A 72,089-nucleotide genomic window follows, 5' to 3' on the forward strand; every position below is an offset into this window, starting at 1 on the left:
TATGTAGTAAAAACCTGAGAAATCCGTCAGTTTTCGTCATTTGTTATCGAATCTACTTAAAACCACATCGTCACATAGGCCGCTCTTCTCTCTGAAACGGTTACATTTATCGTCTGCAAAGCTATGTCGCGTGCTGCGGTATAAAGGAGACACTAAAAGCACCATAGTAGAACAGAGAAGAAGTTTCTAAGTTGATGTAATAGCCAGTAAGAAGCAGTACAATTCAAGTTTTAGTAATCGATTATTGACTTTTTACCCTTCTTTGGTGCCTTGGACATGAGCTAGAACCATACGATTTTGCATGAAAGAAGAACTAGCAGCCGCGTTGCACGGGAGAATGTGAAAAGTGTTCATATGTAGTAAAAACCTGAGAAATGCGTCCGTTTTCGTCATTTGTTATCGAATGGACTTACAGCCAGATCGTCACATTGCCCGCCCTTCTCTCTGAAACGGTTAAATTTGTCGTCTGCGAAGCTATGCTGCGTGCTGCGGTATCCGGTGACACTAAAAGCACCATATTAGCACACAGAAGAAACTTCTAAGTTGATGTATTAGCCAGTCAGAAGCAGTACAATTCAAGTTTTAGTTACCGATTATGACTTTTTACCCTTCTTTGGTGCCTTGGACATGAGCTAGAAACATACGATTTTGCATGAAAGAAGGACTAGCAGCCGCGTTGCACGGGAGAATGTGAAAAGTGTTCATATGTAGTAAAAACCTGAGAAATACGTCCGTTTTCGTCATTTGTTATCGAATCTACTTAAAGCCGTATTGTCACATTGGCCGCTCTTCTCTCTGAAACGGTTACATTTATCGTCTGCAAAGCTATGTCGCGTGCTGCGGTATGCGGAGACACTAAAAGCACCATAGTAGAACACAGAAGAAGCTTCTAAGTTGACGTAATAGCCAGTAAGATGCAGTACAATTCAAGTTTTAGGTTTAAATTATTGACTTTTTACCCTTTATTGGTGCCTTGGACTTGAGCTGGGACCTTAAGATTTTGCATGAAAGGAGGACTAGCAGCCGCGTTGCACGGGAGAATGTGCAAAGTGTTCATATGTAGTAAAAACCTCTGAAATCCTTCCGTTTTCGTCATTTGTTATCGAATCGACTTAAAGCCAGATCGTCACATAGGCCGCTCTTCTCTCTGAAATGGTTATATTTATCGTCTGCAAAACTATGTCGCGTGCTGCGGTGCGAAGAGACACTAAAAGCACAATAGTAAAACACAGAAGAAGTTTCTAAGTTGATGTAATAGCCTGTAAGAAGCAGTACAATTCAAGTTTTAGTTATCGATTATTGACTTCTTACCCTTCTTTGATGCCTTGGACATGAGCTAGGACCTTAAGATTTTGCGTGAAAGGAGGACTAGCAGCCGCATTGCACGGAAAAATGTGAAAAGTGTTCATTTGTAGTAAAAATCTGAGAAATCCGTCCGTTTTCGTCTTTTGTTATAGAATCGACTTAAAGCCAGATCGTCCCATTGGCTCCTGTTCTCTCTGAAACGGTTACATTTATCGTCTGCAAAGGTAAGTCGCGTGCTGCGGTATTCGGAGACACTAAAAGCACCGTAGTAGAACACAGAAGAAGCTTCTAATTTGATGTAATAACAAGTAAGAAGCAGTACAATTCAAGTTTTAGTTATCGATTATTGACATTTTACCCTTCTTCTGTGACTTTGACATGAGCTAGGACCTTAAGAATTTGCATGAAAGGAGGAATAGCAGCCGCGTTGCACGGGGGAGTGTGAAAAGTGTTCGTATATAGTAAAAACCTGAGAAATCCGTCCGTTTTGGTCATTTGTTATCGAGTCGACTATTTGCCAGATCGTCACATTGGCCGCTCTTCTCTCTGAAACGGTTACATTTATCGTCTGCAAAGCTATGTCGCGTGCTGCGGTATAAAGGAGACACTAAAAGCACCATAGTAGAGGAGAGAAGTAGTTTCTAAGCTGATGTAATAGCCAGTAAGAAGCAGTACAATTCAAGTTTTAGTTATCGATTATTGTGTTTTTACCCTTCTTTAGTACCTTGGACATGAGCTAACACCTTAAGATTTCGCATGCGTTGAACGGGAGAATGTGAAAAGCGCTTATATGTAGTAAAAACCGGAGAAATCCGTCTGTTTTCGTCATTTTTTATCGAATCGACTTAAAGCCAGATCGTCACATTGGCCGCTCATCTCTCTGATACGGTTATATTTATCGTCTGCAAATCTATGTCGCGTGCTGCGGTATGCGCAGACAATAAAAGAACCATAGTAGAATACAGAGAAGCTTCTAAGTTGATGTAATAGCCAGTAAGAAGCAGTAAAATTCAAGTTTTAGTTATCGATTATTGATTTTTTACCCTTCTGTGGTGCCGTGGACATGAGCTAGTATCTTAAGATTTTGCATGAAAGGAGGACTAGCAGGCGCATTGCACGGAAAAATGTGAAAAGTGTTCATTTGTAGTAGAAACCTGAGAAATCCGTCTGTTTTCGTCATTTGTTATAGAATCGAATTAAAGCCAGATCGTCACATTGGCCGCTGTTCCCTCTTAAACGGTTACATTTATCGTCTTTAAAGCTATGGCGCGTGCTGCGGTATGCGGAGACACTAAAAGCAGCATAATAGAACCCAGAAGAAGCTTTTAGTTTGATGTAATAACCAGTAAGAAGCAGTTCAATTCAAGATTTAGCTATCGAGTATTGACATTTTACCCTTTCTTGGTGCCTTGGACATGAGCTAGAATCATACGATTTTGCATGAAAGAAGGACTAGCTGCCGCGTTGCACGGGAGAATGTGAAAAGTGTTCGTATATAGTAAAAACTTGAGAAATCCGTCCGTTTTCCTCATTTGTTATCGAATCGACTTAAAGCCAGATCGTCATATTGGCCGCTCTTCTCTCTGAAACTATTACATTCATTGTCAGCAAAGGTTTTTCGCATGCTGCGGTATAAAGGAGACTTTAAACGCCCCATAGTAGAACACATACAAAACTTCTAATTTGGTGTAATCGCAAGTAAGAAGCAGTACAATTCAAGTTTTAGTTATCAATTATATTACTTTTTACCCTTCTTTGGTGCCTTGGACATGAGCTAGCACCTTAAGATTTTGCATGAAAGAAGGACTAGCAGCCGCGTTGCACGGGAGAACGTGAAAAGTATTCATATGTAGTAAAAACTTGAGAAATCCGTCCGTTTTCGTCATTTGGTATCGAATCGACTTAAAGCCAGATCGTCATGTTGGCCGGTCTTCTCTCTGAAACGGTTACACTATCGTCTGCAAAGCTATGTCGCGTTCTGCGGTGTGCGGAGACACTAAAAGGACCATAGTAGAACATAGAAGAAGCTTCTAAGTTGATGTAATAGCCAGTAAGAAGCAGTACAATTCAAGTTTTAGTTATCGATTATTGACTTTTTACACTTCTTTGGTGCCTTGGACATGAGCTAGGACCTTAAGATTTAGCATGAAAGGAGGACTAGCAGCCGCATTGCACGTGAAAATGTGAAAAGTGTTCATATGTAGTAAAAACATGGGAAATCCGTCAGTTTTCGTCATTTGTTATCGAATCGACTTAAAGCCAGATCGTCACAATGGCCGCCCTTCTCTCTGAAACGGTTACATTTGTCGTGTGCAAAGCTATGTCGTGTGCTGCGGTACGCGGAGACATTAAAAGCACCATAGGAGAACACAGAAGAAGCTTCTAAGTTGATGTAATAGCCAGTATGAAGCAGTACAATTCAAGTTTTAGTTATCGATTATTGACTTTTTACCTTTTATTGGTGCCTTGGACTTGAGCTGGGACCTTAAAATTTTGCATGAAAGGAGGACTAGCAACCACGTTTCACGGGAGAATGTGAAAAGTGTTCATATGTAGTAATAACCTGAGAAATCCGTCCGTTTTCGTCATTTGTTATCGAATCGACTTAAAGGCAGATCGTCATGTTGGCCGGTCTTCTCTCTGAAACGGTTACACTATCGTCTGCAAAGCTATGTCGCGTTCTGCGGTATGCGGAGACGCTAAAAGCACCATAGTAGAACACAGAAGAAGCTTCTAAGTTGATGTAATAACCAGTAAGAAGCAGTACAATTCAAGTTTAATAATCGATTATTGACTTTTTACCCTTCTTTGGTGCCTTGGACATGAGCTACAACCTTCAGATTTTGCATGAAAGAAGGAGTAGCAGCCACGTTGCAAGGGAGAATGTGAAAAGTGTTCATATGTGGTAAAAACCTGAGAAATCTGTCCGTTTTCGTCATTTGTTATCGAATCGACTTAAAGCCAGATCGTCACATTGGCCGCTCTTCTCTCTGAAACGGTTACATTTATCGTCCGCAAACCTTTGTCGCGTGCTGCGGTATGCGGAGACACTAAAAGCACCATTCTAGAACACAGAAGAAGCTTCTAAGTTGATGTAATAGCAAGTATGAAGCAGTACAATTCAAGTTTTAGTTATCGATTATTGACTTTTTACCCTTCTTTGGTGCCTTGGACATGGTCTAGGACCTTAAGATTTTGCATGAAAGGAGGAGTAGCTGCCGCGTTGCACGGGGGAATGTGCAAAGTGTTCGTATGTAGTAATAACCTGAGAAATCCGTCCGTTTTCGTCATTTTTTATCGAATCGACTTAAAGCCAGATCGTCAACTTGGCCGCTCTTCTCTCTGAAACGGTTACATTTACAGCCTGCAAAGCTATGTGGCGTGCTGCGACATAAACTAGACACTAAAAGCACCATGGTAGAACACAGAAGAAGCTTCTAAGTTGATGTAATATCCAGTAAGAGGCGGTACAATTAAAGTTTTATTTATCTATTATTGACTCTTTACCCTTCTTTGGTGCCTTGGACATGAGCTAGAAACATACGATTTTGCAGGAAAGAAGGACTAGCAGCCGCGTTGCACGGGAGAATGTGAAAAGTGTTCTTATGTAGTAAAAACCTGAGAAATCCGTCCGTTTACGTCATTTGTTATCGAATCGACGTTATCCAGATCGTCACATTGGCCGCTCTTCTCTCTGAAACGGTTACACTTATCGTCTGCAAAGCTATGTCGCCTGCTGCGGTATGCGGTGACACAATAAGCACCATAGTAGAACACAGAAGAATCTTCTAATTTTATGTAATAACCAGTAAGAAGCAGTAGAATTCAAGTTTTAGTTATCGATCATTGACTTCTTACCCTTCTTTGGTGCCTTGGATATGAGCTAGGACCTTAAGATTTTACAGGAAAGGAGTACTGGCAGCAGCGTTGGACGAGTTAATGTGAAAAGTATTCGTATATAGTAAAAACCTGAGAAATCCGTCCGTTTTCGTCATTTGTTATCGAATCGACTTAAAGCTAGATAGTCACATTGGCCGTTCTTCTCTCTGAAACGGTTACATTTATCGCCCGCAAAGCTTTGTCGCGTGCTGCGGTATGCGGAGACACTAAAAGCACCATAGTAGAACACAGAAGAAGTTTCTAATTGATGTAATAGCCAGTAAGAAGCAGTACAATTCAAGTTTTAGTTATAGATTATTGACTTTTTACACTTCTTTGGTGCCTTGGACATGAGCTAGGACCTAAAGATTTAGCATGAAAGGAGGACTAGCAGCCGCATTGCACGTGAAAATGTGAAAAGTGTTCATATGTGGTAATAACATGAGAAATCCGTCCGTTTTCGTCATTTGTTATCGAATTGGCTTAAAGCCAGATCGTCATGTTGGCCGGTCTTCTTTCTGAAACGGTTACACTATCGTCTGCAAAGCTATGTCGCGTTCTGCGGCATGCGGAGACACTAAAAGCACCACAGTAGAACACAGATGAAGCTTCTAAGTTCATGTAATAGCCAGTAAGAAGAAGTGCAATTTAAGTTTTAGTTATCGATTGTTGACTTTTTACCGTTCTTTGGTGCCTTGGACAAGAGCTAGGCACTTAAGATTTTGCATGAAAGGAGGATTAGCACCCGCGTTGTACGGGATAATGTGCAAAGTGTTCATATGTAGTAAAAACCAGAGAAATACGTCCGTTTTCGTCATTTGTTATCGAATTGACTTAAAGCCATATCGTCACATTGGCCGCACTTCTCTCTGAAACGGTTACATTTATCGTCTGAAAAGCTATGTCGCGTGCTGCGGTACGCGGAGACACTAAAAGCACCATAGTAGAACAGAGAAGAAGCTTCTAATTTGATGTAATAGCCAGTTAGAAGCAGTGCAATTCAAGTTTTGGTTATCGATTGTTGAATTGTACGATTCGTTGGTTCCTTGGACAAAAGCTAGGTACTTAAGATTTTGCATGAGAGGAGGACTGGCAGCCACGTTTCACTGGAGAACGGGAAAATTATTCATATATTTAAAAAAGCTGAGAAATCCGTCCGTTTTCGTCATTTGATATCATATCGACTTAAAGCCACATCGTCACATTGGCCATCTTCTGTCTATAACGTTGACATTTATCGTCTGCAAAGCTATGTCGCGTGCTGCGGTACGCGGAGACACTAAAAGCACCATAGCAGAACCCAGAAGAAGCTTTTAATTTGATGTATTAACCAGTAAGAAGCAGTACAATTCAAGTTTTAGTTATCGATTATTGACTATTTACCCTTCTTTGGTGCCTTGGACATGAGCTAGAACCATACGATTTTGCATGAAAGTAGGACTAGCAGCCGCGTTGCAGGGGAGAATGTGAAAAGTGTTTATATGTAGTAAAAACCTGAGTAATCCGTCTGTTTTCGTCATTTGTTATCGAATCGACTTACAGCCAGATCGTCACATTGGGCGCAATTTCTCTGAAACGGTTACATTTATCGTCTGCAAAGCTATGTCGCGTGCTGCGGTGTAAAGGAGACACTAGAAGCACCATAGCAGAACCCAGAAGAAGCTTTTAATTTGATGTAATAACCAGTAAGAAGCAGTACAATTCAAGTTTTAGTTATCGATGATTGACTTTTTGCCCTTCTTTGGTGCCTTGGACATGAGATAGATCCTTAAGATTTTGCATGAAAGGAGGTCTAGAAGCCTCGTTGCACGGGAGGATGTGAAAAGTGTTCATATGTAGTAAAACTTGAATTATTCGACCGTTTTCGTCGTTTGTTTTCTAATCGACTTCAAGCCAGATCGTCACATTGGCCGCTCTTCTCTCTGAAACCGTTACATTTATCGTCTGCAAAGCTATGTCGCGTGCTGCGGTATGTGGAGACAATGAAGGCACCATAGTAGCACACAGAAGAAGCTTCTACGTTGATGTAAGAGCCAGTCAGAAGCAGTACAATTCAAGTTTTAGTTACGATTATTGCCTTTTTACCCGTCTTTGGTACCTTGGACATGAGCTAGGACATAGGGATTTTGCATGAATAGAGGACTAGCAGCAGCGTTGCACGGAGGAATGTGAAAAGTATTCGTATGTAGTAAAAAAATGAGAAATCCGTCCGTTTTCGTCATTAGTTATCGAATCGACTTAAAGCCAGATCGTCACATTGGCCGATATTCTCTCTGAAACGGTTACATTTACCGCCTGCAAAGTTATGTCGCGTGCTGCGACATAAAGGAGACACTAAAAGCGCAGTAGTAGAACACAGAAGAAGCTTCGAAGTTTATGAAATAGCCAGTAAGAGGCGGTACAATGAAAGTTTTATTTATCTATTATTGACTTTTTACCCTTCTTTGGTACCTTGGACATGAGCTGGGACCTTACGATTTTGCATGAAAGGTGGACTAGCAGCCGCATTGCACGGAAAAATGTGAAAAGTGTTTAGTTGTAGTAGAAACCTGAGAAATCCGTCCGTTTTCGTCATTTGTAATAGAATCGAATTAAAGCCAGATCGTCACATTGGCCGCTGTTCTCTCTGAAACGGTTACATTTATCGTCAGCAAAGGTATGTCGCGTGCTGCGGTATGCGGAGATACTAAACGCACCGTAGTAGAACACAGAAGAAGCTTCGAATATGATGTAATAACAAGTAAGAAGCAGTACAATTCAAGTTTTAGTTATCGATTATTGAATTTTTACCATTCTTTGGTGCCTTGGACATGAGCTAGGAACTTACGATTTTGCATGAAAGAAGGACTAGCAGCCGCGTTGCACGGGAGAATGTGAAAAGTGTTCATATGTAGTAAAAACTTGAGAAAACCGTACGTTTTCGTCATTTGTTATCGAATCGAATTAAAGCCAGGTCGTAAAATTGGCCGCCCTTCTTTCTGAAACGGTTACATTTGTCGTCTGCAAAGTTGTGTTGCGTGCTGCGGTATGCGGAGACACTAAAAGCACCATAGTAGGACACAGAAGAAGCTTCTAAGTTGATGTAATAGCCAGAATGAAGCAATACAATTCAAGTTTTAGTTATCGGTTATTGACTTTTTACCCATCTTTGGTGCCTATACATGAGCTAGAAACATACGATTTTCCATGTAAGAAGGACTAGCAGCCGCGTTGCACGGGAGAATGTGAAAAGTGTTCATATGTAGTAGAAAATTGAGAAATCCGTCCGTTTTTTTCATTTGTTATCGAATCGACTTACAGCCAGATCGTCATATTGGCCGCTCTTCTCTCTGAAACGGTTACATTTATCGTCTGCAAAACTATGTCGCGTGCTGCGGTATAAAGGAGACACTAAAAGCACCATAGTAGAACACAGGAGAAGCTTCTAAGTTGACGTAATAGCCAGTGAGATGCAGTATAATTCAAGTTTTAGTTATCAATTATTGACTATTTACCCTTCTTTGGTACCTTGGACATGAGCTAGGACCTTACGATTCAGCATGAAAGGAGGACTAGCAGCCGCGTTGTACGGGAGAATGTGAAAAGGTTTCATATGTAGTAAAAACCTGAGAAATACGTCCGTTTTCGTCATTTGTTATCGAATCGACTTAAAGCCAGTTCGTCACATTTTCTTGTCTTCTCTCTGAAACGGTTACATTTATCGACTGCAAAGCTATGTCGCGTGCTTCGGTATGCGGAGACCTTAAAAGCACCATACCAGCACACAGAAGAAGCTTCTAAGTTGATGTAATAGCCAGTAAGATGCAGTACAATTCAAGTTTTAGTTATGGATTATTGACTTTTTAGCCTTCTTTGGTACCTTGGACATGAGCTTGGACCTTACGATTTTGCATGAAATGAGGACTAGCAGCCGCGTTGCACGGGAGAATGGGAAAAGTGTTCATACGTAGTAAAAACCTGAGAAATTCGTTCGTTTTCGTCATTTGTTATCGAATCGACTTCAAGCCAGATCGTCACATTGGCCGCTCTTCTCACTGAAACGGTTACATTTATCGTCTGCAAAGCTACGTCGCGTGCTGCGGTACGCGGAGACACTAAAAGCACCGTAGTAGATCACAGAAGAAGTTTCTAAGTTGATGTCATAGCCTGTAAGAAGCAGTGCAATTCAAGTTTTAGCTATCGATTGTTGACTTTTTACCCTTCTTTGGTGCCTTTGACATGAGCTGGGACCTTAAGATTTTGCATGAAAGTAGGACTAGCAGCCGCGTTGCACGGAAGAATGTGAAAAGTGTTCTTATGTAGTAAAAACGTGAGAAATCCGTCCGTTTTCGTCATTTGTTATCGAATCGACTAAAAGCCAGATCATCACATTGGCCACTCTTCTCTCTGAAACATTTACTTTTATCGTCTGCAAAGCTATGTCGCGTGCAGCGGTATGCGGAGACACTAAAAGCACCATAGTAGAACACAGAAGAAGTTTCTAAGTTGATGTAATAGCCAATAAGATGCAGTACAATCCAAGTTTTAGTTATCTATTATTGCCTTTTTACACTTCTTTGGTGCCTTGGACATGAGGTAGGACCTTAAGATTTTGCATGAAAGGAGGACTAGCAGCCGGGTTGCACGGGAGAATGTGAAAAGTGTTCATACGTAGTAAAAACCTGAGAAATTCGACCGTATTCGTCATTTGTTATCGAATCGACTTAAAGCCAGATTGTGACATTGGCCGCTGTTCTCTCTGAAACGGTTACATTTATCGTCTGCAAATCTATGGCGCGTGCTGCGGTATGCGGAGACACTAAACGCACCATAGTAGGACACAGAAGAAGCTTCTAAGTTGATGTAATAGCCAGTAAGAAGCAGAACAATTCAAGTTTTAGTTATCGATTATCGACTTTTTGCCCTTCTTTGGTGCCTTGGACTTGAGCTGGGACCTTAAACTTTTGCATGAAAGGAGGACTATCAGCCGCTTTGCACGGGAGAATGTGAAAAGTGTTCATATGTAGTTAAAACCTGTGAAATCCGTCCGTTTTCGTCATTTGATATCGAATCGACTTAAAGCCAGATCGTCACATTGTCTTCTCCTCTCTCTGAAACGGTTACATTTATCGTCTGCATAGCTATGTCGCATTCTGCGGTATGCGGAGACACTAAAAGCACTATAGTACAACACAGTTGAAGCTTATACGTTGATGTAATAGCCAGTAAGAAGCAGTACGATTCAAGTTTTAGCTATCGATTATTGACTTTTTACCCTTCTTTGGTGCCTTGGACATGAGCTAGGCCCTTAAGATTTTGCATTAAAAGAGGACTAGCAGCCGCGTTGCATGGGAAAATGTGACAAGTGTTCATATGTAGTAAAAACCTGAGAAATCCGTCCATCTTCGTCATTTGTTATCGAATCGACTTAAAGCCAGTTCGTCACATTGGCTTCTCGTCTCTCTGAAACGGTTACATTTATCGTCCGCAAGGCTATGTCGCGTGCTGCGGTATGCGGAGACACTAAAATCACCGTAGTAGAACACAGAAGAAGCTTCTAAGTTGATGTAATAGCCAGTAAGAAGCAGTACAATTCAAATTTTAGTTATCGATTATTGACTTTTTTCCCTTCTTTTGTGACTTGGACATGAGCTAGAACCTTAAGATTTTGCATGAAAGGAGGACTAGCAGCCGCGTTGCACGGGAGAGTGTGATAAGTGCTCATATGTAGTAAAAATCTGAGAAATCCGTCCGTTTTCGTAATTTGTTATCGAATCGACTTAAAGCCAGATTGTGACATTGGCCGCTCTTCTCTCTGAAACGGTTACATTTATCGTCTGCAAAGCTATGTCGCGTGCTGCGGTATGCGGAGACACTAAAAGCACCATAGCAGCACACAGAAGAACCTTCTAAGTTGATGTAATAGCCAGTAAGATGCAGTTCAATTCAAGTTTTAGTTATAAATTATTGACATTTTACCCTTCTTTGGTACCTTGGACATGAGCTAGGACCTTACGATTTTGCATGAAAGGAGGACTAGCAGCGGCGTTGCACGGAAGAATGTGAAAAGTCATCGTACGTAGTAAAAACCTGAGAAATTCGACCGTTTTCGTCATTTGTTATCGAATCTACTCAAGCCAGATCGTCACATTGGCCGCTCTTCTCTCTGAAATGGTTACATTTATGGTCTGCAAAGCTATGTCGCCTGCTGCGGTATGCGGAGACAGTATAAGCACCATAGTAGAACACAGAAGAAACTTCTAAGTTGATGTAGTAACCAGTAAGAAACAGTACATTCAAGTTTAAGTTATCGATTATTGCCTTTTTACCCTTCTTTGGTGCCTTGGACGTGAGCTAGGACGTTAAGATGTTGCATGAGAAGAGGACTAGCAGCCGCATTTTACGGGAGAATGTGAAAATTGTTCATATGTAGTAAAAACGTGAGAAATCCGTCGGTTTTTGTCATTTGTTATCGAATCGAGTTAAAGCCAGATCTTCACATTGGCCACTCATCTCTCTGAAACAGTTACTTTTATCGTCTGCAGAGCTATGTCGCGTGCTGCGGTATGCGGAGACACTAAAAGCACCATAGTAGAACACAGAAGAAGCTTCTAAGTTGATGTATTAGCGAATAAGATGCAGTACAATCCAAGTTTTAGTTATCTATTATTGCCTTTTTACCCTTCTTTGGTACCTTGGACATGAGCTAGGACCTTAAGATTTTCCAGGAAGGGAGGTCTAGCAGCCTCGTTGCACGGGAGAATGTGAAAACTGTTCATATTTAGTAAAAATCTGAGAAATCCGTCCGTTTTCGTCATTTGTTATCGAATCGACTTAAAGCCAGATCGTCACATTGGCCACCCTTCTCTCTTAAACGGTTACTTTTGTCGTCTGCAAAGCTATGTTGCGTGCTGCGGTAGGCGGAGACACTAAACGCACCATAGTAGACCACAGAAGAAGCTTCTAAGTTGATGTAATAGACAGTAAGAAGCAGTACAATTCAACTTTTAGTTATCGATTATTGACTTTTTGCCCTTCTTTGGTGCCTTGGACATGAGCTAGATCTTTAAGATTTTGCATGAAAGGAGGTCTAGCAGCCTCGTTGCACGGTAGGATGTGAAAAGTGTTCATATGTAGAAAAATCCTGAGAAATTCGTCCGTTTTCGTCATTTGTTATCGAATCGACTTAAATCCAGGTCGTCACATTGGCCGCTCTTCTCTCTGAAACAGTTACATTTATCGTCTGCAAAACTATGTCGCGTGCTGCGGTATAAAGGAGACACCATAGTACAACACAGGAGAAGCTTCTAAGTTGACGTAATAGTCAGTAAGATGCAGTACAATTCAAGTTTTAGTTATCAATTATTGACTTTTTACCCTTTCTTGGTACCTTGGACATGAGCTAGGACCTTACGATTTAGCATAAAAGGAGGACTAGCAGCCGCGTTGCACGGGAGAATGTGAAAATGGTTCATATGTAGTAAAAACCTGAGAAATTCTTGCGTTTTCGTCATTTGTTATCGAATCGACTTAAAGCCAGTTCGTCACATTTTCTTGTCTTCCCTCTGAAACGGTTACATTTATCGTCTGCAAAGCTATGTCGGGTGCTGCGGTATGCGGAGACACTAAAAGCACCATAGCAGCACACAGAAGAAGCTTCTAAGTTGATGTAATAACCAGTAAGATGCAGTACAGTTCAAGTTTTAGTTATAAATTATTGACATTTTACCCTTCTTTGGTACCTTGGACATGAGCTAGGACCTTACGATTTTGCATGAAAGGAGGACTAGCAGCGGCGTTGCACGGGAGAATGTGAAAAGTCTTCGTACGTAGTAAAAACCTAAGAAATTCGACCGTTTTAGACATTTGTTATCAAATCTACTCAAGCCAGATCGTCACATTGCCGGTCTTCTCTCTGGAATGGTTACATTTATGGACTGCAAAGCTATGTCGCCTGCTGCGGTATTCGGAGACACTGTAAGCACCATAGTAGAACACAGAAGAAACTTCTAATTTTATTTAATAACCAGTAAGGAGCAGTAGAATTCAAGTTTTAGTTATCGATTATTGCCTTTTTACCCTTCTTTGGTGCCTTGGACGTGAGCTAGGACCTTAAGATTTTACATGAAAGGAGGTCTAGCAGCCTCGTTGCACGGTATAATGTGAAAAGTGTTCATATGTAGTAAAAACCTGAGAAATTCGACCGTTTTCGTCATTTGTTTTCTAATCGACTTAAAGCCAGATCGTCACATTGGCCGCTATTCTCTCTGAAACGGTTACATTTATCGTCTGCAAAGCTATGCCGCGTGCGGCGGTATGCGGAGACACTATAAGCACCGTAGTAGAACAGAGAAGAAGCTTCTAATTTTATGTAATAACCAGTAAGAAGCAGTACAATTCAAGTTTTAGTTATGGATTACTGACTTTTTACACTTCTTTGGTGCCTTGGACATGAGCTAGGACCTTAAGATTTTGCATGACAGAAGGACTAGCAGCCGCGTTGCACGGGAGATTGTTAAAAGTGTTCATATGTAGTAACAACCTGAGAAATCCGTCCGTTTTCGTCATTTGTTACCGAATCGACTTACAGCCAGATCGTCACATTGGCCGACCTTCTCTCTGAAACGGTTACATTTATCGTCTGCAAAGCTATGTCGCGTGCTGCGGTATGCGGAGACACTAAAATCACCATAGTAGAACACAGAAGAAGTTTCTAATTTGATGTAATTGCCAGTAAGAAGCAGTACAATTCCAGTTTTAGTTATCGATTATTGACTTCTTACCCATCTTTGGTGCCTTCGACATGAGCTAGGACCTTAAGATTTTGCATTAAAGGAGGACTATCAGCCGCTTTTCACGGGAGAATGTGAAAAGTGTTCATATGTAGTAACAACCTGTGAAATCCGTCCGTTTTCGTCATATGTTATCGAATCGACTTAAAGCCAAATCGTCACATTGGCCGCTCTTCTCACTGAAACGGTTACATTTATCGTCTGCAAAGCTACGTCGCGTGCTGCGGTACGCGGAGACACTAAAAGCACCGTAGTAGACCACAGAAGAAGCTTCTAAGTTGATGTCATAGCCTGTAAGAAGCAGTGCAATTCAAGTTTTAGTTATCGATTGTTGACTTTTTACCCTTCTTTGGTGCCTTGGACATGAGCTAGCACCTTAAGATTTTGCATGAAAGGAGGACTAGCAGGCGCGTTGCACGGAAGAATGTGAAAAGTGTTCTTATGTAGTAAAAACCTGAGAAATCCGTCCGTTTTCGTCATTTGTTATCGATTCGACTTAAAGCCAGATCGTGACACTGGCCGCTCTTCTCTCTGAAACGGTTGTATTTATCGTCTGCAAAGCTATGTCGCGTTCTGCGGCATGCGGAGACACTAAAGGCACCATAGTAGAACGCAGAAGAGTATTCTAAGTTGGAGTAACACCCAGTAAGAAGTAGTACAATTCAAGTTTTAGTTAACGATTCTTGACTTTTTACCCTTCTTTGGTGCCTTAGACATGAGCTAGGACCTTAAGATTTTGCATGAAATGAGGACTAGCAGCCGCGTTGCACGGGAGAATCTGAAAAGTGTTCTTATGTAGTAAAGACCTGAGAAATCCGTCAGATTTCTTTATTTGTTATCGAATCGACTTGAAGCCAGATCGTCACATTGGCCACTCTTCTCTATGAAACGGTTATATTTTTCGTCTGCAATGTTATGTCGCACGCTGCGGTATGCGAAGACACTAAAGGCCCATAGTAGAACACAAAAGAAGCTTTTAACTTGATGTAATAGCCAGTAAGAAGTAATACAATTCAAGTTTAGGTATCGATTATTGACTTTTTACGCTTCTTTGGTGCCTTGGACATGAGCTAGGAACATAAGATTCTGCATGAAAGGAGGACTAGATGCCACGTTGCACGGGAGAATGTGAAAAGTGTTCTTATGTAGTAAAAACCTGAGAAATCCGTCCGTTGTCTTCACTTTAGATCGAATCGACTTAAAGCCAGATCACAACATTGGCCGCTCTTCTCTCTGAATAGGTTGCATTTATCATCTGCAAAGCTCTGTCGCGTGCTGCGGTATGCGGAGACTCTAAAAGCACAATAGTAGAACACAGAAGAAGCTTCTAAGTTAATGTACAAGCCAGTATGAAGCAATACAATTCAAATTTTAGTTATCGATTACTGAATTTTTACGCTTCTTCGGCGCCTTGTGCATGAGCTAGGACAATAAGATTTTGCATGAAAGGAGGACTAGCAGCCGCGTTGCAAGCGAGAATGTAAAAAGTGTTCATATGTAGTAAAAACCTGAGAAATCCGACCGTTTTCTTAATTTGTTACGGAATCGACTTAAGGCCAGATCGTCACACTGGCCGGTCTTCTCTCTGAAACGGTTGTATTTATCGTCTGCAAAGCTATGTCTCGTTCTGCGGCATGCAGAGACACTAAAGGCACCATAGAAGAACACAGAAGAGGATTCTAAGTTGACGTAACACTCAGTAAGAAGTAGTACAATTCAAGTTTTAGTTAACGATTCTTGACTTTTTACCTTTCTTTGGTGCCTTAGACATGAGCTAGGACCTTAAGACTTTGCATGAAATGAGGACTAGCAGCCGCGTTGCACGGGAGAATGTGAAAAGTGTTCTTATGTAGTAAAAACCTGAGAAATCCGTCCGTTTTCTTTATTTGTTATCGAATCGACTTAAAGCCAGATCATCACATTGGCCGCTCTTCTCTCTGAATAGGTTGTATTTATCATCTGCAATGCTCTGTCGCGTGCTGCGGTATGCGGCGACACTAAAAGCACAATAGTAGAACACAGAAGAAGCTTCTAAGTTGATGAAATAGCCAGTAAGAATCAGTACAATTCAAATTTAGTTATCGATTATTGACTGTTTACTCTTCTTTGGTGCCTTGGACATGAGCTAGGACCTTAAGATTTTGCATTAAATGAGGACTAGCAGCCGTGTTGGAAGGGAGAATGTGGAAAGTGTTCATATGTAGTAAAAACCTGAGATATCCGTCCGTTTTCTTCATTTGTTATCGAATCGACTTGAAGCCAGATCGTCACATTTGCCGCTCTTCTCTCTGAAACGCCTAGATTTTTCGTCTGCAAAGCTATGTCGCACGCTGCGGTATGCGAAGACACTAAAAGCCCATAGTAGAACACAGAAGAAGTTTTAAGTTGATGTAATAGCCAGTACGAAGCAGTACAATTCAAGTTTTAGCTATCGATTATTGAATTTTTACTCTTCTTTGGTGCCTTGGACATGAGCTAGGACCTTAAGATTTTGCATGAAAGGAGAACTAGCAACCGCGTTGCACGGGAGAATGTGAAAAGTGTTCATATGTAGTGAAAACCTGTTAAAACCGTCCGTTTTCGTCATTTGATATCGAATCGACTTAAAGCCAGATCGTCACATTGGCCGCTCTTCTCCATGAAAAGGGGTTAATTTATCGTCTGCAAAGCTATGTCGCGTGCTGCGGTATGCGAAGACACTATAAGCACCATAGTAGAACACAGAAGTAGCTTTTAAGTTGATGTAATAGCCAGTAAGAAGCAGTACAATTCAAGTTTTAGTTATCGATTATTGACTTTTTACCCTTCTTTGGTGCCTTGGACATGAGCTAGGACCTTAAGATTTTGCATTAAATGAGGACTAGCTGCCGCGTTGCACGGGAGAATGTGTAAAGTGTTCATATGTAGTGAAAACCTGCAAAAACCGTACGTTTTCGTCATTTGTTATCGAATCGACTTGAAGCCAGATCGTCACATTGGCCGCTCTTGTCTCCGAAACGGTTACATCTTTCGTCTGCAAAGTTATGTCGCACGCTGCGGTATGCGTAGACGCTAAAAGCCCATAGTAGAACACAGAAGAAGCTCCCATGTTGATGTAATAGCCAGTAAGAAGCAGTACAATTCAAGTTTTTGTTATCGATTGCTGACTTTTTACCCTACTTTGGCGCCTTGGACATGAGCTAGGACCTTAAGATTTTGCATGAAAGGTACACTAGCAGCCGCGTTGATCGGGAGAATGTGAAAAGTGTTCATGTGTAGTAAAAACCTGAGAAATCCGTCCGTTTTCGTCATTTGTTATCGAATCGACTTAAAGCCAGATCGTCACATTGGCCGCTCTTCTCTCGGAAACGGTTAAATTTATCGTTTGCAAAGCTATGTCGCGTGCTGCGGTTGCGGAGTCACTGAAAGCACCATAGTAGAACGCAGAAGTAGCTTCTAAGTTGATGTAATAGCCACAAGGAGCAGTACAATTCAAGTTTTAGTCATCGATTATTGACTTTTTACCCTTCTTTGGTTCCTTGGACATGAGCTAGGACCTTAAGGATTTGCATGAAACGAGAAGTAGCACCCACATTGAACGGGAGAATATGAAAAGTTTTCATATGTAGTGGAAACCTGTTAAAACCGTCCGTTTCCGTCATTTGTTATCAAATCGATTTAAAGCCAGATCGCCACATTGGCCGCTCTTCTCTCTGAAACGGTTACATTTATAGTCTGCAAAGCTATGACGCGTGTTGTGGTATGCGGAGACGCTAAAAGCACCATAGTAGAACACAGAAGAAGCTTCTAAGTTGATGAAATAGCCAGTAAGAAGCTGTACAATTCAAATTTAGTAATCGATTATTCACTGTATACTCTTCTTTGGTGCTTTTTACATGAGCTAGGGCTTAAGATTTTGCATTAAATGAGGACTAGCAGACGCGTTGCAAGGGAGAATGTGTAAAGTGTTCATATGTAGTAAAAACCTGAGAAATCCGTCCGTTTTCTTCATTTGTTATCGAATCGACTTAAAGCCAGATCGTCACATTGGCCGCTCTTATCTCCGAAAGGGTTACATTTTTCGTCTGCAAAGTTATGTCGCACGCTGCGGTATGCGGACACGCTAAAAGCCCATAGTAGAACACAGAAGAAGCTTCTAAATTGATGTAATAGCCAGTAAGAAGCAGTACAATTCAAGTTTTTGTTATCGATTACTGACTTTTTACCCTTCATTGGCGCCTTGGGCATGGGCTAGGACCTTAGGATTTTGATTGTAAGGAGGAATAGCAGCCGCGTAGCAAGGGAGAATGTGAAAAGTGTTCATATGTAGTAAAAACCAGAGAAATCCGTCGGTTACCGTCACTTGATATCGAATCGACTTAAAGCCAGATCGTCACATTGGCCACTCTTCTCTCTGAAACGGTAAAATTTATCGTCTGCAAAGCTATGTCACGTGCTGCGGTATGCGGAGTCACTAAAAGCACCATAGTAGAACACAGAAGTAGCTTCTAACTTGATGTAATAGCCACTAAGAAGCAGTACAACTCAAGTTTTAGTTATCGATTATTGACTTTCTACCCTTACTTGCTGTCTTGGACATGAGCTAGGACCTTAAGATTTTGCATGTAAGGAGGACTAGCACCCGCATTGCACGGGAGAATGTGAAAAGTGTTCATATGTAGTAAAAACCAGAGAAATCCGTCGGTTACCGTCACTTGTTATCGAATCGACTTAAAGAAAGATCGTCACATTGGCCGCTCTTCTCTCTGAAGCGGTTAAATTTATCGTATGCAAAGCTATGTCACGTGCTGCGGTATGCGGAGACACTAAAAGCATCAAGTAGAACACAGACTTAGCTTCTAAGTTGATGTAATAGCCAGTAAGAGGCAGTACAACTCAAGTTTTAGTTATCGATTATTGACTTTTTACCCTTACTTGGTGCCTTGGACATGAGCTAGGACCTTAAGATTTTGCATGTAAGCAGGACTAGCAGCCGCGTTGTACGGGAGAATGTAAAAAGTGTTCATATGTAGTAAAAATCAGAGAAATCCGTCGGTTACCGTCACTTGTTATCGAATCGACTTAAAGCCAGATCGTCACATTGGCCGCTCTTCTCTCCGAAACGGTTACATTTTTCGTCTGCAAAGTTATGTCGCACGCTGCGGTATGCGGAGACGATAAAAGCCCATAGTAGAAAACAGAAGAAGCTTCTAAGTTGATGTAATAGCCAGTAAGAAGCAGTAAAAGTCAAGTTTTTGTTATCGATTACTGACTTTTTACCCTTCTTTGCGCCTTGGACATAAGCTAGGACCTTAAGATTTTGCATGAAAGGAGAACTAGCACCCACATTGAACGGGAGAATATGAAATGTTTTCATATGTAGTGAAAACCTGTTAAAACCGTCCGTTTCCGTCATTTGTTATCAAATCGACTTAAAGGCAGATCCTCACATTGGGCGCTCTTCTCTCGGAAACGGTTAAATTTATCGTCTGCAAAGCTATGTCACGTGCTGCGGTTGCGGAGACACTAAACGCACCATAGTAGAACACAGAAGTAGCTTTTAAGTTGATGTAATAGCCAGTAACAAGCAGTACAATTCAAGTTTTAGTTATCGATTATTGACTTTTTACCCTTCTTTGGTGCCTTGGACATGAGCTAGGACATTAAGGATTTGCATGAAAGGAGAACTAGCACCCGCTTTGCACGGGAGAATGTGAAAAGTGTTCATATGTAGTGAAAACCTGTTAAAACCGTCCGTTTCCGTCATTTGTTATCGAATCGAATTCAAGCCAGATCGTCACATTGGCCGCTCTTCTCTCTGAAACGATTACAATTATCGTCAGAAAAGCTATGACGCGTGTTGCGGTATGCGGAGACACTAAAAGCACCATAGTAGAACACAGAAGTAGCTTCCAAGTTGATGTAATAGCCAGTAAGAAGCAGTACATTTCAAGTTTTAGTTATCGATTATTGACTTTTTACCCTTCTTTGGTTCCTAGGACATGAGCTAGGACCATACGATTTTGCATGAATGGAGAACTAGCACCCGCGTTGCAGAGGAGAATATGAAAAGTGTTCATATGTAGTAAAAACCAGAGAAATCCGTCGGTTACCGTCACTTGTTATCGAATCGACTTAAAGCCAGATCGTCACAAGGGCCGCTCTTCTCTCTGAAACGATTACAATTATCGTCAGCAAAGCTATGACGCGTGTTGCGGTATGCGGAGACACTAAAAGCACCATTGTAGAACACAGAAGTAGCTTCTGAGTTGATGTAATAGCCAGTAAGAAGCAGTACAATTCAAGTTTTACTTATCGATTGTTGACTTTTTGCCCTTAGTTGGTGCCTTGGACATGAGCTAGGACCTTATGATTTTGCATAAAATGAGGACTAGCAGCCGCGTTGCACGGGAGAAAGGGAAAAGTGTTCATATGTAGTAAAAACCTGAGAAATCCGTCTGTTTTCTTCATTTGGGACCGAATCGACTTAAAGCCAGATCATCACATTGTCCGCTCTTCTCTCTGAAAAGGTTACATTTATCATCTGCAAAGCTCTGTCGCGTGCTGCGGTATGCCGAGACACTAAAATCACAATAGTAGAACACAGAAGAAGCTGCTAAGTTGATGAAATAGCCACTAAGAAGCAGTACAATTCAAATTTAGTTATCGATTATTGACTGTTTACTATTCTTTGGTGCCTTGGACATGAGCTAGGACCTTAAGATTTTGCATTAAATGAGGATTAGCAGCCGCGTTGCAAGGGAGAATGTGGAATGTGTTCATATGTAGTAAAAACCTGAGAAATCCGTCCGTTTTCTTCATTTGTTATCGAATCGACTTGAAGCGGGATCGTCACATTTGCCGCTTTCCTCTCTGAAACGTTTAGACTTTACGTCTGCAAAGCTATGTCGCACGCTGCGGTATGCGAAGACACTAAAAGCCCATACTAGAACACAGAAGAAACTTTTAAGTTGATGTAATAGGCCGTAAGAAGCAGCACAATTCAAGTTTTAGCTATCGATTATTGAATTTTTACTCTTCTTTGCTGCCTTGGACATGAGCTAGGACCTTAAGATTTTGCATGAATGGAGAACTAGCACCCGCGTTGCACGGGAGAATGTGAAAAGTGTTCAAATGTAGTGAAAACCTGTTAAGACCGTCCGTTTTCGTCATTTGATATCGAATCGACTTATAGCCCGATCGTCACACTGGCCACTCTTCTCTCTGAAACGGTTACATTTATCGTGTGCAAAGCTATGTCACGTGCTGCGGTATGCGGAGTCACTAAAATCACCATAGTAGAACACAGAAGTAGCTTCTAAGTTGATGTAATAGCCCGTAAGAAGCAGTACAACTCAAGTTTTAGTTATCGATTATTGACTTTTTACCCTTACTTGATGCCTTGGACATGAGCTAGGACCTTAAGATTTTGCATGTAAGGAGGACTAGCACCCGCGTTGCACTGGAGAATGTGAAAAGTGTTCATATGTAGTAAAAACCAGAGAAATCCGTCGGTTACCGTCACTTGTTATCGAATCTACTTAAAGCCGGATCGTCACATTGGCCGCTGTTCTCTCTGAAACGGTTAAATTTATCGTCTGCAAAGCTATGTCACGTGCTGCGGTATGCGGAGCCACTAAAATCATCATAGTAGAACACAGGCGTAGCTTCTAAGTTGATGTAATAGCCAGTAAGAGGCAGTACAACTCAAGTATTATTTATCGATTATTGACTTTTTACCCTTACTTGGTGCCTTGGACATGAGCTAGGACCTTAAGATTTTGCATGTAAGGAGGACTAGCAGCCGCGTTGTACGGGAGAATGTAAAAAGTGTTCATATGTAGTAAAAACCTGAGAAATGCGTCCGTTTTCTTCATTTGTTATCGAATCGACTTAAAGCCAGATCGTCACAATGGCCGCTCTTCTCTCCGAAACGGTTACATTTTTTGTCTGCAAAGTTATGTCGCACGCTGCGGTATGCGGAGACGATAAAAGCCCATAGTAGAACACAGAAGAAGCTTCTAAGTTGATGTAATAGCCAGTAAGAAGCAGTACAATTCAAGTTTTTGTTATCGATTACTGACTTTTTACCCTTCTTTGGCGACTTGGACATGAGCTAGGACCTTAAGATTTTGCATGAAAGGTACACTAGCAGCCGCGTTGATCGGGAGAATGTGAAAAGTGTTCATGTGTAGTAAAAACCTGAGAAATCCGTCCGTTTTCGTCATTTGTTATCGAATCGACTTAAAGCCAGATCGTCACATTGGCCGCTCTTCTCTCGGAAACGGTTAAATTTATCGTTTGCAAAGTTATGTCGCACGCTGCGGTATGCGGACACGATAAAAGCCCATAGTAGAACACAGAAGAAGCTTCTAAATTGATGTAATAGCCAGTAAGAAGCAGTACAATTCAAGTTTTTGTTATCGATTACTGACTTTTTACCCTTCTTTGGCGACTTGGACATGAGCTAGGACCTTAAGATTTTGCATGAAAGGTACACTAGCAGCCGCGTTGATCGGGAGAATGTGAAAAGTGTTCATGTGTAGTAAAAACCTGAGAAATCCGTCCGTTTTCGTCATTTGTTATCGAATCGACTTAAAGCCAGATCGTCACAATGGCCGCTCTTCTCTCCGAAACGGTTACATTTATAGTCTGCAAAGCTATGACGCATGTTGTGGTATGCGGAGACGGTAAAAGCACCATAGTAGAACACAGAAGAAGCTTCTAAGTTGATGAAATAGCCAGTAAGAAGCTGTACAATTCAAATTTAGTAATCGATTATTCACTGTATACTCTTCTTTGGTGCTTTTTACATGAGCTAGGGCTTAAGATTTTGCATTAAATGAGGACTAGCAGACGCGTTGCAAGGGAGAATGTGTAAAGTGTTCATATGTAGTAAAAACCTGAGAAATCCGTCCGTTTTCTTCATTTGTTATCGAATCGACTTAAAGCCAGATCGTCACATTGGCCGCTCTTATCTCCGAAAGGGTTACATTTTTCGTCTGCAAAGTTATGTCGCACGCTGCGGTATGCGGACACGATAAAAGCCCATAGTAGAACACAGAAGAAGCTTCTAAATTGATGTAATAGCCAGTAAGAAGCAGTACAATTCAAGTTTTTGTTATCGATTACTGACTTTTTACCCTTCATTGGCGCCTTGGGCATGGGCTAGGACCTTAGGATTTTGCATGTAAGGAGGAATAGCAGCCGCGTTGCAAGGGAGAATGTGAAAAGTGTTCATATGTAGTAAAAACCAGAGAAATCCGTCGGTTACCGTCACTTGATATCGAATCGACTTAAAGCCAGATCGTCACATTGGCCACTCTTCTCTCTGAAACGGTTAAATTTATCGTCTGCAAAGCTATGTCACGTGCTGCGGTATGCGGAGTCACTAAAAGCACCATAGTAGAACACAGAAGTAGCTTCTAACTTGATGTAATAGCCACTAAGAAGCAGTACAACTCAAGTTTTAGTTATCGATTATTGACTTTCTACCCTTACTTGCTGTCTTGGACATGAGCTAGGACCTTAAGATTTTGCATGTAAGGAGGACTAGCACCCGCATTGCACGGGAGAATGTGAAAAGTGTTCATATGTAGTAAAAACCAGAGAAATCCGTCGGTTACCGTCACTTGTTATCGAATCGACTTAAAGAAAGATCGTCACATTGGCCGCTCTTCTCTCTGAAGCGGTTAAATTTATCGTATGCAAAGCTATGTCACGTGCTGCGGTATGCGGAGACACTAAAAGCATCAAGTAGAACACAGACTTAGCTTCTAAGTTGATGTAATAGCCAGTAAGAGGCAGTACAACTCAAGTTTTAGTTATCGATTATTGACTTTTTACCCTTACTTGGTGCCTTGGACATGAGCTAGGACCTTAAGATTTTGCATGTAAGCAGGACTAGCAGCCGCGTTGTACGGGAGAATGTAAAAAGTGTTCATATGTAGTAAAAATCAGAGAAATCCGTCGGTTACCGTCACTTGTTATCGAATCGACTTAAAGCCAGATCGTCACATTGGCCGCTCTTCTCTCCGAAACGGTTACATTTTTCGTCTGCAAAGTTATGTCGCACGCTGCGGTATGCGGAGACGATAAAAGCCCATAGTAGAAAACAGAAGAAGCTTCTAAGTTGATGTAATAGCCAGTAAGAAGCAGTAAAAGTCAAGTTTTTGTTATCGATTACTGACTTTTTACCCTTCATTGCGCCTTGGACATGAGCTAGGACCTTAAGATTTTGCATGAAAGGAGAACTAGCACCCACATTGAACGGGAGAATATGAAATGTTTTCATATGTAGTGAAAACCTGTTAAAACCGTCCGTTTCCGTCATTTGTTATCAAATCGACTTAAAGGCAGATCCTCACATTGGGCGCTCTTCTCTCGGAAACGGTTAAATTATCGTCTGCAAAGCTATGTCACGTGCTGCGGTTGCGGAGACACTAAACGCACCATACTAGAACACAGAAGTAGCTTTTAAGTTGATGTAATAGCCAGTAACAAGCAGTACAATTCAAGTTTTAGTTATCGATTATTGACTTTTTACCCTTCTTTGGTGCCTTGGACATGAGCTAGGACATTAAGGATTTGCATGAAAGGAGAACTAGCACCCGCTTTGCACGGGAGAATGTGAAAAGTGTTCATATGTAGTGAAAACCTGTTAAAACCGTCCGTTTCCGTCATTTGTTATCGAATCGAATTCAAGCCAGATCGTCACATTGGCCGCTCTTCTCTCTGAAACGATTACAATTATCGTCAGCAAAGCTATGACGCGTGTTGCGGTATGCGGAGACACTAAAAGCACCATAGTAGAACACAGAAGTAGCTTCCAAGTTGATGTAATAGCCAGTAAGAAGCAGTACATTTCAAGTTTTAGTTATCGATTATTGACTTTTTACCCTTCTTTGGTTCCTAGGACATGAGCTAGGACCATACGATTTTGCATGAATGGAGAACTAGCACCCGCGTTGCACAGGAGAATATGAAAAGTGTTCATATGTAGTAAAAACCAGAGAAATCCGTCGGTTACCGTCACTTGTTATCGAATCGACTTAAAGCCAGATCGTCACAAGGGCCGCTCTTCTCTCTGAAACGGTTAAATTTATCGTCAGCAAAGCTATGACGCGTGTTGCGGTATGCGGAGACACTAAAAGCACCATTGTAGAACACAGAAGTAGCTTCTGAGTTGATGTAATAGCCAGTAAGAAGCAGTACAATTCAAGTTTTACTTATCGATTGTTGACTTTTTGCCCTTAGTTGGTGCCTTGGACATGAGCTAGGACCTTATGATTTTGCATAAAATGAGGACTAGCAGCCGCGTTGCACGGGAGAAAGGGAAAAGTGTTCATATGTAGTAAAAACCTGAGAAATCCGTCTGTTTTCTTCATTTGGGACCGAATCGACTTAAAGCCAGATCACCACATTGTCCGCTCTTCTCTCTGAAAAGGTTACATTTATCATCTGCAAAGCTCTGTCGCGTGCTGCGGTATGCCGAGACACTAAAATCACAATAGTAGAACACAGAAGAAGCTTCTAAGTTGATGAAATAGCCACTAAGAAGCAGTACAATTCAAATTTAGTTATCGATTATTGACTGTTTACTATTCTTTGGTGCCTTGGACATGAGCTAGGACCTTAAGATTTTGCATTAAATGAGGATTAGCAGCCGCGTTGCAAGGGAGAATGTGGAAAGTGTTCATATGTAGTAAAAACCTGAGAAATCCGTCCGTTTTCTTCATTTGTTATCGAATCGACTTGAAGCGGGATCGTCACATTTGCCGCATTCCTCTCTGAAACGTTTAGACTTTACGTCTGCAAAGCTATGTCGCACGCTGCGGTATGCGAAGACACTAAAAGCCCATACTAGAACACAGAAGAAACTTTTAAGTTGATGTAATAGGCCGTAAGAAGCAGCACAATTCAAGTTTTAGCTATCGATTATTGAATTTTTACTCTTCTTTGCTGCCTTGGACATGAGCTAGGACCTTAAGATTTTGCATGAATGGAGAACTAGCACCCGCGTTGCACGGGAGAATGTGAAAAGTGTTCAAATGTAGTGAAAACCTGTTAAGACCGTCCGTTTTCGTCATTTGATATCGAATCGACTTATAGCCCGATCGTCACACTGGCCACTCTTCTCTCTGAAACGGTTACATTTATCGTGTGCAAAGCTATGTCACGTGCTGCGGTATGCGGAGTCACTAAAAGCACCATAGTAGAACACAGAAGTAGCTTCTAAGTTGATGTAATAGCCCGTAAGAAGCAGTACAACTCAAGTTTTAGTTATCGATCATTGACTTTTTACCCTTACTTGATGCCTTGGACATGAGCTTGGACCTTAAGATTTTGCATGTAAGGAGGACTAGCACCCGCGTTGCACTGGAGAATGTGAAAAGTGTTCATATGTAGTAAAAACCAGAGAAATCCGTCGGTTACCGTCACTTGTTATCGAATCGACTTAAAGCCGGATCGCCACATTGGCCGCTGTTCTCTCTGAAACGGTTAAATTTATCGTCTGCAAAGCTATGTCACGTGCTGCGGTATGCGGAGCCACTAAAAGCATCATAGTAGAACACAGACGTAGCTTCTAAGTTGATGTAATAGCCAGTAAGAGGCAGTACAACTCAAGTATTATTTATCGATTATTGACTTTTTACCCTTACTTGGTGCCTTGGACATGAGCTAGGACCTTAAGATTTTGCATGTAAGGAGGACTAGCAGCCGCGTTGTACGGGAGAATGTAAAAAGTGTTCATATGTAGTAAAAACCTGAGAAATGCGTCCGTTTTCTTCATTTGTTATCGAATCGACTTAAAGCCAGATCGTCACAATGGCCGCTCTTCTCTCCGAAACGGTTACATTTTTTGTCTGCAAAGTTATGTCGCACGCTGCGGTATGCGGAGACGATAAAAGCCCATAGTAGAACACAGAAGAAGCTTCTAAGTTGATGTAATAGCCAGTAAGAAGCAGTACAATTCAAGTTTTTGTTATCGATTACTGACTTTTTACCCTTCTTTGGCGACTTGGACATGAGCTAGGATCTTAAGATTTTCCATGAAGGGTGGACTAGCAGAAGCGTTGAACGGGAGGATGTGAAAAGTGTTCATGTGTAGTAAAAACCTGAGAAATCCGTCCGTTTTCGTTATTTGTTATCGAATCGACTTAAAGGCAGATCCTCACATTGGCTGCTCTTCTCTCGGAAACCGTTAAATTTATCGTCTGCAAAGCTATGTCACGTGCTGCGGTTGCAGAGACTCTAAACACATCATAGTAGAACACAGAAGTAGCTTCTAATTTGATGTAATAGCCAGTAAGAAGCAGTACAATTCAAGTTTTAGTTATCGATTATTGACTTTTTACCCTTCTTTTGTGACTTGGACATGAGCTAGGACCTTAAGATTTTGCATGAAAGGAGGACTAGCAGCCGCGTTGAACGGGAGAGTGTGAAAAGTGCTCATATGTAGTAAAAATCTGAGAAATCCGTCCGTTTTCGTAACTTGTTATCGAATCGACTTAAAGCCAGATTTTGACATTGGCCGCTCTTCTCTCTGAAACGGTTAAATTTATCGACTGCAAAGCTATGTCACGTGCTGCGGTATGCGGAGACACTAAAAGCATCATAGTAGAACACAGACGTAGCTTCTAAGTAAATGTAATAGCCAGTAAGAGGCAGTACAACTCAAGTTTTAGTTATCGATTATTGACTTTTTACCCTTACTTGATGCCTTGGACATGAGCTAGGACCTTAAGATTTTGCATGTAAGGAGGACTAGCACCCACGTTGCACGGGAGAATGTGAAAAGTGTTCATATGTAGTAAAAACCAGAGAAATCCGTCGGTTACCGTCACTTGTTATCGAATCGACTTAAAGCCGGATCGTCACATTGGCAGCTCTTCTCTCTGAAACGGTTAAATTTATCGTCTGCAAAGCTATGTCACGTGCTGCGGTATGCGGAGACACTAAAAGCATCATAGTAGAACACAGACGTAGCTACTAAGTTAAAGTAATAGCCAGTAAGAGGCAGTACAACTCAAGTTTTAGTTATTGATTATTGACTTTTTACCCTTACTTGGTGCCTTGGACATGAGCTAGGACCTTAAGATGTTGCATGAAAGGAGGACTAGCAGCCGCGTTGTACGGGAGAATGTAAAAAGTGTTCATATGTAGTAAAAACCTGAGAAATGCGTCCGTTTTCTTCATTTGTTATCGAATCGACTTAAAGCCAGATCGTCACATTCGCCGCTCTTCTCTCCGAAACGGTTACATTTTTCGTCTGCAAAGTTATGTCGCACGCTGCGGTATGCGGAGACGATAAAAGCCCATAGTAGAACCCAGAAGAAGCTTCTAAGTTGACGTAATAGCCAGTAAGAAGCAGTACAATTCAAGTTTTTGTTATCGATTACTGACTATTAACCCTTCTTTGGCGCCTTGGACATGAGCTAGGCCCTTAAGATATTCCATGAAAGGTGGACTAGCAGCCGCATTGAACGGGAGGATTTGAAAAGTGTTCATATGTATTGAAAACCTGTTAAAACCGTCCGTTTCCGTCATTTGTTATCGAATCGAATTAAATCCAGATCCTCACATTGGCCGCTCTTCTCTCGGAAACGGTTAAATTTATCGTCTGCAAAGCTATGTCACGTGCTGCGGTTGCGGAGACACTAAACGCACCATAGTAGAACACAGAGGTAGCTTCCAAGTTGATGTAATAGCCAGTAAGAAGCAGTACATTTCAAGTTTTAGTTATCGATTATTGACTTTTTACCCTTCTTTGGTTCCTTGGACATGAGCTAGGACCATAAGATTTTGCATGAAAGGTGGACTAGCAGCCGCGTTGAACGGGAGGATGTGAAAAGTGTTCATATGTAGTGAAAACCTGTTAAAACCGTCCGTTTCCGTCATTTGTTATCGAATCGAATTAAATCCAGATCGTCACATTGGCCGCTCTTCTCTCTGAAACGGTTACATTTATCGTCAGCAAAGCAATGACGCGTGTTGCGGTATGCGGAGACACTAAGAGCGCCATAGTAGAACACAGAAGAAGCTTCTAAGTTAATGTAATAGCCAGTAAGAAGCAGTACAATTCAAGTTTTTGTTATCGATTACTGTCTTTTTACCCATGTTTATCGCCTTGGACATGAGCTAGGACCTTAAGATTTTCCACGTAAGGAGGACTAGCAGCCGCGTTGTACGGGAGAATGTAAAAAGTGTTCATATGTAGTAAAAACCTGAGAAATGCCTCCGTTTTTTTCATTTGTTATCGAATCGACTTAAAGCCAGATCGTCACATTGGCCGCTCTTCTCTCCGAAACGGTTACATTTTTCGTCTGCAAAGTTATGTCGCACGCTGCGGTATGCGGAGACGATAAAAGCCCATAGTATAACACAGAAGAAGCTTCTAAGTTAATGTAATAGCCAGTAAGAAGCAGTACAATTCAAGTTTTTGTTATCGATTACTGACTTTTTACCCTTCTTTGGCGCCTTGGACATGAGCTAGGACCTTAAGATTTTCCATGAAAGGTGGACTAGCAGCCGCGTTGAACGGGAGGATGTGAAAAGTGTTCATGTGTAGTAAAAACCTGAGAAATCCGTCCGCTTTCGTTATTTGTTATCGAATCGACTTAAAGGCAGATCCTCACATTGGCCGCTCTTCTCTCTGAATCGGTTAAATTTATCGTCTGCAAAGCTATGTCACGTGCTGCAGTTGCGGAGACACTAAACGCACCATAGTAGAACACAGAGGTAGCTTCCAAGTTGATGTAATAGCCAGTAAGAAGCAGTACATTTCAAGTTTTAGTTATCGATTATTGACTTTTTACCCTTCTTTGGTTCCTTGGACATGAGCTAGGACCATAAGATTTTGCATGGGAGGAGGACTAGCAGCCGCGTTAGACGGGAGAATCTGAAAAGTGTTCATATGTAGTAAAAACCTGAGAAATCCGTTCGTTTTCGTCATTTGTTATTGAAGCGAAATAAAGCCAGAGCGTCACATTGGCCGCTCTTCTCTCTGAACCGGTTACATTTTTCGTCTGCAAAGCTATGTCGCGTGCTGCGGTATGCGGAGACACTAAAAGGAAAATAGTAGAACACAGAAGAAGCTTCTAAGTTGGAGCAATAGCCAGTAAGAAGCAGTGCAATTCAAGTTTTAATTATCGATTATTGACTTTTTACCCTTCTTTGGTGCCTTGGACATGAGCTTGGACCTTAAGATCTTGCTTGAGAAGAGGACCAGCAGCCGCGTTGCACGGGAGAATGTGAAACGTGTTCATATGTAGTAAAAACCTGAGAAATCCGTCCGTTTTCGTCTTTTGTTATCGAATAGACTTAAACCCAGATCGTCACATTGGCCGAGAATGTGAAACGTGTTCATATGTAGTAAAAACCTGAGAAATCCGTCCGTTTTCATCTTTTGTTATCGAATAGACTTAAACCCAGATCGTCACATTGGCTGCTCTTCTCTCTGAAACGGTTTCATATATCTTCTGCAAAGCTATGTCACACGCTGCGGGATGCGAAGACACTAAAAGCCCATAGTAGAAAACAGAAGAAGCTTTTAAGTTGATGTAATAGCCAGTAAGAAGCAGTACAATTCAAGTTTTAGCTATCGATTATTGATTTTTACTCTTCTTTGCTGCCTTGGACATGAGCTAGGACCTTACGATTTTGAATTAAATGATGACAAGCAGCCGCGTTGCAAGGGAGAATGAGGAAAGTGGTCATATGTAGTAAAAACCTGAGAAATCAGTCCGTTTTCTTCATTTGTTATCGAATCGACTTAAAGCCAGATCGTCACATTGGCCGCCCTTCTCTCTGAAACGGTTAAATTTATCATCTGCAGAGTTCTGTCGCGTGCTGCGGTATGCGGAGACACTGAAAGCGCAAAAGTAGAACACAGAAGAAGCTTCTAAGTTGATGTAATAGCCAGTAAGAATCAGTACATTCCAAGTTTTAGTTATCGATTATTTACTTTTTACCCTTCTTTGGTGCCTTGGACATGAGCAAGGACCTTAAGATTTTGCATTAAAAGAGAACTAGCACCCGCGTTGCACCGGAGAATGTGAAAAGTGTTCATATGTAATAAAAACCAGATAAATCCGTCGGTTACCGTCACTTGTTATCGAATCGACTTAAAGCCAGATCGTCACATTGGCCGCTCTGCTCTCTGAAACGGTTACATTTATCGCCTGCAAAGCTATGTTGCGTGCTGCTGTGTGCGGAGACACTAAAAGCACCATAGTAGAACACACAAAAAGCTTCTAAGTTGACGTAATAGCCAGTAATAAGCAGTACAATTCAAGTTTTAGTTATCGATTATTGACTTTTTACTCTTCTTTGGTGCCTTGGACATGAGCTAGGACCTAAAGATTTTGCATGAAATGAGAACCAGCACCCGCGTTGCACGGGAGAATGTGACAAGTGTTCATATTTAGTGAAAACCTGAGAAATCCGTCCTTTTTCTTCATTTGTTATCGAATCGACTTATAGCCAGATCGTCACATTGGCCGCCCCTCTCTCTGAAACGGTTATATTTATTGTCTGCAAAGCTATGTCGTGTGCTGCGGTATGCGTAGACACTAAAAGCACCATAGTAGAACACAGAAGAAGTTTCTAAGTTGATGTAATAGCCAGTAAGAAGCAGTACAATTCAAGTTTTACTTATCGATTATTGACTTTTTATCCTTCTTTGGTGCCTTGGACATGAGTTAGGACCTTAAGATTTTGCATGAAAGGAATCCTAGCAGCCGTGTTGCACGGGAGAATGTAAAAAGTGTTCATATGTAGTAAAAACCTGGGAAATCCGTTCATTTTCGTCATTTGTTATTGAACCGACTTAAAGCCAGATCGTCACATTGGCCGCTCTTCTCTCTGAACCGGTTACATTTTTCGTCTGCAAAGCTATGTCGCGTGCTGCGGTATGCGGAGACACTAAAAGGAAAATAGTAGAACACAGAAGAAGCATCTAAGTTGGAGCAATAGCCAGTAAGAAGCAGTGCAATTCAAGTTTTAATTATCGATTATTGACTTTTTACCCTTCTTTGGTGCCTTGGACATGAGCTTGGACCTTAAGATTTTTTATGTAAGGAGGACTAGCAGCCGCATTGCACGGGAGAATGTGAAAAGTGTTCATATGTAGTAAAAAACTGAGAAATCCGTCCGTTTTCTTCATTTGTTATCGAATCGACTTAAACCCAGATCGTCACATTGGCCGCTATTCTCTCTGAAACGGTTACATTTATCGTCTGCAAAGCAAAGTCGCGTGCTGCGGAATGTGGAGACACTAAAAGAAAAATAGTAAAACACAGAAGAAACTTCTAAGTTGATGTAATAGCCAGTAAGAAGCAGTACAATTGAAGTTTCAGTTATCGAATATTGACTTTTTACCCTTCTTTGGTGCCTTGGACATGAGCTAGGACCTTAAGATTTTGCATGAGAGGAGGTGCAGCAGCCGCGTTGCACGGGAGAATGTGAAAAGTGTTCATATGTAGTAAAAACCTGAGAAAAACGTCCGTTTTCGTCATTTGTTATCGAATAGACTTAAATCCAGATCGCAACATTGGCCGCTCTTCTCTCTGAAACGGTTATATTTAGCGTCTGCAAAGCTATGTCGCGTGCTGCGGTATGCGTAGACACTAAAAGCACCATGGTAGAACACAGAAGAAGCTTCTAAGTTGATATAATACCCAGTAAGAAGCAGTAGAATTCAAGTTTTAGTTATCGATTATTGACTAAACCTTCTTTGTTGAGTTGGACATGATCTAGGACCTTAAGATTTTGCATGAGAGGAGGACTAGCAGCCGCGTTGCACGGGAGAATGTGAAAAGTGTTTATATTTAGTAAAAACCTTAGAAATCCGTCCCCTTTCGTCATTTCTTATCGAATCGACTTGAAGCTAGAACTTCAGGTTTGCCGTTCGTCTCTCTGAAACGGTTACATTTATCGTCTGCAAAGCTATGTCGCGTGCTGCGGTATGCGGAAACACTAAAAGCAAAATAGTAGAACACAAAAGAAGCTTCTAAGTTGATGTAATAGCCAGTAAGGAGCAGTACAATTCAAGTTTTAGTTATCGATTATTGACTAATCGTTCTTTGGTGCGTTCGACAAGACCTAGGGCCTTAAGATTTTGCATGAGAGGAGGACTAACAGCCGCGTTACAGGGGAGAATGTGAAAGGTGTTCATGTGTAGTAAAAACTTGAGAAATCCGTCCGTTTTCGTCATTTGTTACCGAATCGACTTAAAGGCAGATCGTCACATTGGCCGCTCTTCTCTCGGAAACGCTTACTTTTATCGTCTGCAAAGCTATGTCGCGTGCTGCGGTTGCGGAGACACTAAAAGCACCATAGTAGAACACAGAAGAAGCTTCTAAGTTGAAGTAATAGCCAGTAAGAAGCAGCACAATTCAAGTTTTTGATATCGATTACTGCGTTTTTACCCTTCTTTGGCGCCTTGGACAGGGGCTAGGACCTTAAGATTTTGCATGAAAGGAGGACTAGCAGCCGCGTTGCACAGGAAAATGTGAAAAGTGTTCATATGTAGTGAAAAGCTGCAAAAACCGTACGTTTTCGTCATCTGTTATCGAATCGACTTGAAGCCAGATAGTCACATTGGCCGCTCTTCTCTCTGAAACGGCTAAATTTATCGTCTGCAAAGCTATGTCACGTGCTGCGGTATGCGGAGACGCTAAAAGCCCATAGTAGAACACAGAAGAAGCTTCTAAGATGATGTAACAGCCAGTAAGAAGCAGTAAAATTCAAGTTTTTGATATCGATTACTGACTTTTTACCCTTTCTTGGCGCCTTGGACATGAGCTAGGACCTTAAGATTTTCCATGAAAGGTGGACTAGAAGCCGCGTTGTACGGGAGAATGTGAAAAGTGTTCATGTGTAGTAAAAACCTGAGAAATCCGTCAGTTTTCGTCATCTGTTATCGAATCGACTTAAACCCATGTCGTCACATTGGCCGCTCTTCTCTCTGAAACGGTGAAATTTATCGTCTGCAAAGCTATGTCGCGTGTTGCGGTATGCGGAGACACTAAAAGCACCATAGCAGAACACAGAAGTAGCTTCTAAGTTGACGTAATAGCCAGTAAGAAGCAGTACAATTCAAGTTTAACTTATCGATTATTGACTTTTTATCCTTCTTTGGTGCCTTGGACCTGAGTTAGGACCTTAAGATTTTGCATGAAAGTAAGCCTAGCATCCGTGTTGCACGGGAGAATGTAAAAAGTGTTCATATGTAGTAAAAACCTGAGAAATCCGTCCTATTTCTTCATTTGTTATCGAATCGACATAAAGCCAGATCGTCACATTGGCCGCTCTTCTCTCTGAAACGGTTAAATTTATCATCTGCAAAGCTATGACGCGTGTTGCGGTATGCGGAGACCCCAAAAGCACTATAGTAGAACACAGAAAAAGCTTCTAAGTTGATGTAATAGCCAGTAAGAAGAAGTGCAACTCAAATTTAGTTATCGATTACTGACAGTTTACTCTTGTTTGGCGCCTTGGACATGAGCTAGGACCTTAAGATTTTGCATGAAAGGTGGACTAGCAGCCGCGTTGAACGGGAGAATGTGAAAAGTGTTCATGTGTAGTAAAAACCTGAGAAATCCGTCAGTTTTCGTCATTTGTTATCGAATCGACTTAAACCCATGTCGTCACATTTGCCGCTCATCTCGCTGAAACGGTTAGATTTTTGGTCTGAAAAGCTATGTCGCACGCTGCGGTATGCGAAGACACTAAAAGCCCATAGTAGAACACAGAAGAAGCTTCTAAGTTGATGTAATAGCCAGTAAGAAGCAGTACAATTCAAGTTTTACTTATCGATTATTGACTTTTACCCTTCTTTGTTGCCTTGGACATGAGCTAGGACCTTAAGATTTTGCATGAACGGTGGACTAGCAACCGCGTTGTACGGGAGAATGTGAAAAGTGTTCATGTGTAGTAAAAACCTGAGAAACCCGTCCGTTTTCGTCATTTGTTATTGAATCGACTTAAAGGCAGATCGTCACATTGGCCGCTTTTCTCTCTGAAACGGTTACATTTATCGTCTGCAAAGCTATGTCGCGTGCTGCGGTATGCGGAGACACTAAATCACCAGAGTAGAACACAGAAGAAGCTTCTAAGTTGATGTAATACCCAGTAAGAAGTAGTACAATTCAAGTTTTAGTAATCGATTATTGACTTTTACACTTCTTTGGTGCCTTGGACATTAGCTAGGACCTTAAGGTTTTGCATGAAAGGAGGACTAGCAACCGCTTTGTACGGGAGAATGTGTAAAGTGTTCATGTGTAGTAAAAACCTGAGAAATCCGTCCGTTTTCGTCATTTGTTATTTAATCGACTTAAAGGCAGATCGTCACATTGGCCGCTTTTCTCTCTGAAACGGTTACATTTATCGTCTGCAAAGCTATGTCGCGTGCTGCGGTTGCGGAGACACTAAAAGCACCATAGTAGAACACAGAAGAAGCTTCTAAGTTGATGTAATAGCCAGTAAGAAGCAGTACAACTCAAGTTTTAGTTATCGATTATTGACTTTTACACTTCTTTGGTGCCTTGGACATTAGCTAGGACCTTAAGGTTTTGCATGAAAGGAGGACTAGCAACCGCTTTGTACGGGAGAATGTGTAAAGTGTTCATGTGTAGTAAAAACCTGAGAAATCCGTCCGTTTTCGTCATTTGTTATTTAATCGACTTAAAGGCAGATCGTCACATTGGCCGCTTTTCTCTCTGAAACGGTTACATTTATCGTCTGCAAAGCTATGTCGCGTGCTGCGGTTGCGGAGACACTAAAAGCACCATAGTAGAACACAGAAGAAGCTTCTAAGTTGATGTAATATCCAGTAAGAAGCAGTACAATTCAAGTTTTTGTTATCGATTACTGACTTTTTACCCATCTTTATCGCCTTGGACATAAGCTAGGACCTTAAGATTTTCAATGAAAAGTGGACTAGCAGCCGCGTTGGACGGGAGAATGTGAAAAGTGTTCATGTGTAGTAAAAACCTGAGAAATCCGTCCGTTTTCTTCATTTGTTATCGAATCGACTTAAACCCATGTCGTCACATTGCCGCTCTTCTCTCTGAAACGGTTAAATTTATCGTCTGCAAAGCAATGTCGCGTGCTGCGGTATGCGGAGACACTAAAAGCACCATAGTAGAACACAGAAGTAGCTTCTAAGTTGATGTAATAGCCAGTAAGAAGCAGTACAATTCAAGTTTTCCTTATCGATTATTGACTTTTTATCCTTCTTTGGTGCCTTGGACATGAGTTAGGACCTTAAGATTTTGCATGAAAGGAATCCTAGCAGACGTGTTGCACGGGAGAATGTAAAAAGTGTTCATATGTAGTAAAAACCTGAGAAATCCGTCATTTTTCTTCATTTGTTATCGAATCGACATAAAGCCATATCGTCACATTGGCCGCTCTTCTCTCTGAAACGGTTAAATTTATCGTCTGCAAAGCTATGTCACGTGCTGCGGTATGCAGAGACACTAAAAGCCCCATAGTAGAACACAGAAAAAGCTTCTAAGTTGACGTAATAGCCAGTAAGAAGCAGTACAATTCAAGTTTTAGTTATCGATTATTGACATTTTACTGTTCTTTGGTGCCTTGGACATGAGCTAGGACCTTAAGATTTTGCCTGAGAAGAGAAATAGCACCCGCGTTCCACGGGAGAATGTGGAAAGTGTTCATATGTAGTAAAAACCTGAGAAATCCGTCCGTTTCCATTATTTGATTATTTGTTATCGATTCGACTTGAAGCCAGATCGTCACATTTGCCGCTCTTCTCTCTAAAACGGTTAGATTTTTCGTCTGAATAGCTATGTCGCACGCTGCGGTATGAGGAGACACTAAAAGCCCAATAGTAGAACACAGAAAAAGCTTATAAGTTGACGTAATAGCCAGTAAGAAGCAGTACAATTCAAGTTTTAGTTATCGATTATTGACTTTTTACTCTTCTTTGGTGACTTGGATATAAGCTAGGACCTTAAGATATTGCATGAAAGGAGAAATAGCACCCGCGGTGCACGGGAGAATGTGAAAAGTGTTCAGATGTAGTGAAAACCTGTTAAAACCGTCCGTTTTCGTCATTTGTTATCGAATCGACTTAAAGCCAGATCGTCACATTGGCCGCTCTTCTCTCTGAAACGGTTAAATTTATCGTCTGCAAAGCTATGTCACGTGCTGCGGTATGCGGAGTCACTAAATCACCATAGTAGAACACAGACGTAGCTTCTAAGTTGATGTAATAGCCAGTAAGAAGCAGTACAACTCAAGTTTTAGTTATCGATTATTGACTTCTTACCCTTACTTGGTGCCTTGGACATGAGCTAGGACCTTAAGGATTTGCATGAAAGGAGAACTAGCACTCAAGTTGCACGGGAGAATGTGAAAAAATTTCATATGTAGTGAAAACCTGTTAAAACCGGCGTTTCCGTCATTTGTTATCGAATCGACTTAAAGCCAGGTCGTCACATTGGCCGCTCTTCTCTCTGAAACGGTTAAATTTATCGTCTGCAAAGCTATGTCACGTGCTGCGGTATGCGGAGACACTAAAAGCCCCATAGTAGAACACAGAGAAAGCTTCTAAGTTGACGTAATAGCCAGTAAGAAGCAGTACAATTCAAGTTTTAGTTATCGATTATTGACATTTTACTGTTCTTTGGTGCCTTGGACATGAGCTAGGACCTTAAGATTTTGCATGAAAAGAGAAATAGCACCCGCGTTGCACGGGAGAATGTGGAAGGTGTTCATATGTAGTAAAAACCTGAGAAATCCGTCCGTTTCCATTATTTGATTATTTGTTATCGATTCGACTTGAAGCCAGATCGTCACATTTGCCGCTCTTCTCTCTGTAACGGTTAGATTTTTCATCTGAAAAGCTATGTCGCACGCTGCGGTATGCGGAGACACTAAAAGCCCAATAGTAGAACACAGAAAAAGCTTCTAAGTTGACGTAATAGCCAGTAAGAAGCAGTACAATTCAAGTTTTAGTTATCGATTATTGACTTTTTACTCTTCTTTGGTGCCTTGGATATGAGCTAGGACCTTAAGATATTGCATGAAAGGAGAACTAGCACCCGCGGTGCACGGGAGAATGTGAAAAGTGTTCATATGCCGTAAAAACCTGAGAAATCCGTCTGTTTTCTTCATTTGTTATCGAATCGACTTAAAGCCAGATCGTCACATTGGCTGCTCTTCTCTCCGAAACGGTTAAATTTCTCGTCTGCAAAGTTATGTCGCACGCTGCGATATACGGAGACGCTAAAAGCCCATAGTAGAACACAGAAGAAACTTCTACGTTGACGTAATAGCCAGTAAGAAGCAGTACAATTCAAGTTTTTGTTATCGATTACTGACTTTTTACCCTTTCTTGGCGCCTTGAACATGAGCTAGGACCTTAAGATTTTGCATTTAAGGAGGACTAGCAGCCGCGTTGCACGGGAGAATGTGAAAGGTGTTCATATGCCGTAAAATACCTCAGAAATCTGTCGGTTTTCTTCATTTGTTATCGAATCGACTTAAAGCCAGATCGTAACATTGGCCGCTCTTCTCTCTGAAACGGTTACATTTATCGCCTGCAAAGCTATATCGCGTACTGCTGTGTGCGGAGACACTAAAAGCTCCATAGTAGAACACAGAAGAAGCTTCTAAGTTGACGTAATAGCCAGTAAGAAGCAGTACAATTCAAGTTTTAGTTATCGATTATTGACTAAACGATCTCTGGTGCGTTCGACATGAACTAGGACCTTAAGATTTTTCATAGGAGGAGGACTAGCAGCCGCGTTAGACGGGAGAATCTGAAAAGTGTTCATATGTAGTAAAAACCTTGGTAATCCGTCCGTTTTCTTCATTTGTTATTGAATCGACTTAAACCCAGATCGTCACATTGGCCGCTCTTCTCTCTTAAACGGTTACATTTATTGTCTGCAAAGCTATGTCGCGTGCTGCGGTATGCGGAGACACTAAAAGCAAAATAGTTGAACACAGAAGAAGATTCTAAGTTGATGTTATAGCCAGTCAGAAGCAGTACAATTCAACTTTTTGTTCTCGATTATTGACTTTTTACCCTTCTTTGGTGCCTTGGACATGACCTAGGACCCTAAGATTTTGCATGAGAGGATTACTAGCAGCCGCGTTGCACGGGAGAATTTAAAAGTGTTCATATGTAATAAAAACCTGACAAAAACCGTCCGTTTTTGTCACTTGTTATTGAATCGACTTAAAGCCAGAGCGTCACATTGGTTGCTCTCCTCTCTGAAACGGTTACATTTATCGTCTGCAAAGCTATTTCGCGTGCTGCGGTATGCGTAGACACTAAAAGCACCATAGTAGAACACTGTAGAAGCTTCTAAGTTGATATAATAGCGAGTAAGAAGAAGTACAATTCAAGTTTTAGTTATCGATTATTGACTAAACGTTCTTTGGTGCGTTGGTCATGAGCTAGGACCTTAAGATTTTGCCGGAGAGGAGGACTAGCGGCCGCGTTGCTCGAGAGAATGTGAAAACTGTTTATATTTAGTAAAAACCTTAGAAATCCGTCCGATTTCGTCATTTGTTATCGAATCGACTTAAAGCTAGATCTTCACATTGGCCGTTCGTTTCTCTGAAACGGTTATATTTATCGTCTGCAAAGCTATGTCGCGTGCTGCGGTATGCGGAAACACTAAAAGCAAAATAGTAGAACACAGAAGAAGCTTCTAAGTTGATGTAATAGCCAGTAAGGAGCAGTAAAATTTAAGTTGTAGTTATCGATTATTGACTAATCGTTCTTTGGTGCGTTGGACATGATCTAGGACCTTAAGATTTTGCATGAGAGGAGGACTAGCAGCCGCGTTGCACGAGAAAATGTGAAAAGTGTTCATATATAGTAAAAATCCAGAGAAACCCGTCGGTTACCGTCACTTGTTATCGAGTCGACTTAAAGCCAGATCGTCACATTGGCCGCTATTCTCTATGAAACGGTTACATTTTTCGTCTGCAAAGCTATGTCGCGTGCTGCGGTAAGCGGAGACACTAAAAGCACCATAGTAGAACACAGAAGTAGCTTCTAAGTTGATGTAATAGCCAGTAAGAAGCAGTACAACTCAAGTTTTAGTTATCGATTATTGACTTTTACCCTTCTTTGTTGCCTTGGACATGAGCTAGGACCTTAAGATTTTGCATGAACGGTGGACTAGCAACCGCGTTGTACGGGAGAATGTGAAAAGTGTTCATGTGTAGTAAAAACCTGAGAAACCCGTCCGTTTTCGTCATTTGTTATCGAATCGACTTAAAGGCAGATCGTCACATTGGCCGCTTTTCTCTCTGAAACGGTTACATTTATCGTCTGCAAAGCTAAGTCGCGTGCTCCGGTTGCGGAGACACTAAAAGCACCATAGTAGAAAACAGAAGAAGCTTCTAAGTTGATGTAATAGCCAGTAAGAAGCAGCACAATTCAAGTTTTTGATATCGATTACTGCGTTTTTACCCTTCTTTGGCGTCTTGGACAGGAGCTAGGACCTTAAGATTTTGCATGAAAGGAGGACTAGCAGCCGCGTTGCACGGGAGAATGTGAAAAGTGTTCATATGTAGTAAAAACCTGAGAAATACGTCCGTTTTCTTCATTCGGTATCGAATCGACTTAAAGCCAGATCGTCACATTGGCCGCTCTTCTCTCTGAAACAGTTACATTTATCGTCGGCAAAGCTATGTCGCGTGCTGCGATATTCGGAGACACTAAAAGCATCATAGTAGAACACTGAAGAAGCTTCTAAGTTGATGTTATAGCCAGTAAGAAGCAGTACATTTCAAGTTTTAGTTAACTATTATTGACTTTTTACCCTTCTTTGGTGCCTTGGACATGAGCTAGGACCTGAAGATTTTGCATGAAAGGAGGACTAGCAGTCGCGTTGCACGTGAGAATGTGAAAAGTGTTCATAAGTAGTAAAAACCTGAGAAATCCTTCCGTTTTCGTCATTCGTTATCGAATCGACTTAAAGCCAGATCTTCACATTGGCCGCTCTTATCACTCAAATGGTTACATGTATCATCTGCAAAGCTATGTCGTGTGCTGCGGTATGCGGAGACATTAAAAGCACCATAGTAGAACGCAGAAGTAGCTTCTATGTGGGTGTAATAGCCAGTAAGAAGCAGTAGAATTCAAATTTTATTTATCGATTGATGACTGTTTACTCTTCTTTGGTGCATTGGACATGAGATAGGACCTTAAGATTTTGCACTAAAGGTGGACTAGCAGCCGCGTTGCACGGCAGAATGTGAAGTGTGTTCATAAGTCGTAAAAACCTGAGAAATCCGTCCGTTTCCTTCATTTGTTATCGAATCGACTTAAAGCCACATCGTTACATTGTCCGCTCTTCTCTCTGAAACGGTTACATTTATCGTCTGCAAAGCTATGTCGCGTGCTACGGTATGCGGAGACACTAAAGGCCAATAGTGGAACACAGAAGAAGCTTCTAAGTTGATGTAATAGCCAGTAAGAAGCAGTACAATTCAAGTTTTAGTTATCGATTACCGACTTTTCACCTTTCTTTGGTGCCTTGGACATGATCTAGGACCTTAAGATTTTGCATGAAAGGGTGACTAGCAGCCGCGTTGCACGGCAGAATGTGAAGAGTGTTCATAAGTCGTTAAAACCTGAGAAATCCGTCCGTTTCCTTCATTTGTTATCGAATCGACTTAAAGCCACATCGTTACATTGTCCGCTCTTCTCTCTGAAACGGCTACATTTATCGTCTGCGATGCTCTGTCGCGTGCTGCGGTATGCGGAGACACTAAAGGCCAATAGTGGAACACAGAAGAAGCTTCTAAGTTGATGTAATAGCCAGTAAGAAGCAGTACAATTCAAGTTTTAGTTATCGATTACTGACTTTTTACCTTTCTTTGGTGCCTTGGACATGATCTAGGACCTTAAGATTTTGAATGAAAGGAGGACTAGCAGCCGCGTTGCACGGGAGAATGTGAAAAGTGTTCATACGAAGTAAAAACCTCAGAAATCCGTCCGTTTTCGTCATTTGTTATCGAATCGACTTAAAGAAAGATCGTCACATTTGCTGGTCTTTTCTCTGAAACGGTTACATTTATCGTCTGCAAAGCTATGTCGCGTAATGCGGTATGCGGAGACACTAAAAGCACCCTAGTAGAACACAGAAGAAACTTCTACGTTGATGTAATAGCCTGTAACAAGCAGTACAATTCAAGTTTTAGTTATCGATTACTGACTTTTTACCCTTCTTTGGTGCCTTGGACATTAGCTAGGACCTTAAGATTCTCCATGAAAGGAGGACTAGCAGCCGCGTTGCACGGGAGGATGTGAAAAGTGTTCTATGTAGTAAAAAACCTGAGAAATCCGTCCGTTTTCGTCATTTGTTATTGAATCGACTTGAAGCCAGATCGTCACATTGGCCGCTCTTCTCAATGAAACGGTAACATTTATCGTCTGCAAAGCTCTGTCGCGTGCTGCGCTTTGCGGAATCACTAAAAGCACCATAGTAGAACACAGAAGAAGCTTCTACGTTGATGTAATAGCCTGTAAGAAGCACTACAATTCAAGTTTTAGTTATCGATTACTGACTTTTTACCCTTCCTTATCGCCTTGGACATGAGCTAGGACCTTATGATTTTGCATGTAAGGTGGACTAGCAGCCGCGTTGTACGGGAGAGTATAAAAAGTGTTCATACGTATTAAAAACCTGAGAAATCCGACCGTTTTCGTCATTTTTTATCGAATCTACTTAAAGGCAGATCGTCACATTGGCCGCTCTTCTCTCTGAAACGGTTACATTTATCGTCTGCAAAGCTATGTCGCGTGCTGCGGTATACGGAGACACTAAAAGCATTATGTAGAACACAGAAGAAGCTTCTAAGTTGATGTAATAGCCAGTAAGAAGCAGTACAATTCAAGTTTTAGTTATCGATTATTGACTCTTTACCTTCTTCATGCCTTGGACATGAGCTAGGACCTTAAGATTTTACATGAAGGGAGGACTAGCAGTCGCGTTGCACGGGAGAATGTGAAAAGTGTTCATATATAGTAAAAACCTGAGAAATCCGTCCGTTTTCTTCATTCGGTATCGAATCGACTTGAAGCCAGATCGTCACATTGGCCGCTCTTCTCTCTGAAACGGTTACATTTATCGTCGGCAAAGCTATGTCGCGTGCTGCGATATTCGGAGACACTAAAAGCATCATAGTAGAACACAGAAGAAGCTTCTAAGTTGATGTTATAGCCAGTAAGAAGCAGTACATTTCAAGTTTTAGTTATCTATTATTGACTTTTTACCCTTCTTTGGTGCCTTGGACATGAGCTAGGACCTGAAGATTTTGCATGAAAGGGGGACTAGCAGTCGCGTTGCACGTGAGAATGTGAAAAGTGTTCATAAGTAGTAAAAATCTGAGAAATCCTTCCGTTTTCGTCATTCGTTATCGAATCGACTTAAAGCCAGATCGTCACATTGGCCGCTCTTATCACTCAAATGGTTACATATATCATCTGCAAAGCTATGTCGCGTGCTGCGGTATGCGGAGACATTAAAAGCACCATAGTAGAACGCAGAAGAAGCTTCTATGTGGGTGTAATAGCCAGTAAGAAGCAGTAGAATTCAAGTTTTATTTATCGATTGATGACTGTTTACTCTTCTTTGGTGCATTGGACATGAGATAGGACCTTAAGATTTTGCACTAATTGTGGACTAGCAGCCGCGTTGCACGGCAGAATATGAAGAGTGTTCACATGTAGTAAAAACCTGAGAAATCCGTCCGTTACCTTCATTTGTTATCGAATCGAATTAAAGCCAGATCGTCACATTGACCGCTCTTCTCTCTGAAACGGCTACATTTATCGTCTGGAAAGCTATGTCGCGTGCTACGGTAGGCGGAGACCCTAAAGGCCAATAGTGGAACACAGAAGAAGCTTCTGAGTTGATGTAATAGCCAGTAAGAAGCAGTACAATTCAAGTTTTAGTTATCGATTACTGACTTTTTACCTTTCTTTGGAGCCTTGGACACGATCTAGGACCTTAAGATTTTGAATGAAAGGACGACTCGCAGCCGCGTTGCACGGGAGAATGTGAAAAGTGTTCATACGTAGTAAAAACCTCAGAAATCCGTCCGTTTTCGTCATTTGTTATCGAATCGACTTAAAGAAAGATCGTCACATTTGCTGGTCTTCTCTCTGAAACGGTTACATTTATCTTCTGCAAAGCTATGTCGCGTAATGCGGTATGCGGAGACACTAAAAGCACCCTAGTAGAACACAGAAGAAGCTTCTACGTTGATGTAATAGCCTGTAACAAGCAGTACAATTCAAGTTTTAGTTATCGATTACGGACTTTTTACCCTTCTTTGGGGCCTTGGACAGTAGCTAGGACCTTAAGATTTTCCATGAAAGGAGGACTCCAGCCGCGTTGCACGGGAGGATGTGAAAAGTGTTCTATGTAGTGAAAAACCTGAGAAATCCCTCCGTTTTCGTCATTTTTTATCGAATCGACTTAAAGCCAGATCGTCACATTGGCCGCTCTTCTCTCTGAAACGGTTACATTTTTCGTCTGCAAAGCTATGTCGCACGCTGCGGTATGCGGAGACACTACAAGCCCATAGTAGAACACAGAAGAAGCTTCTAAGTTGATGTGACAGCCAGTAAGAAGCAGTACAATTCAAGTTTTAGTTGTCGATTATTGACTTTTCACCATTCTTTGGTGCCTTGGACATGAGCTAGGACCTTAAGATTTTGCATGAAAGGAGGACTAGCAAAAGCGTTGCACGGGAACGTTATGAGTGTTCATATGTAGTAAAAATCGGAGAAATCCGTCCGTTTTGTTCATTGTTATCGAATCGACTTAAAGCCAGATCGTCACATTGGCCGCTCTTCTCTCTGAAACGGTTACATTTTTCGTCTGCAAATCTTTGTCGCGTTCTGCGGTATGGGGAGGCACTAAAAGCACCATAGCAGAACACAGAAGAAGCTTCTAAGTTGATGAAATAACCAGTACGAAACAGTACAATTCACGTTTTAGTTATCGATTATTGACTTTTTACCCTTCTTTGGTGCGTTGGACATGAGCTAAGACCTTAAGAGTTTGCATGAAAGGAGGACTAGCAGCCGCGTTGCACGGGAGAATGTGAAAAGTGTTCATATGTATTAAAAACCTGAGAAATCCGTCCGTTTTCGTCATTTGTTATCGAAGCGATTTAAAGACTGGTTCGTCATATTGGACGATCTTCTCTCTGAAACGGTTACGTTTATCGTCTGCAAAGCTATGTCGCGTCCAGCGGTATGCGGAGACACTAAAGGCACCATAGTAGAACACAGAAGAGAATTCTAAGTTGACGTAATACCCAGTAAGAAGCAGTACAATTCAAGTTTTAGTTAAGGATTATTGACTTTTTACCCTTCTTTAGTGCCTTGGACATGAGCTAGGGCCATAAGATTTTGCATGTAAGGAGGACTAGCAGCCGCGTTGCACTGGAGAATGTGAAGAGTGTTCATGTGTAGTAAAAACCTGAGAAATCCGTCCGTTATTTTCATTTGTTATCCAATCGACTTAAAGCCAGATCGACACATTGGCCGCTCTTCTCTCTGAAACGGTTACATTTTTCGTCTGCAAAGCTATGTCGCGTGCTGCGGTATGCGGAGGCATTAAAAGCACCATAGTAGAACACAGAAGAAGCTTCTACGTTGATGTAATAACCAGTACGAAACAGTACAATTCAAGTTTTAGTTTTCGAATATTGACTTTAGACCCTTCTTTGGGCCTTGGACATGAGCTAGGACCTTAAGATTTTACATGAAAGGTGGAGTAGCAGCCGCATTGAACGGGAGAATGTGAAAAGTGTTCATGTGTAGTAAAAGCCGGAGAAATCCGACCGTTTTCATCATTTGTTATCGAACCGACTTTAAGGCAGATCGTCACGTTGGCCGCTCTTCTCTCTGAAACGATTACATTTATCGTCTGCAAAGCTATGTCGCGTGCTGCGGTATGCGGAGACACTAAAACCACCATAGTAGAACACAGAAGAAGCTTCTAAGTTGACGAAATAGCCAGTATGAAGCAGTACAATTCAAGTTTTAGTTATCGATTATTGACATTTTACCCTTCTTTGGTGCCTAGGACATGAGCTAGGACCTTAAGATTTTGCATGTACGGAGGACTAGCAACCGCGTTGTATGGGAGGAAATAAAAAAGTTCATATGTAGTAAAAACCTGAGGAATCAGTCCGTTTTCTTCATTTGTTATCGAATCAACTTGAAGCCAGATCGTCACATTGGGCGCTCTTCTCTCTGAAACGGTTAAATTTATCGTCTGTAAAGCAATGTCGCGAGCAGCGGTATGCGAAAACACTAAAAGCCCATACTAGAACGCAGAAGAAGCTTCTAAGTTGATGTAATAGCCAGTAAGAAGCAGTACAATTCAAGTTTTAGTTATCGACGATTGACTGTTTACTCTTATTTGGTGCCTTGGACAAGACCTATGACCTTAAGATTTGTCATGTAACGAGGACTAGCAGCCGCGAAGTATGGGAGAATAGGAAAAGTGTTCATATGTAGTAAAAACCTAAGAAATCCGTCCGTTTTCGTCATTTGTTATTGAATCGATTTAAAGACCAGTTCGTCACATTGGACGATCTTTTCTGTGAAACGGTTACATTTATCGTCTGCAAAGCTCTGTCGCGTGCTGCGGTATGCGGAGACACTAAAAGCACCATAGTAGATCACAGAAGAAGCTTCTAAGTTGATGTAATAGCCAGTAAGAATCAGTACAATTCAAGTTATAGTTATCGATTACTAACTTTTTACCCTTCTTTGGTGACTTGGACATTAGCTATTACCTTAAGATTTTGCACTTAAGGAGGACTAGCAGCCGCGTTGCACGGACGAAAGTGAAAAGTGTTCATATGTAGTGAAAACCTGGAAAAACCGTCCGTTTTCGTCATTTGTTATCGATTCAACTTGAAGCCAGAAAGTCACATTGGTTGCTCTTCTAGCTGAAACGGTTAAATTTATCGTCTGCGAAGCTATGTTGCGTGCTGCGGTATGCGGAGACACTAAAAGCACCATAGTATAACACAGAAGAAGCTTCTAAGTTGACGTAATAGCCAGTAAGAAGCAGTACAATTCAAGTTATAGTTATTGATTATTGAGTTTTTACCCTTCTTTGGTGCCTTGGACATGAGTTAGGACCTTAGGATTTTGCATGAAAGGAGGACTAGCAGCCGCGTTGCACCGGAGATTGTGAAAAGTGTTCATATGTAGTAAGAACGTGAGAAATCCGTCCGTTTTCGTCATTTGTTATCGAATCGACTTAAAGCCAGATCGTCACATTGGCCGCTCTTCTCTCTGAAACGGTTACATTTATCGTCTGTAAAAATATGTCGCGTGCTGCGGTATGCGGAGACACTAAAAGCACCATAGTAGAACACAGGAGAATTTTCTAAGTTGACGTAATAGCCAGTAAGGAGCAGTGCAATTCAAGTTTTAGTTATCGATTATTGACTTTTTACCCTTCTTTGGTGCCTTGGACATGAGCTAGGACCTTAAGATTTTGCTTGAAAGGAGGACTAGCAGCCGAGTTGCACGGGAGAATGTGAAGAGTGTTCAGATGTAGTGAAAACCTGAGAAATCCGTCTGTTTTCTTCATTTGTTATCGAATCGACTTAAGGCCAGATCGTCACATTGGCCGCTCTTCTCTCTGAAAAGGTCACATTAATGATCTGCAAAGCTCTGTCGCGTGCTGCGGTATGCGGAGGCACTAAAAACACAATAGTAGAACACAGAAGAAGCCTCTAAGTTAATGTAATAGCCAGTAAGAAGCAGTACAATTCAAGTTTTAGTTATCGATTACTGACTTTAAACCCTTGTTTGGTGTCTTGCACATGAGCTAGGACCTTAAGATTTTGCATGAAAGGAGGACTGATAGCTTCGTTGGACGGGAGCATGTGAAAGGTGTTCATATGTTGTGAAAACCTGCAAAAACCTTCCGTTTTCGTCATTTGTTTTCGAATCGACTTGAAGCCAGATCGTCACATTGGCCGCTCTTCTCTCTGAAACGGTTACATTTATCGTCTAAAAAGCTATGTCACGTGCTGCGGTATGCGGAGACACTAAAAGCAAAATAGTAGAACACAGAAAAAGCTTCTAAGTTGATGTAATAGCCAGTCAGAAGCAGTACAGTTCAAGTTTTAGTTAATGATTATTGACTTTTTACCCTTCTTGGGTGCCTGGGACATAGGCTAGGACCTTAAGATTTTGCATGAGAGGACGACTAGCAGCCGCGTTGAACGGGAGAATGTGAAAAGTGTTCATATGTAATAAAAACCTGAGAAATCCGTCCGTTTTCGTCATTTGTTATCGAATCGACTTAAAGCCAGATCATCACATTTGCCGCTCTTCTCTCCGAAACGGTTACATTTATCGTTTGCAAAGCTATGTCGCGTGCTGCGGTATGAGGAGACACTAAAAGCACCATAGTAGAATACAGAAGATGCTTCTAAGTTGACGTAATAGCCAGTAAGAAGCAGTACAATTCAAGTTTTAGTTATCGATTACTCACATTTTAACCTTGTTTGGTGTCTTGGACATGAGCTACGACCCTAAGATTTTGCATGAAAGGAGGACTGGCAGCCGCGTTGGACGGGAGAATGTGAAAAGTGTTCATATGTAGTGAAAACCTGCAAAAATCTTCTGTTTTCGTCGTTTGTTATCGAATCGACTTGAAGCCAGATCGACACATTGGCCGCTCTTCTCTCTAAAACGGTTACATTTATCGTCTGCAAAGCTATGTCACGTGCTGGGGTATGCGCAGACACTAAAAGCACCATAGTAGAACACAGACGAAGGTTCTAAGTTGACGTAATAGCAAGTAAGAAGCAGTACAATTCAAGTTTTAGTTACCGATTACTCACTTTTGACCTTTCTTTGGTGTCTTGCTCATGAGCTAGGACCGTAAGATTTTGCATGAAAGGAGGACTAGCAGCCGCGTTGCTCGGGAGAATGTGAGAAGTGTTCATATGTAGTGAAAACCTGCTAAAACCGTTTTTGTCATTTGTTATCAAATCGACTTGAATCCAGATCGACACATTGGCCGCTCTTCTCTCTGAAACGGTAAAATTTATCGTCTGCAAAGCTATATCGCGTGCTGCGGTATGCGGAGACACTAAAAGCACCATAGTAGAACACAGAAGTAGCTTCTAAGTTGATGTAATAGCCAGTAAGAAGCAGTACAATTCAAGTTATAGTTATCGATTATTGACTGTTTACTCTTCTTTGGTGCTTTGGACAAAAGCTAGGACCTTAAGATTTTGCCTGAAATGTTGACTAGCAGCCGCGTTGCAAGGGAGAATGTGAAAAGTGTTCATATGTAGTAAAAACCTGCGGTATGAGGAGACACTAAAAGCACCATAGTAGAACACAGAAGATGCTTCTAAGTTGACGTAATAGCCAGTAAGAAGCAGTACAATTCAAGTTTTAGTTATCGATTACTGACTTTTTACCCTTGTTTGGTGACTTGGACATGAGCTACGACCTTAAGATTTTGCATGAAAGGAGGACTGGCAGCCGCGTTGGACGGGAGAATGTGAAAAGTGTTCATATGTAGTGAAAACCTGCAAAAATCTTCTGTTTTCGTCGTTTGTTATCGAATCGACTTGAAGCCAGATCGACACATTGGCCGCTCTTCTCTCTGAAACGGTTACATTTATCGTCTACAAAGGTATGTCACGTGCTGCGGTATGCGGAGACACTAAAAGCAAAATAGTAGAACACAGAAAAAGCTTCTAAGTTGATTTAATAGCCAGTCAGAAGTAGTACAGTTCAAGTTTTAGTTAATGATTATTGACTTTATACCCTTCTCTGCTTCCTGGGACATAGGCTAGGACCTTAAGATTTTGCATGAGAGGACGACTAGCAGTCGCGTTGAACGGGAGAATGTGAAAAGTGTTCATATGTAGTAAAAACCTGAGAAATCCGTCAGTTTTCTTCATTTGCTATCGAATCGACTTAAAGCCTGTTCTTCACATTGGCCGCTCTTCTCTCTGAAACGATTACATTTTTCGTCTGCATAGATATGTTGCGCGCTGCGGTATGAGGAGACACTAAAAGCACCATAGTAGAACACAGAAGAAGCTTCTAAGTTGATGTAGTAGCTAGTACGAAGCAGTACAATTCAAGTTTTAGTTATCGATTACTCACTTTTTACCCTTGTTTGGTGTCTTGGACATGAGCTAGGACCTTAAGATTTTGCATGAAAGGAGGACTGGCAGCCGCGTTGGACGGGAGAGTGAGAAATGTGTTCATATGTAGTGAAAACCTGCTAAAACCTTCCGTTTTCGTCATTTGTTATCGAATCGGCTTGAAGACAGATCGTCACATTGGCTGCTATTCTCTCTGAAACGGTTACATTTATCGTTTGCAAAGCTATGTCGCGTGCTGCGGTATGAGGAGACACCAAAAGCACCATAGTAGAACACAAAAGAAGCTTCTAAGTTGATGTAGTAGCTAGTACGAAGCAGTACAATTCAAGTTTTAGTTATCGATTACTCACTTTTTACCCTTGTTTGGTGTCTTGGACATGAGCTAGGACCTTAAGATTTTGCATGAAAGGAGGACTGGCAGCCGCGTTGGACGGGAGAGTGTGAAATGTGTTCATATGTAGTGAAAACCTGCTAAAACCATCCGTTTTCGTCATTTGTTATCGAATCGACTTGAAGCCAGATCGACACACTGGCAGCTCTTCTCTCTGAAACGGTTACATTTATCGTCTGCAAAGCTATGTTCGTGCTTCGGTATGCGGAGACACTAAGAGCAAAGTAGTAGAACACAGGAAAAGCTTCTAAGTTGATGTAATAGCCACTCAGAAGCAGTACAGTTCAAGTTTTAGCTATCGATTATTGACTTTTTACCCTTCTTTAGTGCCTTGGATATGAGCTAGGACCTTAAGATTTTGCATGAAAGAGGACTGGCAGCCGCGTTGGAGGGGAGAGTGTGAAAAGTGTTCATATGTAGTGAAAACCTGCTAAAACCATCCGTTATCGTCATTTGTTATCGAATCGACTTGAAGCCAGATCGACACACTGGCAGCTCTTCTCTCTGAAACGGTTACATTTATCGTCTGCAAAGCTATGTTCGTGCTTCGGTATGCGGAGACACTAAGAGCAAAGTAGTAGAAGACAGAAAAAGCTTCTAAGTTGATGTAATAGCCACTCAGAAGCAGTACAGTTCAAGTTTTAGTTATCGATTATTGACTTTTTACCCTTCTTTGGTGCCTTGGACATAGGCTAGGACCTTAAGATTTTGCATGAGAGGACGACTAGCGGCCGCGTTGAACGGGATAAAGTGAAAAGTGTTCCTATGTAGTAAAAACCTGAGAAATCCGTCCGTTTTCTTCATTTGGTATCGAATCGACATAAAGCCAGATCGTCACATTGGCCGCTCTTCTCTCTGAAAAGGTCACATTAATGATCTGCATAGCTCTGACGCGTGCTGCGGTATGCGGAGGCACTAAAAACACTATAGTAGAACACAGAAGAAGCCTCTAAGTTAATGTAATAGCCAGTAAGATGCAGTACAATTCAAGTTTTAGTTATCGATTACAGATTTTAAACCCTTATTTGGTGTCTTGGACATGAGCTAGGACCTTAAGATTTTGCATGAAAGGAGGACTAGCAGCCGCGTTACTCGGGAGAATGTTAAAAGTGTTGATATGTAGTGAAAACCTGCAAAAATCTTCTGTTTTCGTCGTTTGTTATCGAATCGACTTGAAGCCAGATCGACACACTGGCCGCTCTTCTCAAAATGGTTCAAATGGCTCTGAGCACTATGGGACTCAACATCTGTGGTCATCAGTCCCCTAGAACTTAGAACTACTTAAACCTAACTAACCTAAGGACATCACACACATCCATGCCCGAGGCAGGATTCGAACCTGCGACCGGAGCAGTCACGCGGTTCCGGACTGCGCGCCTAGAACCGCTGCTCTTCTCTCTGAAATGGTTACATTTATCGTCTACAAAGCTATGTCACGTGCTGCGGTATGCGGAGACACTAAAAGCAAAATAGTAGAACACAGAAAAAGCTTCTAAGTTGATTTAATAGCCAGTCAGACGTAGTACAGTTCAAGTTTTAGTTAATGATTATTGACTTTTTACCCTTCCTTGGTTCCTGGGACATAGGCTAGGACCTTAAGATTTTGCATGAGAGGACGACTAGCAGTCGCGTTGAACGGGAGAATGTGAAAAGTGTTCATATGTAGTAAAAACCTGAGAAATCCGTCAGTTTTCTTCATTTGCTATCGAATCGACTTAAAGCCTGATCGTCACATTGGCCGCTCTTCTCTCTGAAACGATTACATTTTTCGTCTGCATAGATATGTTGCGCGCTGCGGTATGAGGAGACACTAAAAGCACCATAGTAGAACACAGAAGAAGCTTCTAAGTTGATGTAGTAGCTAGTACGAAGCAGTACAATTCAAGTTTTAGTTATCGATTACTCACTTTTTACCCTTGTTTGGTGTCTTGGACATGAGCTAGGACCTTAAGATTTTGCATGAAAGGAGGACTGGCAGCCGCGTTGGACGGGAGAGTGAGAAATGTGTTCATATGTAGTGAAAACCTGCTAAAACCTTCCGTTTTCGTCATTTGTTATCGAATCGACTTGAGGACAGATCTACACATTGGCCGCTCTTCTCTCTGAAACGGATACATTTTTCGTCTGCAAAGCTATGTCGCGTGCTGCGGTATGCGGAGACACTAAAAGCCCATAGTAGAACAAAGAAGAAGCTACTAAGGTGATGTAATAGCCAGTAAGAGGCAGTACAATTCAAGTTTTAGTTATCGATTACTGACTTTTTACCCTTCTTTAGTGCCTTGGACATGAGCTAGGGCCTTAAGATTTTGCATGTAAGGAGGACTAGCAGCCGCGTTGAACGGGAGAATGTGAAAAGTGTTCATATGTAATAAAGACCTGAGTAATCCGTCCGTTTTCGTCATTTGTTATCGAATCGACTTAAATCCAGATCGTCACATTGGCTGCTATTCTCTCTGAAACGGTTACATTTATCGTTTGCAAAGCTATGTCGCGTGCTGCCGTATGAGGAGACACTAAAAGCACCATAGTAGAACACAGAAGAAGTTTCTAAGTTGATGTAGTAGCTAGTACGAAGCAGTACAATTCAAGTTTTAGTTATCGATTATTGACTGTTTACCCTTCTTTGGTGCCTTGGACTTGAGCTAGGACCTTAAGATTTTGCATGAAAGGAGGACTGGCAGCCGCGTTGGACGGGAGAGTGTCAAATGTGTTCATATGTAGTGAAAACCTGCTAAAACCATCCGTTATCGTCATTTGTTATCGAATCGACTTGAAGCCAGATCGACACAATGGCAGCTCTTCTCTCTGAAACGGTTAAATTTATCGTCTGCAAAGCTATGTTCGTGCTTCGGTATGCGGAGACACTAAGAGCAAAGTAGTAGAACACAGAAAAAGCTTCTAAGTTGATGTAATAGCCACTCAGAAGCAGTACAGTTCAAGTTTTAGTTATCGATTATTGACTGTTTACTCTTCTTTGGTGCTTTGGACAAAAGCTAGGACCTTAAGATTTTGCCTGAAATGTTGACTAGCAGCCGCGTTGCAAGGGAGAATGTGAAAAGTGATCCTATGTAGTAAAAACCTGAGAAATCCGTCCGTTTTCTTCATTTGGTATCGAATCGACTTAAAGCCAGATCGTCACAGTGGCCGCCCTTCTCTCTGAAAAGGTCACATTAATGATCTGCAAAGCTCTGTCGCGTGCTGCGGTATGTGGAGGCACTAAAAACACAATAGTAGAACACAGAAGAAGCTTCTAAGGTAATGTAATAGCCAGTAAGATGCAGTACAATTCAAGGTTTAGTTATCGATTACTGACTTTAAACCTTTGTTTGGTGTCTTGCACATGAGCTAGGACCTTAAGATTTTGCATGAAAGGAGGACTGATGGCCGCGTTGGACGGGAGAATGTGAAAAGTGTTCATATGTTGTGAAAACCTGCAAAAACCTTCCGTTTTCGTCATTTGTTATCGAATCGACTTGAAGCCAGATCGACCCATTGGCCGCTCTTCTCCCTGAAACGGTTACATTTTTCGTTTGCAAAGCTATGTTGTACGCTGCGGTATGCATAGACAGTAAGAGCCCATAGTAGAACACAGAAGAAGCTTCTAAGTTGATGTAATAGCCAGTAAGAAGCAGTACAATTCAAGTTTTAGTTATCGATTATTGACTTTTTACCCTTCTTTGGTGCCTTGTACGTGAGCTAGGACCCTAAGATTTTGCATGAAAGGAGGACTAGGAGCCGCTTTGGACGGGAGAATTAGAAAAGTGTTCATATGTAGTACAAACCTGATAAATTCTTCGGTTTTCGTCTTTTGTTATCGAATCGACTTAAAGCCTAATCGTCATGTTGGCCGCTCTTCTCTCTGAAACGGTTACACTACCGTCTGCAAAGCTAAGATTATGCATGAGAGTAGGAATAGCACCCGCGTTGAACGGGAGAATGTGAAAAGTGTTGATATGAATTAAGAACCTGAGAAATCCGTCCGTTTTCGTCATATGTTATCGAATCGACTTAAAGCAAGATCGTCACATTGGCCGCTCTTCTCTCTGAAACGTTTAAACTTAGCGTCTGCAAAGCTGTGTCGCGAGCCTTGGTATGCGGAGTCACTAAAAGCACCATAGTAGAACACAGACGAAGGTTCTAAGTTGACGTAATAGCAAGTAAGAATGAGTACAATTCAAGTTTTAGTTATCGTTTACTCAATTTTTACACTTCTTTGGTGCCTTGGACATGAGCTGGGACCTTAAGATTTTGCATGAAAGGAGGACTAGAAACGCGTTGAACGGGAGAATGAGATATCTGTTCATATGTAGTAAAAACCTGAGAAATCCGTCCGTTTGTGTCATTTGTTATCGAATCGACTTGAAGCCAGATCGTCACACTGGCCGCTGTTCTTTCTGAAACGGTTACATTTATCGTCTGCAAAGCTATGTCGCGTGCAGCGGTATGCGGAGACACTAAAAGCAAAATAGTAGAACACAGAAGTAGCTTCTACGTTGATGTAATAGCCAGTAAGAAGCAGTACAATTCAAGTTTTAGTTATCTATTATTGACATTTTACCCTTCTTTGGTGACTTGGACTTGCTCTATTACCTTAAGATTTTGCATGAAAGGAGGACTAGGAGCCGCGTTGAACGGGAGAATGTGAAAAGTGTTCATATGTAGTAAAAACCTGAGAAATCCGTCCGTTTACTTCATTTCTTTTCGAATCGACTTAAAGCCAGATCGTTACATTGGCCGCTCTTCTCTCTGAAACGATTACATTTTTCGTCGGCATAGCTATGTTGCCTTGCTGCGGTATGCGGAGACACTAAAAGCCCATAGTAGAACAAAGAAGAAGCTTCTAAGTTGATGTAATAGCCAGTAAGAGGCAGTGCAATTCAAGTTTTAGTTATCGATTATTGACCTTTTACTCTTCTTTGGTGCCTTGGACATGAGCTAGGACCTTAAGATTTTGCATGTAAGGAGGACTAGCAGGCGCGTTGAACGGGAGAATTTGAAAAGTGTTCATATGTAATAAAAACCTGAGAAATCCGTCCGTTTTCGTCATTTGTCATCGAATCGACTTAAAGCCAGATCGTCACATTTGCCGCTCTTCTCTCTGAAACGGTTACATTTATCGTTTGCAATGCTATGTTGCGTGCTGCGGTATGAGGAGACACTAAAAGCACCATAGTAGATCACAGAAGATGCTTCTAAGTTGACGTAATAGCGAGTAAGAAGCAGTATAATTCAAGTTTTAGTTATCGATTATTGACTTTTTACCCTTCTTTGGTGCCTGGGACATAGGCTAGGACCTTAAGATTTTGCATGAGAGGACTACTAGCAGCCGCGTTGAACGGGAGAAAGTGAAAAGTGTTCCTATGTAGTAAAAACCTGAGAAATCCGTCCGTTATCTTCATTTGGTATCGAATAGACTCACAGCCTGATCGTCACATTGGCCGCTCTTCGACCTGAAAAGGTCACATTTATTATCTGCAAAGCTCTGTCGCGTGCTGCGGTATACGGAGACACTAAAAACACAATAGTAGAACGCAGAAGAAGCTTCTAAGTTAAGTAATAGCCAGTACGAAGCAGTATAATTCAAGTTTTAGTTATCGATTATTGACTTTTTACCCTTCTTTGGTGCCTTGGACATGAGCTAGGACCTTAAGAATTTGCATGAAAAGAGAAATAGCACCCGCGTTGCACGGGAGAATTTGAAAAGTGTTCATATGTAGTGAAAACCAGTTAAAACCGTCCGTTTTCGTCATCTGTTACCGAATCGACTTAAAGCCAGATCGTCACATTATCCGCTCTTCTCTCTGAAACGGTTACATTTATCGTCTGCAAAGCTATGTCGCTTGCTGGAGTATGCGGAGACACTAAAAGCAAAATAGTAGAACACAGAAGACTCTTCTAAGTTGATGTTATAGCCAGTCAGAAGAAGTACAATTCAACTTTTAGTTCTCGATTATTGACTGTTTACCCTTCTTTTGTGCCCTGGACATGAACTAGGACCCTAAGATTTTGCATGAGAGGAGGACTAGCAGCAGCGTTGCATGGGAGAATTTGAAAAGTGTTCATATGTAGTAAAAACCTGAGAATCCGTCCGTTTTCGTCATTTGTTATTGAATCGACTTAAAGCCAGGGCGTCACATTGGCTGCTCTTCTCTCTGAAACGGTTACATTTAACGTCAGCAAAGCTCTATCGCGTGCTGCGGTATGTTGACACACTAAAAGCACCATAGGAGAACACAGATGAAGCGTCTAAGTTGATGTAATAGCCAGTAAGAAGTAGTACAATTCAAGTTTTAGTTAACGATTATTGACTTTTGAGATGTCTTTGGTGACTTGGACATGAGCTAGGACCTTACGATTTCGCATGAGAGGAGGACTAGCAGCCGCGGTTCACGGGAGAATGTGAAAAGTGTTTATGTTTAGTAATAACCTGAAAAATCCGTCCGTTTTCGTCATTTGTTATCGAATCGACTTAAAGCCAGATCGTCACATTGGCCGCTCTTCTCTCTGAAACGGTTACATTTATCGTCAGCAAAGCTATGTCGCGTGCTGCGGTATGCGGAGACACTAAAAGCTCCATAGTAGAACACAGAAGAAGCTTCTAACTTGATGTAATAGCCAGTAAGAAGCAGTACAATCCAAGTATTAGTTATCGATTATTGACTTTTTACCCTTCTTTGATGCCTTGGACACGAGCTAGGTCCTTAAGATTATGCATGAAAGGAGAAATAGCACCCGCGTTGCACGAGACAATGTGGAAAGTGTTCATATGTAGTGAAAACCTGAGAAATCGGTCCGTTGTCGTCATTTGTTATCGAATAGAAATAAAGCCAGATCGACACATTGGCCGCTTTTTTCTCTGAAACGGTTACATTTACCGTCTGAAAACCTAAGTCGCGTGCTGCGATATGCGGAGACACTAAAAGCACCATAGCAGAACACAGAAGAAGCTTCTAAGTTGATGTAATAGCCAGTAAGAAGCAGTACAATTGAAGTTTTAGTTATCGATCATTGACTTTTTACCCTTCTTTATTGCCTTGGGCATGAGCTAGGACCCTAAGATTTTGCATGAGAGGAGGACTAGCAGCTGCGTTTCACGGGAGAATGTGAAAAGTGTTCATATAGAACACAGAAGAAGCTTCTAAGTTGATGTAATAGCCAGTAAGAAGCAGTACAATTCAAGTTTTAGTTATCTATTATTGACATTTTACCCTTCTTTGGTGACTTGGACCTGCTCTATTACCTTAAGATTTTGCATGAAAGGAGGACTAGGAGCCGCGTTGAACGGGAGAATGTGAAAAGTGTTCATATGTAGTAAAAATCTGAGAAATCCGTCCGTTTACTTCATTTCTTTTCGAATCGACTTAGCCATTTCGTCATTTGTTATTGAATCGACTTAAAGCCAGGGCGTCACATTGGCTGCTCTTCTCTCTGAAACGGTTACATTTAACGTCAGCAAAGCTCTATCGCGTGCTGCGGTATGTTGACACACTAAAAGCACCATAGGAGAACACAGATGAAGCGTCTAAGTTGATGTAATAGCCAGTAAGAAGTAGTACAATTCAAGTTTTAGTTATCGATTATTGACTTTTTACCCTTCTTTGGTGCCTGGGACATAGGCTAGGACCTTAAGATTTTGCATGAGAGGACTACTAGCAGCCGCGTTGAACGGGAGAAAGTGAAAAGTGTTCCTATGTAGTAAAAACCTGAGAAATCCGTCCGTTATCTTCATTTGGTATCGAATAGACTCAAAGCCTGATCGTCACATTGGCCGCTCTTCGACCTGAAAAGGTCACATTTATTATCTGCAAAGCTCTGTCGCGTGCTGCGGTATACGGAGACACTAAAAACACAATAGTAGAACACAGAAGAAGCTTCTAAGTTAAGTAATAGCCAGTACGAAACAGTATAATTCAAGTTTTAGTTATCGATTATTGACTTTTTACCCTTCTTTGGTGCCTTGGACATGAGCTAGGACCTTAAGAATTTGCATGAAAGGAGAAATAGCAGCCGCGTTGCAAGGGAGAATGTGAAAAGTGTTCATATGTAGTAAGAACCTGAGAAATCCGACCGTTTTCGTCATTTGCTATCGAATCGACTTAAAGTCAGATCGTCACATTCGCCGCTGTTCTCTCTGAGACGGTTACATTTTTCGTCTGCATAGCTATGTTGTGCGCTGCGGTATGCGGAGACACTAAAAGCCCATAGTGGAACACAGAAGAAGCTTCTAAGTTGATGTAAAAGCCAGTAAGAAGCAGTACAATTCAAGTTATAGTTACCGATTATTGACTTTTTACTCTTCTTTGGTGCTTTGGACAAAAGATAGGACCTTAAGGTTTTGCCTGAAATGTTGACTAGCATCACGTTGCAATGGAGAATGTGAAAAGAGTTCATATGTAGTAAAAGCCTGAGAAATCCGTCCGTTTTCGTCATTTTTGATCGAATCGACTTAAAGCCAGATTGTCACAGCGGCCGGTCTTCTCTCTGAAACGGTTACATTTTTCGTCTGCAATGCTATGTTGCACGCTGCGGTATGCATAGATACTAAAAGCCCATAGTAGAACACAGAAGAAGCTTCTAAAATGATGTAATAGCCAGTAACAAGCACCTCATACCCTTCACTAAAAGGACCATAGTAGATCACAGAAGATGCTTCTAAGTTGATGTAATAGCCAGTAAGAAGCAGTACAACTCAAGTTTTAGGTATCGATTATTGACTTTTTACCCTTCTTTGGTGCCTGGGACATAGGCTAGGACCTTAAGATTTAGCATGAGAGGAGGACTAGGAGCCACGTTGCAAGGGAGAATGTGAAAAGTGTTCATATGTAGTAAAAACCTGAGAAATACGACCGTTTTGGTCATTTGCTATCGAATCGACTTAAAGCCAGATCGTCACATTCGCCGCTCTTCTCTATGAAACGGTTACATTTTTCGTCTGCAATGCTATGTTGCACGCTGCGGTATGCATAGACACTAAAAGCCCATAGTTATCGATTATTGTCTTTTTCCCTTCTTTGGTGCCTTGGACATGAGCTGGGACCTTAAGATTTTGCATGAAAGGAGAACTAGCAGCCGCGTTGCAAGGGAGAATGTGATTAGTGTTCATATGTTGTAAAAACCTGAGAAATCCGTCCGTTTTCGTCATTTGCTATCGAATCGACTTAAAGCCGGATCGTCACAACGCCACTCTTCTCTCTGGAACGGTTACATTTATCGTCTGCCTAGCTCTGTTGCCTGCTGCGGTATGCGGAGGCACTAAAAGCAGCATAGTAGAACACAGAAGAAGCTTCTAAGTTGATGTAGAAGCTAGTACGAAGCAGAACAATTCAAGTTTTAGTTATCGATTATTGACTTTTTACCCTTCTTTGGTGCCTTGGACATAAGCTAGGACCTTAAGATTTTGCATGAAAGTAGGACTAGAAGCCGCGTTGAACGGGAGAATGTGATAAGTGTTCATTTGTAGTAAAAACCTTAGACTCTAGTAAGAAGCAGTACAACTCAAGTTTTAGTTATCGATTATTGACTTTTTACCCTTCTTTGGTGCCTTGGACATGAGCTAGGACTTTAAGGGTTTGCTTGAAAGGAGGACTAGCAGCCGAGTTGCACGGGAGAATGTGAAGAGTGTTAATATGTATTAAAAACCTGAGAAATCCGTCCGTTTTCTTTATTATATATCGAATCGACTTAAAGCCAGATCGTCACATTTGCCGCTCTTCTCTATGAAACGGTTACATTTATCTTTTGCAATGCTATGTCGCGTGCTGCGGTATGAGGAGACACTAAAAGGACCATAGTAGATCACAGAAGATGCTTCTAAGTTGATGTAATAGCCAGTAAGAAGCAGTACAACTCAGGTTTTAGGTATCGATTATTGACTTTTTACCCTTCTTTGGTGCCTGGGACATAGGCTAGGACCTTAAGATTTAGCATGAGAGGAGGACTAGGAGCCACGTTGCAAGGGAGAATGTGAAAAGTGTTCATATGTAGTAAAAACCTGAGAAATACGACCGTTTTGGTCATTTGCTATCGAATCGACTTAAAGCCAGATCGTCACATTCGCCGCTCTTCTCTATGAAACGGTTACATTTTTCGTCTGCAATGCTATGTTGCACGCTGCGGTATGCATAGACACTAAAAGCCCATAGTTATCGATTATTGACTTTTTCCCTTCTTTGGTGCCTTGGACATGAGCTGGGACCTTAAGATTTTGCATGAAAGGAGAACTAGCAGCCGCGTTGCAAGGGAGAATGTCCGTTTTCGTCGTTTGTTATCGAATCGACTTGAAGCCAGAGCGACACATCGCAGTTCTTCTCTCTGAAAGGGTTACATTTTTCATCTGTAAAGCTATGTTGCTCGCTGCGATATGCGGAGACACTAAAAGCCCATAGTAGAACACAGAAGAAGCTTCTAAGTTGATGTAATAGCCAGTAAGAAGCAGTACAACTCAAGTTTTAGTTACCGATTATTGACTTTTTACTCTTCTTTGGTGCTTTGGACAAAAGATAGGACCTTAAGATTTTGCCTGAAATTTTGACTAGCATCACGTTGCAAGGGAGAATGGGAAAAGAGTTCATATGTAGTAAAAACCTGAGAAATCCGTCCGTTTCCATTATTTGATTATTTGTTATCGATTCGACTTGAAGCCAGATCGTCACATTTGCCGCTCTTCTCTCTGAAACGGTTAGATTTTTCGTCTGAAAAGCTATGTCGCACGCTGCGGTATGCGGAGACACTAAATCACCATAGTAGAACACAGACGTAGCTTCTAAGTTGATGTAATAGCCAGTAAGAAGCAGTACAACTCAAGTTTTAGTTATCGATTATTGACTTCTTACCCTTACTTGGTGCCTTGGACATGAGCTAGGACCTTAAGGATTTGCATGAAAGGAGAACTAGCACCCAAGTTGCACGGGAGATAGTGAAAAAATTTCATATGTAGTGAAAACCTGTTAAAACCGTCCGTTTCCGTCATTTGTTATCGAATCGACTTGAAGCCAGGTCGTCACATTGGCCGCTCTTCTCTCTGAAACGGTTAAATTTATCGTCTGCAAAGCTATGTCACGTGCTGCGGTATGCGGAGACACTAAAAGCCCCATAGTAGAACACAGAAAAAGCTTCTAAGTTGACGTAATAGCCAGTAAGAAGCAGTACAATTCAAGTTTTAGTTATCGATTATTGACATTTTACTGTTCTTTGGTGCCTTGGACATGAGCTAGGACCTTAAGATTTTGCATGAAAAGAGAAATAGCACCCGCGTTGCACGGGAGAATGTGGAAAGTGTTCATATGTAGTAAAAACCTGAGAAATCCGTCCGTTTCCATTATTTGATTATTTGTTATCGATTCGACTTGAAGCCAGATCGTCACATTAGCCGCTCTTCTCTCTGAAACGGTTACATTTATCGTCTGCAAAGCTATGTCGCTTGCTGGAGTATGCGGAGACACTAAAAGCAAAATAGTAGAACACAGAAGACTCTTCTAAGTTGATGTTATAGCCAGTCAGAAGAAGTACAATTCAACTTTTAGTTCTCGATTATTGACTGTTTACCCTTCTTTTGTGCCCTGGACATGAACTAGGACCCTAAGATTTTGCATGAGAGGAGGACTAGCAGCAGCGTTGCATGGGAGAATTTGAAAAGTGTTCATATGTAGTAAAAACCTGAGAATCCGTCCGTTTTCGTCATTTGTTATTGAATCGACTTAAAGCCGGGGCGTCACATTGGCTGCTCTTCTCTCTGAAACGGTTACATTTAACGTCAGCAAAGCTCTATCGCGTGCTGCGGTATGTTGACACACTAAAAGCACCATAGGAGAACACAGATGAAGCGTCTAAGTTGATGTAATAGCCAGTAAGAAGTAGTACAATTCAAGTTTTAGTTAACGATTATTGACTTTTGAGATGTCTTTGGTGACTTGGACATGAGCTAGGACCTTACGATTTCGCATGAGAGGAGGACTAGCAGCCGCGGTTCACGGGAGAATGTGAAAAGTGTTTATGTTTAGTAATATCTTGAAAAATCCGTCCGTTTTCGTCATTTGTTATCGAATCGACTTAAAGCCAGATCGTCACATTGGCCGCTCTTCTCTCTGAAACGGTTACATTTATCGTCAGCAAAGCTATGTCGCGTGCTGCGGTATGCGGAGACACTAAAAGCTCCATAGTAGAACACAGAAGAAGCTTCTAACTTGATGTAATAGCCAGTAAGAAGCAGTACAATCCAAGTATTAGTTATCGATTATTGACTTTTTACCCTTCTTTGATGCCTTGGACACGAGCTAGGACCTTAAGATTATGCATGAAAGGAGAAATAGCACCCGCGTTGCACGAGACAATGTGGAAAGTGTTCATATGTAGTGAAAACCTGAGAAATCGGTCCGTTGTCGTCATTTGTTATCGAATAGAAATAAAGCCAGATCGACACATTGGCCGCTTTTTTCTCTGAAACGGTTACATTTACCGTCTGAAAACCTAAGTCGCGTGCTGCGATATGCGGAGACACTAAAAGCACCATAGCAGAACACAGAAGAAGCTTCTAAGTTGATGTAATAGCCAGTAAGAAGCAGTACAATTGAAGTTTTAGTTATCGATCATTGACTTTTTACCCTTCTTTATTGCCTTGGGCATGAGCTAGGACCCTAAGATTTTGCATGAGAGGAGGACTAGCAGCTGCGTTTCACGGGAGAATGTGAAAAGTGTTCATATGTACTAAAAACCTGAGAAATCCGTCCGTTTTCGTCATTTGTTATCGAATCGACTTAAAGCCAGATCGTCACTTTAGCCGCTTTTTCTCTCTGAAACGGTTACATTTATCGTCTGCAAAGCTATGTCCCTTGCTGCGGTATGCGGAGACACTAAATGCACCATAGTAGAACACAGAAGAAGCTTCCAAGTTGATGTAATAGCCAGTCAGAAGCAGTACAATTCAAGCTTTAGTTAACGATTATTGACTTTTGAGACGTCTTTGGTGATTTGGACATGAGCTACGACCTTACGATTTTGCATGAGAGGAGGACTAGCAGCCGCGGTTCACGGGAGAATGTGAAAAGTGTTTCTATTTAGTAATAACCTGAAAAATCCGTCCGCTTTCCTCATTTGTTTTCGAATCGACTTAAGGCAGATCGTCACATTGGCCGCTCTTCTCTCTGAAACGGTTACATTTATTGTCAGCAAAGCTATGTCGCGTGCTGCGGTATGCGGAGACACTAAAAGCTCCATAGTAGAACACAGAAGAAGCTTCTAACTTAATGTAATTGCCGGTAAGAAGCAGTACAATCCAAGTTTTAGTTAACGATTATTGACTTTCTACCCTTCTTTGATGCCTTGGACATGAGCTAGGACCTTAAGACTTTGCATGAAAGGAGAAATAGCACCCGCGTTGCACGAGAGAATGTGAAAAGTGTTCATATGTAGTAAAAACCTGAGAAATCCGTCCGTTTTCTTCATTTATTATCGAATCGACTTAAAGCCAGATCGTTACATTGGCCGCTTTCTCTCTGAGACGGTTACATTTATCGTCAGCAAAGCTATGTCGCGTGCTGCGGTATGTGGAGACACTAAAAGCACCATAGTAGAACACAGATGAAGCTTCCAAGTTGATGTAATAGCCAGTAAGAAGTAGTACAATTCAAGTTTTAGTTATCGATTATTGACATTTAGCTGGCTTTGGTGACTTGGAAATGAGCTTGGACCTTAAGATTCTGCATTAAAGGAGGACTAGCAGCCGCGTTGCACGGGAGAATGTGAAAAGTGTTCATATGTAGTAAAACCTGAGAAATCCGTCCGTATTCGTCATTTGTCATCGAGTCGCCTTAAAGCCTGAACGTCACATTGGCCACTTTTCTCCCTGGAACGGTTACATTTATCGTCTGCAAAGCTATGTCGCGTGCTGTGGTATGTGGAGACACTAAAAGCACCATAGTAGAACACAGATGAAGCTTCTAAGTTGATGTAAAAGCCAGTAAGAAGTAGTACAATTCATGTTTTAATTATCGATTATTGACTTTTTACCCTTCTTTGGTGCCTTGGACATGAGCTAGGACCTTAAGATTCTGCATTAAAGGAGGACTAGCAGCCGCGTTGCACGGGAGAATGTGAAAAGTGTTCTTATGTAGTAAAACCTGAGAAATCCGTCCGTATTCGTCATTTGTTATCGAGTCGCCTTAAAGCCAGATCGTCACATTGGCCGCTTCTCTCTGAAACGGGTGTACTTATCGTCTACAAAGCTATGTCGAGTGCTGCGGTATGCGGAGACACTAAAAGAACCATAGTAGAACACAGATGAAGCTTCTAAGTTGATGTAATAGCCAGTAAGAAGTAGTACATTTCAAGTTTTAGGTATCGATTATTGACTTTTTAGCTAGCTTTGGTGCCTTGGACATAAGCTAGGACCTTAAGATTGTGCGTGAAACGAGGACTAGTAGCCGCGTTGCACGGGAGAATGTGAAAAGTTTTCATATGTAGTAAAACCTGAGAAATCCGTCCGTATTCGTCATTTGTTATCGCATCGACTTAAAGCCAGATCGTCACATTGTCCGCTCTTCTGTCTCAAACGGTTACATTTATCGTCTGCAAAGCTATGTCACGCGCTGCGGTATGTGGAGACACTAAAAGCACCATAGTAGAACACAGATGAAGCTTCTAAGTTGATGTAATAGCCAGTAAGAAGTAGTACAATTCAAGTTTTAGCTATCGATTATTGACTTTTTAGCTGGCTCTGGTGCCTTGGACATGAGCTAGGACCTTAACATTTTGCATGAAAGGAGGACTAGCAACCGAGTTGCACGGGAGAATGTGAAAAGTTCTTCTAATAATTTCCGGGTATGCAGCCGGATCCCGTCGATATTCTGCCACGATATTTCGGCCCAGAGACGTCCGGCCATCATCAGGTGAGTACACAAATTATTAGAAGAATAAATACGCCGGGAAAATTTCAGAAGTCACTACGTGAAAAGAGTTCATATGTAGTGAAAACCTGAGAAATCCGTCCGTTTTCGTCATTTGTTATCGAATCGACTTAAAGCCAGATCGTCACATTGGCCGCTCTTGTGTCTGAAACTGTTATATTTATCGTCTGCAAAGGTATGTCGCGTGCTCAGGAATACGGAGACACTAAAAGCACCATAGTGGAATACAGATGAAGCATTTAAGTTGATGTAATAGCCAGTAAGAAGTAGTACAATTCAAGTTTTATCTATCGATTATTGACTTTTTAGCCTTCTTTGGTGCCTTGGACATGAGCTAGGACCTTAAGATTCTGCATGAAAGGAGGACTAGCTGCCGAGTTTCACGGGAGAAAGTGAAAAGTGTTCATACGTAGTAAAAACCTGAGAAATCCGCCCGTTTTCGTCATTTGTTATCGAATCGACTTAAAGCCAGATCGTCATATTGGCCGCAGTTCTATATTAAACGGTTACATTTATCGTCTGGAAAGCTATGTCGCGTGCTGCGGTATGCGGAGACACTACTAAAAGCCCAATAGTAGAACACAGATGAAGCTTCTAAGTTGATGTAATAGCCAGTAAGAAGTAGTACAATTCAAGTTTTAGTTATCGATTATTGACTTTTTAGTTGGCTCTGGTGCCTTGGACATGAGCTAGGACCTTAACATTTTGCATGAAAGGAGGACTAGCAGCCGAGTTGCACGGCAGAATGTGAAAAGTGTTCATATATAGTAAGATTCTGAGAAATCCGTCCGTTTTCGTCATTTGTTATCGAATCGCCTTAATGCCAGATCGTCACATTGGCCGCTCTTCTGTCTGAAACGGTTACATTTATCGTCTGCAAAGCTATGTCGCGTGCTGCGGTATGTGGAGACACTAAAAGCAAGATAGTAGGACACAGACGAAGCTTCTAAGTTGGTGTAAAAGCCAGTAAGAAGTAGTACAATTCAAGTTTTAGGTATCGATTTTTGACTTTTTACCCTTCTTTGGTGTCTTGGACATGAGCTAGGAACTTAAGATTCTGCATGAAACGAGGACTAGCAGCGGAGTTGCACGGGAGAATGTGAAAAGTGTTCATATGTAGTAAAAACCTGAGAAATCCGTCCGTTTTCGTCATTTGTTATGAAATCGACTTAAAGCCAGATCGTTACATTGGCCGCTCTTCTCTCTGAAACGGTTGTACTTATCGTGTACAAAGCTATGTCTCGTGCTGCGGTATGCTGAGACACTATAAGCACCATAGTAGAACACAGATGAAGCTTCTAAGTTGATGTAATAGCCAGTAAGAAGTAGTACAACTCAAGTTTTAGGTATCGATTATTGACTTTTTAGCTGGCTTTGGTGAATTGGACACGAGCTAGGACCTTAAGATTCTCCATGAAACGAGGACTAGCAGCCGAGTTGCGCGGGAGAATGTGTCAAGTGTTCATATGTAGTAAAAACCTGAGAAATCCGTCCGTTTTCGTCATTTGTTATCGAATCGACTTAAAGCCAGATCGTCACATTGGCCACTTTTCTCCCTGATACGGTTACATTTATCGTCTGCAAAGCTATGTCGCGTGCTGCGGTATGCAGAGACACTAAAAGCAAAATAGTAGAACACCGAAGATGCTTCTAAGGTGATGTTATAGCCAGTAAGAAGCAGTACAAATCAACTTTTAGTTCTCGATTATTCACTTTTTACCTTTCTTTGGTGCCTTGGGCATGAGCTAGAACCCTAAGATTTTGCACCAGAGGAGGATTAGCAGCTGCGTTGAACGGGAGAATGTGAAAAGTGTTCATATGTAGTAAAAAACTGAAAAATCCGTCCGTTTTCTTCATTTATTATCGAATCGACTTAAAGGCAGATCGTTACATTGCCCGCTCTTCTCACTGAAACGGTTGTACTTATCGTCTGCAAAGCTATGTCGCGTGCTGAGGTATGCGGAGACACTAAAAATACCATAGAAGAACACAGATGAAGCTTCTAAGTTGTTGTAATAGCCAGTAAGAAGTAGTACAATTCAAGTTTTAGGTATCGATTATTGACTTTTTAGCTGGCTTTGGTGCTTTGGTCATGAGCTAGGACCTTAAGATTCTGCATGAAACGAGGACTAGCACCGCAGTTGCACGGGAGAATGTGAAAAGTGTTTATATTTAGAAAAAACTGAAAAATCCGTCCGTTTTCGTCATTTGTTATCGAATCGACTTAAAGCCAGATCGTCACATTGGCCGCTCTTCTGTCTCAAACGGTTACATTTATCGTCTGCAAAGCTATGTCGCGCGCTGCGGTATGTGGAGACACTAAAAGCACCATAGTAGAACACAGATGAAGCTTCTAAGTTGATGTAATAGCCAGTAAGAAGTAGTACAATTCAAGTTTTAGTTATCGATTATTGACTTTTTAGCTGGCTTTGGTGACTTGGACATGAGCTTGGACCTTAAGATTCTGCATGAAAGGAGGACTAGCAGCTGCGTTGCACGGGAGAATGTGAAAAGTGTTCATATGTAGTAAAACCTGAGAAATCCGTCCGTATTCGTCATCTGTCATCTAATCGCCTTAAAGCCTGAACGTCACATTGACCACTTTTCTCCCTGAAACGGTTACATTTACGTCTGCAAAGCTATGTCGCGTGCTGTGGTATGTGGAGACACTAAAAGCACCATAGTAGAACACAGATGAAGCTTCTAAGTTGATGTAAAAGCCAGTAAGAAGTAGTACAATTCATGTTTTAATTATCGATTATTGACTTTTTACCATTCTTTGGTGCCTTGGACATGAGCTAGGACCTTAAGATTCTGCATGAAACGAGGACTAGCATCGCAGTTGCACGGGAGAATGTGAAAAGTGTTTATATTTAGAAAAAACTGAAAAATCCGTCCGTTTTCGTCATTTGTTATCGAATCGACTTAAAGCCAGATCGTCACAATGGCCGCTCTTCTCACTGAAACGGTTTTATTTATCGTCACCAAAGCTATGGTGCGTTCTGCGGTATGCGGAGACACTAAACGCACCATAGTAGAACACAGAAGAAGCTTCTAACTTGATGTAATAGCCAGTTAGAAGCTGTACAATCCAAGATTTATTTATCGATTATTGACTTTTTACCCTTCTTTAGTGCCTTGGACATGCGCTAGGACCTTAAGATTTTGCACCAGAGGAGGACTAGCACCTGCGTTGAACGGGGAGTGTGAAAAGTGTTCATATGTAGTAAAAAACTGAGAAATCCGTCCGTTTTCTTCATTTATTATCGAATCGACTTAAAGGCAGATCGTTACATTGGCCGCTCTTCTCACTGAAACGGTTGTACTTATCGTCTGCAAAGCTATGTCGCGTGCTGAGGTATGCAGAGACACTAAAAGCAAAATAGTTGAAAACTGAAGATGCTTATAAGTTGATGTTATAGAAAGTAAGAAGCAGTACAATTCAAGTTTTATTTATCATTATTGACTTTTTACCCTTCTTTAGTGCCTTGGACATGAGCTAGGACCTTAAGATTCTGCATGAAAGGAGGACTAGCAGCTGCGTTGAACGGGAGAATGTGAAAAGTGTTCATATGTAGTAAAAAACTGAGAAATCCGTCCGTTTTCTTCATTTGTTATCGAATCGACTTAAAGCCATATCGTTACATTGGCCGCTCTTCTCTCTGAAACGGTTACATTTATCGTCTGCAAAGCTATGTCGCGTGCTGCGGTATGCGGAGAAACTAAGCGCACCATAGTAGAAGACAGAAGAAGCTTCTAACTTGATGTAATAGCCAGTTAGAAGCAGTACAATCCATGATTTATTTATCGATTATTGACTTTTTACCTTTCTTTAGTGCCTTGGACATGAGCAAGGATCTTAAGATTTTGCACCAGAGGAGGACTAGCAGCTGCGTTGAACGGGAGAATGAGAAAAGTGTTCATATGTAGTAAAAAACTGAGAAATCCGTCCGTTTTCTTCATTTGTTATCGAATCGACTTAAAGCCAGATCGTTACATTGGCCTCTCTTCTCTTTGAAACGGTTACATTTATCGCCAGCAAAGCGATGTCGCGTGCTGCGGTATGCGGAGACACTAACCGCACCGTAGTAGAACACAGCAGAAGCTTCTAACTTGATGTAATAGCCAGTTAGAAGCAGTATAATCCAAGATTTATTTATCGATTATTGACTATTTACCCTTCTTTAGTGCCTTGGACATGAGCTAGGACCTTAGGATTTTGCACCAGAGGAGGACTAGCAGCCGCGTTGCACGGGAGAATGTGAAAAGTGTTCATATGTAGTAAAAAACTGAGAAATCCGTCCGTTTTCTTCATTTGTTATCGAATCGACTTAAAGACATATCGTTACATTGGCCGCTCTTCTCTCTGAAACGGTTACATTTATCGTCAGCAAAGCTATGTAGCGTGCTGTGGTATGCGGAGACACTAAACGCACCATAGTAGAACACAGAAGAAGCTTCTAACTTGATGTAATAGCCAGTTAGAAGCAGTACAATCCAAGATTTATTTATCGATTATTGACTTTTTACCCTTCTTTAGTGCCTTGGACATGAGCTAGGACCTTAAGATTTTGCACCAGAGGAGGACTAGCAGCTGCGTTGAACGGGAGAATGTGAAAAGTGTTTATATTTAGAAAAAACTGAAAAATCCGTCCGTTTTCGTCATTTGTTATCGAATCGACTTAAAGCCAGATCGTCACATTGGCCGCTCTTCTCTCTGAAACGGTTACATTTATCCTCAGCAAAGCTATGTCGCGTGCTGTGGTATGCGGAGACACTAAACGCACCATAGTAGAACACAGAAGAAGGTTCTAACTTGATGTAATAGCCAGTTAGAAGCAGTACAATCCAAGATTTATTTATCGATTATTGACTTTTTACCCTTCTTTAGTGCCTTGGACATGCGCTAGGACCATAAGATTTTGCACCAGAGGAGGACTAGCAGCTGCGTTGAACGGGGAATGTGAAAAGTGTTCATATGTAGTAAAAAACTGAGAAATCCGTCCGTTTTCTTCATTTATTATCGAATCGACGTAAAGCCAGATCGTCACATTGGCCGCTCTTCTCTCTGAAACGGTTACATTTATCGTCAGCAAAGCTATGTCGCGTGCTGTGGTATGCGGAGACACTAAACGCACCATAGTAGAACACAGAAGAAGCTTCTAACTTGATGTAATAGCCAGTTAGAAGCAGTACAATCCAAGATTTATTTATCGATTATTGACTTTTTACCCTTCTTTAGTGCCTTGGACATGCGCTAGGACCTTAAGATTTTGCACCAGAGGAGGACTAGCAGCTGCGTTGAACAGGGAATGTGAAAAGTGTTCATATGTAGTAAAAAACTGAGAAATCCGTCCGTTTTCTTCATTTATTATCGAATCGACTTAAAGCCAGATCGTCACATTGGCCGCTCTTCTCTCTGAAACGGTTACATTTATCGTCACCAAAACTATGTCGCGTGCTGCGGTATGCGGAGACACTAAACGCACCATAGTAGAACACAGAATAAGCTTCTAACTTGATGTAATAGCCAGTTAGAAGCAGTACAATCCAAGATTTATTTATCGATTATTGACTTTTTACCCTTCTTTAGTGCATTGGACATGAGCTAGGACCTTAAGATTTTGCACCCGAGGAGGACTAGCAGCTGCGTTGAACGGGAGAATGTGAAAAGTGTTCATATGTAGTAAAAACCTGAGAAATCCGTCCGTTTTCTTCATTTATTATCGAATCGACTTAAAGCCAGATCATTACATTGGCCGATCTTCTCTCTGAAACGGTTACATTTATCGTCTGCAAAGCTATGTCGCGTGCTGCGGTATGCGGAGACACTAAACGCACCATAGTAGAACACAGAAGAAGCTTCTAACTTGATGTAATAGCCAGTTAGAAGCAGTACAATCGAAGATTTATTTATCGATTATTGACTTTTTACCCTTCTTTAGTGCCTTGGACATGAGCTAGGACCTTAAGATTTTGCACCCGAGGAGGACTAGCAGCTGCGTTGAACGGGAGAATGTGAAAAGTGTTTATATTTAGAAAAAACTGAAAAATCCGTCCGTTTTCTTCATTTGTTACCGAATCGACTTAAAGCCATATCGTTACATTGGCCGCTCTTCTCTCTGAAACGGTTACATTTATCGTCAGCAAAGGAATGTCGCGTGCTGTGGTATGCGGAGAAACTAACCGCACCATAGTAGAACACAGAAGAAGCTTCTAACTTGATGTAATAGCCAGTTAGAAGCAGTACAATCCAAGATTTGTTTATCGATTATTGACTTTTTACCCTTCTTTAGTGCCTTGGACATGAGCTAGGACCTTAAGATTTTGCACCAGAGGAGGACTAGCAGCTGCGTTGAACGGGAGAATGTGAAAAGTGTTTATATTTAGAAAAAACTGAAAAATCCGTCCGTTTTCGTCATTTGTTATCGAATCGACTTAAAGCCATATCGTTACATTGGCCGCTCTTCTCTCTGAAACGGTTCATTTATCGTCAGCAAAGCTATGTCGCGTGCGGTGGTATGCGGAGACACTAAACGCACCGTAGTAGAACACAGAAGAAGCTTCTAACTTGATGTAATAGCCAGTTAGAAGCAGTACAATCCAAGATTTATTTATCGATTATTGACTTTTTACCCTTCTTTAGTGCCTTGGACATGCGCTAGGACCTTAAGATTTTGCACC

The sequence above is a fragment of the Schistocerca gregaria genome, chromosome 6, assembly GCF_023897955.1.
Source record: "Schistocerca gregaria isolate iqSchGreg1 chromosome 6, iqSchGreg1.2, whole genome shotgun sequence".
Lineage (NCBI taxonomy): Eukaryota > Metazoa > Arthropoda > Insecta > Orthoptera > Acrididae > Schistocerca > Schistocerca gregaria.